At 45.2% G+C, this 69,362-nt stretch overlaps 6 protein-coding genes across 12 annotated transcripts in view; 4 read left to right on the top strand and 2 right to left on the bottom strand.

Moving 5' to 3' along the window:
* Positions 1-14,073: 14,073 nt before the first annotated feature.
* On the bottom strand, positions 14,074-19,140 carry hapstr1a (HUWE1 associated protein modifying stress responses a). Its single transcript, XM_076983659.1, has 4 exons — positions 18,693-19,140; positions 17,807-17,887; positions 17,449-17,715; positions 14,074-16,353 (listed from the first exon to the last, which is right to left on the bottom strand). The coding sequence occupies exons 1-4, from the start codon at positions 18,889-18,891 to the stop codon at positions 16,106-16,108; spliced, it is 795 nt and encodes a 264-aa protein (XP_076839774.1). The 5' UTR covers positions 18,892-19,140; the 3' UTR covers positions 14,074-16,105.
* A 4,337-nt stretch (positions 19,141-23,477) lies between these two features.
* Positions 23,478-36,802, top strand: usp7 (ubiquitin specific peptidase 7 (herpes virus-associated)). 4 transcript variants are annotated; one of them, XM_076983616.1, is made up of 31 exons: positions 23,478-23,963; positions 26,669-26,773; positions 26,966-27,164; positions 27,481-27,619; positions 27,832-27,920; positions 28,029-28,137; positions 28,239-28,369; positions 28,591-28,645; positions 28,737-28,817; positions 28,909-28,999; positions 29,190-29,272; positions 29,351-29,460; positions 29,948-30,125; positions 30,378-30,522; positions 30,866-30,996; positions 31,232-31,366; positions 31,454-31,555; positions 31,650-31,755; positions 31,926-32,018; positions 32,116-32,183; positions 32,273-32,373; positions 32,459-32,612; positions 32,696-32,763; positions 32,872-32,980; positions 33,135-33,212; positions 33,399-33,499; positions 33,816-33,915; positions 34,037-34,156; positions 34,273-34,344; positions 34,442-34,532; positions 35,326-36,802. In XM_076983616.1, the coding sequence occupies exons 1-31, from the start codon at positions 23,888-23,890 to the stop codon at positions 35,430-35,432; spliced, it is 3,327 nt and encodes a 1,108-aa protein (XP_076839731.1). In that variant the 5' UTR covers positions 23,478-23,887; the 3' UTR covers positions 35,433-36,802. The 4 variants fall into 4 exon arrangements, with proteins under 4 accessions (XP_076839731.1, XP_076839722.1, XP_076839702.1 ...); XM_076983607.1 differs by having other exon boundaries at positions 23,742-23,963; positions 29,948-30,104; XM_076983587.1 differs by having other exon boundaries at positions 23,742-23,963; positions 32,116-32,187; positions 32,277-32,373.
* Positions 36,434-41,941, bottom strand: litafd (LITAF domain containing). 3 transcript variants are annotated; one of them, XM_076983629.1, is made up of 6 exons: positions 41,781-41,929; positions 41,128-41,265; positions 39,057-39,120; positions 38,785-38,889; positions 38,476-38,650; positions 36,434-38,392 (listed from the first exon to the last, which is right to left on the bottom strand). In XM_076983629.1, the coding sequence occupies exons 3-6, from the start codon at positions 39,097-39,099 to the stop codon at positions 38,278-38,280; spliced, it is 438 nt and encodes a 145-aa protein (XP_076839744.1). In that variant the 5' UTR covers positions 39,100-39,120; positions 41,128-41,265; positions 41,781-41,929; the 3' UTR covers positions 36,434-38,277. The 3 variants fall into 3 exon arrangements, with proteins under 3 accessions (XP_076839744.1, XP_076839762.1, XP_076839751.1); XM_076983647.1 differs by lacking the exon at positions 41,128-41,265 and having other exon boundaries at positions 41,781-41,941; XM_076983636.1 differs by lacking the exon at positions 41,781-41,929 and having other exon boundaries at positions 41,128-41,278.
* A 2,155-nt stretch (positions 41,942-44,096) lies between these two features.
* On the top strand, positions 44,097-48,484 carry ptx4 (pentraxin 4, long). The gene is made up of 3 exons (XM_076983574.1): positions 44,097-45,581; positions 45,972-46,755; positions 47,419-48,484. The coding sequence occupies exons 1-3, from the start codon at positions 45,438-45,440 to the stop codon at positions 48,054-48,056; spliced, it is 1,566 nt and encodes a 521-aa protein (XP_076839689.1). The 5' UTR covers positions 44,097-45,437; the 3' UTR covers positions 48,057-48,484.
* Positions 48,485-48,563: 79 nt separating this feature from the next.
* On the top strand, positions 48,564-62,131 carry clcn7 (chloride channel 7). Of its 2 annotated transcripts, XM_076983553.1 has the most exons (25): positions 48,564-48,793; positions 49,333-49,407; positions 49,852-49,917; positions 50,247-50,312; positions 50,449-50,581; positions 50,806-50,915; positions 51,034-51,114; positions 54,404-54,466; positions 54,995-55,078; positions 55,244-55,337; positions 55,563-55,627; positions 55,793-55,909; positions 56,048-56,102; positions 56,195-56,255; positions 56,334-56,475; positions 56,594-56,687; positions 57,471-57,643; positions 57,913-57,964; positions 58,194-58,321; positions 58,443-58,528; positions 58,762-58,903; positions 59,032-59,091; positions 59,668-59,844; positions 60,009-60,089; positions 60,466-62,131. In XM_076983553.1, exons 1-25 carry the CDS (start codon positions 48,686-48,688, stop codon positions 60,550-60,552), a joined length of 2,400 nt encoding a protein of 799 aa, XP_076839668.1. In that variant the 5' UTR covers positions 48,564-48,685; the 3' UTR covers positions 60,553-62,131. The 2 variants fall into 2 exon arrangements, with proteins under 2 accessions (XP_076839668.1, XP_076839677.1); XM_076983562.1 differs by lacking the exon at positions 49,333-49,407.
* Positions 62,132-66,945: 4,814 nt separating this feature from the next.
* arhgdig (Rho GDP dissociation inhibitor (GDI) gamma) overlaps positions 66,946-69,362 on the top strand; it is a 22,661-nt gene continuing 20,244 nt past the window's right edge. Inside the window, exon 1 of the mRNA XM_076983541.1 lies at positions 66,946-67,085. The gene's annotated coding sequence lies outside the window, so the exon portion shown is untranslated. The remainder of the gene's footprint in view (positions 67,086-69,362) is intronic.

Here is a 69,362-nt window from a genome sequence, read left to right as displayed (position 1 = left end):
CTTTGAAATGACATTTGCCCAAAATGACATTTTTTGTGCAAAAAAGTGAAATTCAATTAAACAGAAATTTAATAAACATTTGTCTTCTTACAAATGGTGTAGTGCACTGTCAAACTGACACTTATTTGTGAGAATTTGAATTTATTATGGATATAATATTTATGAAGAGATATAATCAAGTTAATTATATTTACCATATTTTGTGATATAATCTTCATGTAGAGGATTACCACAAAAACAATGGTATAATTGAAATGAATGGCTATTCAGCACAGACAAGGTTCCCCTTCACGTCTGTTTGTTAGTGTCTCAGTCCAGCTCTCCTTCTTCACAGCACGGCTTCCCTCCTTACACACCTGATTCAACCCATCAGCTCCTTATTAACGGGAAGAATGGAGTGTGTTAGCGCAGGGACAACACACACGCGGACTGAAGGGGTAGTCCAAACACTTAGAGACACTTTGTTACTTTGTATGAAAATCCTCCAGTGTGATGTGATCTCGGATATATTACACTGCTGTGTGTGTGTGTGTGTGTGTGTGTGTGTGTGTGTGTGTGTGTGTGTGTGTGTGTGTGTGTGTGTGTGTGTGTGTGTGTGTGTGTGTGTGTGTTAAGCCAGAGAGCGAGAGAGGAGAAGCATTGACATGGGAGACCAGATGGCGTTCTCCTCCATCTCATTCGGAGCTCTGGCGTCTCGCTCTGTCCCGAAAGTCTTGTCAAACATCCTGACACTCTGCTCCTCTCTTCCTTGTGCGGCCATGTTGTGCTGCCCCCCGTGGTCCACTGTGTAATTCCAATGTATCCTACAGAAATGCAGTACTCCACAAATGATAGCGGCGCGTTGCAAGCCGGTGAGGATGAGTAACGGTCTTCTCTTTTGAAATAGGTTGAAGGATTCCCACTAAACTTCGTTCATGATTAGCAACGTTGTCATCCGGAAGAGAACTATGCCTTTAATCTAGACCTGTGTACTTGATGGACCTTTTGGGACTGCAGAGAGACCCCTGCTACACCCATTAAACTGTTCTTTTCTTCGCATGTAATCTTTCCACAGAAAACTCAACCTGACAGCATGACTAATACACATCACTAATGCGTAAAACTGAGGAGAGGGAGGGGATGAGTTTAGTATCTCAACTCCAAGGAACTCGTTCTGAAACACTCTTTCCTATTACAACTTGCAGATCATGACAAAACCTGAAATGCATGAAACGCCTGTTCACTGTAATATTGCAAACACAATTACCATCATTACTTTGAAGAGAATAATGTATTCTCAAAAGTGGAATATAATGGAACAACAGAACCTGAGGAGACGCAAGAACTTGAGTTGTAATAGTGGTAACTACCTCTAACATGTCTAACCCACTCTGTCTATTTTTGAGGAAGAAAAAGAGATATTAGCCATGAGTGAGTAAAGCCTTTACAAAATGAGGGTGACCAATCTTCAAAGCACTTTGGTCCTGTTCACCAGTATTTTAAGAACAAAGAATGAGATGTTGACCTTTATGAACTCAATAATGCAGATGGCTCAGTACGGTGGCCCGAAGGGCTTATTTTGCTCTGAAGTCGGCTTTAAAATAACGATTTCAAGTAATCCGTCATATTCTTCATAAAAGTAATCATTGTACTCAGACCTCACAAGCAGATTACTTTGGAATGATATGTTTCAACCGATTACTATCAGAGTACTGGAGTCGCGTTGACAGAAAGAGTAATAGTGTTCTATTCATTTTCTAATTGAATAAAACATTTGTAGCTTGTGAGAGAGACCCCAGATGTTTCCTCGCTTGGCTTTGGAGAGTGCCGAGAAGATACCTTGCTCAGGTGAAGACATATTCTACTCTGGAGATGAACTCTTGATAGAGTAAAGCTCCCAAATGCAGGACCACCACAAAACATCTCAGAATTCAGCATTTTCTTACTGTCCTCAGTTGACCTTCAGGCAAGATTCTCTGATACACTAATACACTTACACTCTGATACACTGGCCAATGGGAACTCCTTTTTGTTGTTGTTGTTGTTGTTGTTGTTGTTGTTTGTTTTTGTTTTTTAATGCATCATATCCTGAAGGTCTTTTCTTTTTGTTTTTTAAGTCCTCTGCTTGCCAGGCCCATCTGTGAGCAGCGATGCACGTCAACACCACCGGGGGTCCTGACCTTTTGACCCTGTGAGAAATGTAGCAATGTTCACCGGTCCTTCTCACCACAACTCGCGGAGCTCTTGATTGGCTACTTCATGCTTATTTGGTCAACGCTCGCTCACACACTTATGCTGGCCTGAGGTGTGATGCAATGCCGGGACACAATGCTGTGTGTTGATGCTTGCCCAGGGATTTTTCATCTTTCGTGTACAGTCAAGCAGCTTTTGCCCTTGGAGAAGAAAAGCTGGTCAATGAGAGGTTGAAGGTGTTTGTGCATGTAGTTACAAACAGCAGTCAGTGTGGCAGTGAATAATGTTGGTGCTCTTCCATAACAGACACCATCATGCGGACGATAAAACAAACCGTCTGATTGCCTGAGTTTCAACGTCTTCCAGGAGACCAAGCTGCTGTCTTTACAACATACAAAGCAAAAGGACCAACACCGTGTACAGGAAATCACACATCCCATGACTCCTGATTTCTGATTAAAGCTTTGTTTTCTCCCCAGAACCTGATAGCTTAAACTAGCTCCCACAAAGAGCCATGTGAGTTCACCATTCTGACTTCATTCATGCTGCTATTGTTTACGAATCGCTATGATTACAATGCAAGCAAGTAAAAAAATAATAATTCACAGTGGAGCCAATGACGTAACAGTGACAGACAAGGTGTTGTGTTCTGTGAGCAGCTAAGCCTGGTCCCAAAAGCTTGGGTGACATTACTACACAAAGCTCTGTGATGACTCCCCCCCAACACACACACACATACACACACACACACACACACACACACACACACACACACACACACACCACCTCCACACGCTCACACAATTGAGCAGGAGCCCTGGGCATGAGTATTTGTGTGGAGCTCTACGTCCGTGTTCTGTACGGAAGAGCATCAGTGCCACCTACAGCCAGGACGGCGCCTCCCTGGGCAGCAGGGATCCAGCCCTCTCCCTGCGGGCCTCATTACACGCCCGGATCTCATTTCTTGTGGCCCGAGACACAGCTGAGGTTGCACCAGCGTTCCGCTCCTCACTTCGTTAGGCTTCTGCTCATTTCTACAAAACAATAATAAGAGAAAAGAAGAGGAGGTGAAGAGCAGACCGCGAGACGGAGATGAGATCGAGACGGAGATGAGATCGAGACGGAGATGAGATCGGCCATTTCGCTCGCCCCGGGTGGTCTAAAACCGACAAGTGTTACAGCCGATAAATCTCACAATAGTGGATTAAGGAAGGCATTGACTTGGGCACAGAACGGCATGTCTCGCCACAAACATCTGATGACACGGCACCATCGCGATAGAGCTCATTTTGCTCCAGTCATTAGCGCCATGGAAACTGAGGTTAGCCATTGATTTAGATCGTCTCCTAATAGCGCTGCCAGTGGATCTACTTTCACCGGGCGAAGCGGGACGTGATTAAAGGAGGGACACTGTTGTCATTTTTAATTACCCATTTTCGTGCGTCACTATCACCTCGCCAACGAATTCTGGTAAATATGAGAAACTATAACTACAGGCCATTAAAAAAGCAACACAGCGCAATGGCTCCCCATTAAAGCGAGATGCGTTCTAGATGGTCCCAGTGAGACGGACACACACTGCTCTCCTCACCTTGTCCTTCACGTCACAGCAGGCTGGAGCTTTAGCGAGCCGTTAGCTCAACCCCAGGCCTGCCAAGACACATAAATCAGGCCTCAGTGTAACTCCTTTGGAATGGTTTTCCAAAAGAAATCAAATGTTTCATTCTGTAAGTTAACTGTATATTTATTTACTGTTACGTCTCCAGACAATATATTGTGCCTTCAACCAGACGACATTTAAAATGAACAGTGATAAACAGACGTCATTTTGGTAAAAATGTGTTTTACATAGTCATTGTTACAGTGTAACTATACTCTAAATTACACTGTAACATACAAAAAGTACAGTTAGTACAGCTTATTAAGTGTTGTAAGACATATTGTATTTTACTGTAATAATTCTAGGTGTTACCAAGCAAGCAGCAAAGGAGGGTGAAAACCTACATTATAATAATCTTATTATTTTCAAGGGTAATGATGTGATCTTTATATGAGTGACTACCTTTCCAAGACGAGCCCCTCTGAAACACATGAACTAGGGTCTGCTCGGTTTACATCCATCCCTAGCTGCAAGCGCAGTAAACAAAGCAAAGTAGACAAATACTTTGGTGCAGTATGCAACAGATGCATTTGCAAGAAAGCAGGCCTCCAGGAACCAAGACGTTTTCCTTGGAAGGTAGACACAAAGACAGATTTGTGTCTGCATTTTTATTTTGGAGATTTATTTCATGCCCATGGTATGAATATCTCAAAGTCACCAGCAAATCCCTGTAAATCTATTTGGTTTCCAATGTAGAACAATTGACCAATTCATTGAACAATACAACTTCTCACGTCTTTTTGTCATTGACTGTATTTTGTAAGTAATTGAACTGTAACACATTTTTTTCATATTTTGACCCTCCAGCACACTGGGCTCAAAATGAAACAATGTGCGATGAAAGTGTAAAATGTCAGTCCTAATTCAAACTGATTTACATACAGGGAACTCATATTTACGTTAGTTTCTTTTTGCACATAATGGTAAAGGTTACACTGTAAAAACTCACTTGTGTCTGAGGAATAGGTGCTCTTTGTAATGGGAATGTTTGGGTTTTATTATCAAATAAACACTGTTGTGCTACAGTTCACACTTCCTAAGATTTAACGTAAACAAAATGTGTGTTTTGCCACTGAATGCATCCATGGTAACAGTCATGGGACAAGCTGAGAAGCCACAGTTGGTAGAGACAGGGAGAAGCTACGACAGAACAGATAGACAGAAGCAAGCTACGACAGAACAGACAGAAGCAAGCTACAACAGAACAGACAGACAGAAGCAAGCTACAACAGAACCGACAGCATCTTGGTCCCACTGTGTTTGTCATTACCTCTGGCAGAGTTTCTAGCAGAGGTGGAAAGAGTACTGAAAAATTGTAATTGAGTAAAAGTATAATTACTTTGCCTAAAATCTACTCAGAGTAAAAGTAAAATTACCCATCTCAAAATTTACTCGAGTAAAAGTACAAAATTACTTCATTTAAAATGTAATTTGAGTAAAAGTTACTTAGTTACTTTCAGTTATTTAATGCATGGATGAATCATGAACCAAATTCAGCACAAGTTGTTTTAATCAATTTCAAAGTGTATTTAAGTGCACATCCACACTTGCAAAAAGATCAGCTGGACTCAGGAACATACTTCCATACTACACAGCACAAGGACAGTCACAACCTGTACCATAAAGTGCAAACTATGTAATTAGTTACTTTCCACCCCTGGTTTCTAGTAGAGTGAATTTTTTTCAACAAGTCTATTTTTTGTGTTCAGATCTGTCTGATGAAAGGGAATGGTCATAGCTGATGGAATAAGATCACTTAGAGCCACATGATTTGACTTTATATCTGCACAAAAGACTCGTTTTTAGGGGTGACTATTCAAAATCACATTATGAATGCCTGCTGAATAAGGACTCTTTATAGATATGAGACTAATATATAGAATGCAGTCTTTGAGGATATTTATATATTTACTGAGACACCATAAAGGAATCATATAATAAAAGGTCTAGAGCTGATTGTAGATCTGGCCTTTGCAAATAAGTGTTAACAACTGTAAAGTTAGACATTGTGAGAATGTAAAGCAGGCCAAGAACAGGGACATCATGAGACAGCATAAATCAGGATGTAAAGTGGACCATTGTGAGATGGTGTCAAGTATGCTGTAAAGTTGACCATAATCACCCAATGTAAAGCAGGCTGTAAAGTGGACCATAGTGAGACACCAAAAAGCAGGCTGTAAAGTTGACCATCATTATACATTATAAACCAGGCTGTAAAGATGACCATCATTATACAATATAAAGCAGGCTGTAAAGATGACCATCATTATACATTATAAAGCAGGCTGTAAAGTTGACCATCATTATACATTATAAAGCAGGCTGTAAAGATGACCATCATTATACATTATAAAGCAGTCTGTAAAGATGACCATCATTATACATTATAAAGCAGGCTGTAAAGATGACCATTATTATACATTATAAAGCAGGCTGTAAAGTTGACCATCATTATACATTATAAAGCAGGCTGTAAAGTTGACCATCATTATACATTATAAAGCAGGTTGTAAAGTGGACCATCATGATATGTAAGGATGGTGATAAATGGGCCGTTGTGAGATTTATTCTGCAGAATTATAATTAATCAGAGACATAAACATTAAGCATTAGGTTTGTCAAAATCATCTGCTTTTTCAAACGCCTAAAACAAGCAATAAAATATAGTTTCAGACAGTAATTGAATGTTGTAATTCCACAGTTGTTGAATGTTGTAACGCCCAAAAAAGGTTACACAGATCAAGAAAAACTGTCTGTGATGAAGGCATATATATTTGGTCATAAAAGCCATTTATATGCATAAATATAACAGCATGAGAGGAATTTCTGGATTGAGGAAAGAAAGGGGTGGATTGATGAAAGAACAAAACGTAACCTGAGCCGAAACTCTCGATGACATCACTGAGGTCTAAACCTCTGGAATGTAGATTTTTTCCTCATATATTTTATTGTGGAATTATTTTCTACCCTTTCCGATAACTTTGTGGCAACTGACGACTCAGTCAGCTGCTACATGATTGGCCCTCAACTGACATCAGAGCAGCTGACAATGTTAACGAATTTGTCTGTTACGCTTATACGCTCAATTAGATTGAGCCTAATAGTAAACATGTTCCCCTAAAAGAAACTTAACCAAAGACTAACGTAAGCTAACATTAATGACCATAAACGTGAATGTGTAAACGTGAATTTCGCAGATCCTCCTGTTCATGGCCAGACTTGGTTGAGACCTGAAACTTGCAAACTTGCTTGTTCTGTGCTCCTGAACATGGACTTTAGAACCTGAATCAGGCTACAGAAGAGAGAGTAAAGCCACTCAACTTTAAGACCTTCTGATGTGACCAATGTTAATGAGAGAAAATGGCCCAGTGCTGTTCCCACTGGGAAATATCATCAGGCTCAGTAAAAATCCCTCAAGGGAGCAGCACAGTACACATGGACCTAATCCGGACCACAGTCCAGCTCTCCCAACTGTGACGTTTCTATATGTCGGGCAAAAATGTGTAAATTAAGGTAGGATAATACAGAACATGATGTTTGTGATATGCCTAACAGCTGCCATTAACTTTTGTCATTGTGGGACATTTGTGGCTTGATTAGCTCTTCATATTAGATTAAAGATCCACCCCCCCCCCCCCCCACCACCACCACCTCTTTCACAGATTGGACGGTGTAAATATCTCACAGATGAAAATAATTATGTCCACAGCACATAAAATTACCCTGGAGGTTGAGGAAGAGTGTATTTGAGTGTGTGTGCGTGTGTGTGTGTGTGTGTGAGAGAGAGAGAGAGAGAGAGAGAGAGAGAGAAAGAGAGAGAGAAAGAGAGCCTGTTTTGCACAGCTACAGCCATCATGTTTGTCCAATTTATAATATATTAAATATGACTGTAGTAATAAGATTCAGATTCATTGTGCACTAGACAATTGTATACCAGTCACAGCAGGGCGTAAAACAGAGTGCTGCATTAAAGAGCTAGTCAGTACATTAGTATCAGAGCTGATCATGCTGACATGAATAAGCCCATACATATATTTGGCCTTTGAAAACGTAAGCCCTTTGAAAATGTGTGTCTGGCCCCTACATCCCCATTGACACATTTGATGTTCCCGGGCAGAGAGCGTATAACTCAAGTTTTACAGGTGGAGATGAAGACAGCAGGTCTGGCCCACGTATGCTCAGAAAACATGTTAAACACTCTTGTGAAGCGTGCAGTGATGCTGTGTGCTTTATGATGCCCCAAATGTCCTCTCATGTGCCTCAAGTGCACGTGTATTTGTAGCTGTCAGATCTAGAGAGTCGGCACCATGACCCATGCAGGAAGCATATCAGCCTTCTGGAACGTATGAAGCTGCTAGCTGGCTCTTTCAAGGGGTCCTTGCAAGAATGGCCTGAAACAAGCAGAAATAACCAGCAAACAAAACACTGTGGAAGTTTTTTTCCCTCTATATTTATTCTGAGCTGGTCAAATCTTTAGTCTTAGCCTTCCCTGTCAGTTAGTATGAAACCATTTCTTATTTTTACTGTTTGATTATTTGGTTGTTTGATTGATAAGTTGATTGAGTGTCTGGCTGATGGATGAATAGGTTGATGTATCTACTCTATACCCAGGCTGTATTTGTTTGAGCCAAACATTCTCTAGAATACTTAATCACTAAGTAAGCTTTTTGGAGCCTACTGTAGCTTTTAAGTGGGTAAGAAATATATAAAATACTACCTTTGGCCCCACTGATGATAAACTCGACTGCCCCAAACACACCCCCCCCCTCCCCAGTCAAGAGCCTGTCCGGCGCGGAAAAGCAAGCAGAGCGCTGCAGAAGTCACCAATCTCGTGCCACAGATACAGGCCAGTCACGTCTTTCTCTTTCTCCAAGATGTCATAGGTCAAAGTGAACAGGAAGCAGTTCATTTATCCAAGGCTGCTATGACCACGAGAGCCTTCCAGCCAGGTCACGGCTGCTAATATGCCAGAATACATTTTTTTTTTCAATGACTCTCACTACAGGGCTAACGGGAAGGACGTGTGCATGGCTGACCTCGGGTCAGCACCTTGTTCATATTCTGTTTGAGCCTCTTCACCGTGCTGAGGACCATAATATATATAGCTAGCTTTTTATAACACCTATGAATTATTAAAAGCGTGTTGTTATCCAAGCAAAGAAGTCTAGACTGTCACAATAAAAGGAGTAAATGGAGATCGTTAGTAGTTAAATAAATAAATGTAAATATGTTTAAATAAAAAGTTAAATAAATAGTGACTGAAAACATGAGTTCTTGCAACACTTTTTTGTTATATATCAAACTATGTTCTCCTCCATATATTACGATGGCTGTTCACGGCACGTAGAGAACGGTGCTGATGATGGCACCAGTGTCTCCCCCTGCAACAGGAGGCCGGATCCAGCGAGATCTCCTTAATAACAGTCTGTGCCAGGGGGCCGGCGGCCAATTTTCTGAGCTTCCATATCTCCACCGCGGGCCCTCTTACGCTCAAATCGCTCATAAGGATTAAAGGACCGCCGAGGTGGACGAGGCCCTGCGTATGAAAATAGCCTCAAGATTTCCAGAGCATCGTGTTACCGCCCTCGGAGAGCGAGTGTAATTCCACCTCGTCTCTCTGGGGAAATAAAGAAAGCTTGAATACATTGTTTTAATGTTTGTTGAGAGCCTTTGGATACGCTAAGCTAATAATAAAATAAAAAAACACACACAAGCCAATTGTCAGGACTGGTTCTCAACCATGCACAAAGCAAAGCTGACGTGTAGTAATAATCTGGTACAAGGCCGTTATAAAGGGGTTGTACTCTGTAAGCATTTATAAGAGAAACTCACTGACGAGACTTTCAGATTTCTTTTGGAAAGGTTAACGAAAGTGGCTTCCTCATCAAAATAATAGCCTAATGTTATGACTGCTGCTTCATTAAGAAATTGCAGTGTAATTTAATAAAACCTCTTTAGCTTTCAGTGTTTGATATTATTTATGGTCACAAAAAGTAACTGTATCTGTGGCTTTAAATCTATTATAGAGGGGGGATCTTCTATGGAAACACACCAGCAACCGCCTAACAAGAAGTGTGGAAACTACAAACGTTTATGTAACAATAAGACAAACGTGCGGTTTAAAGTAAATTTGAGCATGTATTTATCGTTTAAAGGGTGTTAATACTGTAAAGTAGGAGAAATAAAAACCCAAACGCAGATGTTTTACAATAGCAGCTTGGAAAAGCTCTTGCTGAAAAAAATAAATATTTAGTGTGTCCGTCGGCCGCAGTAAGAACGAGGACAGTTCCCAGCTGTTCTTAAATCTATGGTTAAAGAAGATGTATGTAATTCCAAGACCTCTCCTGTTTTGAGCCAACTCTATATAGAAGATATAGACTTTAAAGATAAAAAGATGACTAACAAGTTCACTCGGAGATTGTTACAGAAAGTGTTATATCCTGGTCAGGTTAAGAGGCATTATATTCTAAATGATTATGATCAAGATATAATTTATAAAATTAGAACTAAATACATTTCGTTTCCTCTTCCTCCAAAAGTAAAGGAAGTCCATTTTAAAATTCTAAATGACATCTATCCAACTAATTCTTTTTTAAAGTCTAGATTTAAATTTGATACTCAAGGGTGCTCATTCTGTGATGGTGAAGAGGAGGATTTAGATCATCTTTTCTTTCAGTGTCATGTCATACAAGACTTTTGGTGTAGTATTTGGGATTGGCTCCAAGGTCAAGGAATCGATTTGCCGACTTTGAATCTGACAATAATTAAATTTGGTATTTATCTGCAGAATTCCAGTGCAGAATTTGTAATAAATAATTTAATATTAATGGGAAAGTTTTTTATTCATAAATGTAGATTTTTCAAAACGAATCCTAATTTAGGTTATTTGGAAAATTTTCTTAATTGTTTCTTGGAGTCTCTAATTTTAGTTAAAAGTAATTCTGCTCAAAAACTTATTTTTTTGATGAAAAACTTTGGTCTGATGTAAACCTCTATATAATATACATGTTTTATTATGTGTTTTATTATTTTATTTATTTATTTATGTATTATTTATTTATTTTTTTGTTCATATGCTACTCAACTTATTTAACTGATTCCTTGTATTACCATTTGTGCCTTGATTTTGTTTGTAAGCGATTATTGTAAATAAAGGGAAAAAAAAAAAAAAAAAAAAAAAAAAAAAAAAGAACGAGGACCGACGCTGGAGCGCTGCGTGTCTCTTTACGTTATTCGGAAGTGACGCTGTTCAGTAATAAGCCCCGCCCTGCTCTCACGCGCAAGCGCGCGCGGTCGGGTGCGAGGTCGCGTGCTGCTCTTGATGAAGTAGGTCAGAGACCTATAGCGACTGAGTGGGGAAAATGAAAGGAAAATGTCAACTTTCACCATATATATCACCATATATATTTTAAGTTATTTAATTTAGTTATTTGATGTCTTTTTAGTAGTTATTCGGTAGTTCTCAAGAAGGACATTACTTGCTAAGGAAACAATATTCTTGACAGCAACGATGATGAACATATTCAGGGGTTTGACACACAGCTCAGATGTTAAAAAGAAAACGAAGACACTAATACACGGACGTAATTTGGGGGGGGGGGACGGGGGGGACATGTCCCCCCCACTTTTTCAAAAGTCCCCTCCAGTGTGTGTGTGTGTGTGTGTGTGTGTGTTAACCCCTAGAGGACCACATATTACATTTGTGCTCTGACATGGCGCATTTAGATGTCCAAATATAGATCATGTTATTGCTTTGGGTTCCATTCCAGTTATGCACGGGAATTAGGAGAGCCCTTTTAAATTCAAGTCCTTCTTATTCGGTGAAGATTTGGCCATAGTATGAATATTAAAAACACTTTGGCGCGGCACGTATCTCTCCATCAGCAGGAGGCCTCTGTTGTTCACTGGTGCTCTGCTGATCCTGCTCTGAGCGATGGCCCCTACTCCATTAATTACCTCCACAAATAATTGGTATTTGCTCCTTTCTCCCTGGCGTGCCCTGCTCTCGCCTGGGTAGTTTCTGCTGACTAACAGCCACATCCATTATTAAGAGTTCGCCCGAGCCGAACCCATCCGTGCCTCCCACTGCATCCCATGAGGTGGTCTCACTTTTGACATCGTTCATTTTAAACGAGAACAAGGCTGCCACCCTGTCCAATTAGGAAGATGGGTCCTTATCTTTTGGACGGTCCGCTGGGACGGGGCCTCTTCACTGACTTCGCGCGGTTGATGTTCGGATGCGCACATCCCGTCCTTCTAATCCCTCTCACAGTACCAGCAATGGACTTGGCTGGTATCACTTGGTCAAGGGTGAGAACGCTTGTGGCTTTGCTTCCCTTGAGCTGAATAATATTATGTTCCACGAGGTGTGCTTTATAAATGCCACGGCCCCACAAGGCCATTTTATAATGCATAAAAAAAACTTTATGCAGACGCTTGGTGAGAAGAAATGTTATATTTTCAGTGACTAAGTGTTTGTTGGTGTTGGGACTGAGTCTGCTGTCCAAACAGACCTCTACTGAAGTCTATCCTTTATTTTTTGCTTCCATATTTTCTTGAGTCTCTCCAGTGATGTCCAGACCATGTATTTTCTCCTTGTGGAAGCCGTGTCTTTATTACCGTTAATGTTTCACCGAATCTACCTGCAATGTCATTTTTAAATGCTGCATTTTTTTACAATTGTTCAAATCAAAAGTTACAAGTTGGTGAATCAGTAGTCAGTTTAATCTGCCTAACCGTGGTCCGTTAGACAAGGCAGGGCAGCGGTACCAGGGCTGTTCAATAACCATGACGACGTATTTAAGGGTCAAGCACCATCTGGATCACAGCATGGTGTCCTGATGATCGCAGGAGCTGCACAAGGTGAGAAAGACCTGCAGGTGGAGCTGAGCGCTCTCAACACACTGCCCTCTGCTGGCTAAGTGAGAACATGCAGGTCCGTTATGTTTTGCCTAGAATGTCATAAAAACCCAGGACTTCATTGACAAGCAAGTCTGTAACCTGAAGGAAAAATCAGTATAGATGGTATTCTTTACCTGTTTTTAGGTTTATGTTAAATCTTATGGCTATCATTCCTTTAAGAGATCATTCACAACAAACTCGGAGAATGACCTCCAGAGGTCACTGTTGCACCCTGGCCTGACTAATCCGCACATGTGCGCGTTTATGCCGAGTTCCGTGGCTTAAAGCTCACCTGGTTCAAACCTACAGGGCCTGGGGCACCATGTCCTGCATGCTGTAGCTCGACTTCTTTCCTTCCATGCTCTTTGTCGGGGACACAACGTGGGTTACAAGAGGATTAGAGAATTCAAAAGGGCAAATATCGCAGATCAAACTCCATCAGCAAACTGAAAATAACGGGTATGTTAATGGTAGAATGTGGTGCCTTCGTGGAGCAAGCAGGCTTGTGTGTATTTTCACCAACGAGTCGGACACTGGCCAGAATTGATAGAGCCCACCAGGCGGGCGCCACTCCTTAAAACACCTCTGCAAAGTCCCCAACGTGCCCCCGCGTTATCTAAAACATTATATCTTCTTTTCCTTCCTCTTAGAGATGTACATGTAACCTGCATATACTGAAACTGGCCCGTATACCACGTTTAGATTGTTTCAGACATGTGTGAACATGCTGTGAACACACCTACATGATTATCATTTCCAGGTCAAATGGCATTTAAAGCACCACTGTAAACTATGCAGAGCTCCTATTCACGTTGCACCCGGCCCTGTTACTTTAGTGCTGCACCAATAGCGCCCCTTAGTGGTCGTTTTTGTGCTACAGCATTGCCTCTTAACCCAGAATGTGGCAAGCTGACGTTGATCCTGATGCTGAGGGCAGGCTCTCTCCCTCAGCCATGACGCAGGTCTGAAACGTGCTGTAGGCAGCAGGAACGGAAACAGGGGTACAGGCTGTACACTGCACTGAAAATATATTAATGCACATTCATATTTCTCCATTTTATATACATGTACAAATTGTGTGTGTGTGTGTTAGCATGCATGTCTTCGAAAACATTTTTCAAATGACTGCAATGGTGCACACACAGGGGCGCAGATGGCACTAGGGACGGGGGGGACATGTCCCCTCCAGATTTATATTGACCGCATTCGAAATCTAGCATCTACAAGCATAAACGTATATATTGTACAGCTTGGTCCCCCTCACTTCAGAATTTCCATCTGCGCCCATGTGCACACACTATTGCAGACCAGCGCTGAAGAACCAGGAGAAAGGAACCACGTGGCATCAGAATAATCTTACCTTTATTATTTCAGTAAATAATTTATCAACAGGTCTGTGGCAGAATTCTGTAAACTTCACATTTTTCACCCTAATGATTGACAAAATTCGTTTCAAATTGCAAATGAAAGGTTTTCATGGGCAACAACCACCAAACCATTCTATGCTTTGACGAAAAAAAACAAAATCCCACAAAACTAAAGTGTTACTGGAATCTACAGTACCTGAACAGGTAGTGTTTTCAAATTGTTCGTGATGGAACAGACTCAGATCCGTCATGAGAAGCTAGGAGACAATCGTAGTGTAGTGCATCCACCACAATCGTAGTGTAGTACATCCACCTCAATCGTAGTGTAGTACATCCACCACAATCGTAGTGTAGTACATCCACCACAATCGTAGTGTAGTACATCCACCACAATCGTAGTGTAGTACATCCACCACAATCGTAGTGTAGTACATCCACCACAATCGTAGTGTAGTACATCCACCACAATCGTAGTGTAGTACATCCACCACAATCGTAGTGTAGTACATCCACCACAATCGTAGTGTAGTACATCCACCACAATCTCACACCGAATACATGGGGCCAAAAACATTTCCATCAACATAAATAACCCAGTTCAAATGCTACTTGTTGAAACACCAACAATTATATTCTACCTCTTTAAAATGAAAATCTAATTATACCAATTAGTTTTGCTTTTTGTTTCACACCGTCACACTAACAACTAAATGTTTATCATTGTCAAAAAACCAAAATTACCCAATAAAATTGGCTAAATGGTGCAAGGAAATGTTCAACGCTCCAGAGCTTTATTTCAAAAGGACTGCACATTCCTGTTCCACTTTTCATGGACTGTGCAGTAAGGTCATGACCTCTCATGATGGCGTACTGCAACGCCACGCGACGTTCTTAACGCGTCTTCTGGCAGCTGTACTTGAGGAACCGACGGTAAAAAGGACACTTCAGTTTCAAGCCTACGTAGTACGTAGTTTCCTTATCAAAGACAACGCACTATTTTACAAAATAGGGTTTCGGACCGACGACTCAAGCCATTTCACGACATGAAACCCCCAACGTTGACGATGGCACTGAGCTCGCACTCCTCACGGGGGCTTTTCTCTCTTCTCGGAGTCACTCCAGAACATCCAGTAGTGCAAGATCGTTACTTCCACCACTACCGAGTCCACAAACCTGCAGCGGCCTCACAATACAATAAGGATTCTGCACGCTGTCCCACATTACCGACATCGACAGAACAAAACCCGTTACGCTAGAACAAAGGCGAGCCGAAAATATAATAATATATGGCGACTAAAGGTCAGTGGAGACCTAGTTATAACTGTAGCTGTCGTGAATCCTGTGCAGCACGAAGCTGGTGGACACAGTGAAGTGCTAAAAGTGTAAAGGTGGGAATATTGTTAAAGTATATAAATCAACATCAGTCCTGGAGACCCACAGCTTCAGCAGTTGTGTGACTACCAAACCCAGTCCGACTAACTAGCCAATTACCCAACGCGAGTAGTTACTGAAACACATGTAACTACGTAGGGCCCGAGAATGGAACAAATCATAGCGCCGCCATTTCATCATTATGAATGTGTGTCCAGCATTGGCTGCTGGATACTGGCAGCAGCTGGTTGATAAAGGAACGCTTTACCCAAAACTGTCGGTAACACGAACTCCAGCAGTGGGCCGTTAACAAAAGGCCAACGAGACCGAGAGAACTCGTCCCCTAAAGCACGCTCACCGCTAGCCAGGTTAGCGTTTAGACGCCCTCCTCCACGGCCCACGGTTCGGTGGTAATGTGGACTGACTCCATCTCAGAAAGCATTAAAAGAGTTAATATGAGAAAGGTACAACGGTGGTCCGCCTTATGGCAAATGTTATTAGCACTCGCGTCGTGAGAAGGTGAATGGCCCCCGTTGCCTTTTTAAGGGGGGGAGGGGAGGGGACAAAATGGTACTGAGGATTAAGTGGCTTGTATTTTCAAGCAGCATCGTGCATTCTTGAGCGCGGACCAGGCTCAGATCGTCCTGTTGCGTTTGTGGGTCGGCGAGTCCGTGATGACGTCGGCGCACTGGGCCGACGAGCGCTTCCTGTTCCCGCCACCGCCGTCCAAGTGCAGCGCCATCTCCTCCGATATGAAAGTGTTCAGGTCCACGTCGTGGAATCCGTTTCTCCTGCGGTTGGAGGCGGCGCCGACGTGAGTGGGGGAGCCCGGGGCGGCCGAACCCGAACGCACGCTGATGCTGGCCATCGCTCCACTGAGACCTGCGAAGCACAAGACCGACACGCACTTAACATCCACAAACTGGTTTTTACTGGGAACAGAAGTCGCTGCAAAGACTTGAACATTTTAGTTCTAGTGAGTTCACGTGTGATGCACTTGTATGGAGCATAACGTAATCTAATTCTCCATCATGGACCCTTCAAGCCAGAGTGGTAGGGGAAAAGCATGATGTACAACAGATTGAAAAAAATCATGAAGGCAGAAAATCAAAGCTCCTGTCCTCACTCAGAGGCTCAATGTGGTATCTTATTGAAGGCCCTCACAGGAGAAGAGCACACAGCCGGCGCCTTTGGAAACACTCACAGATCATTTACAATTTTCACCCAACAGCAAGCTGAGACTTTCAGGTGGTTTGAAATTTCAGAGCAGCATAGATAAAGGAAAACCTCCAGATGAACAAATCAAACAATTATGTTTAGACTGCATCAAGCAGTCACTAAGCATAAAAGGATCAATGGTCTGAATGTTGGGAGCCTGTCTGCATAGCCACCAATACCTACCAAACATGTTTACCTGTGAGCCTGTCGAGACATGGGTATGACGATAATTGCAAAAATTTAAAATAATTTATACCAAGATTTAGACTCCTCGTTACACAAATGCATGTATAAGTTATGAAAACGCTCAGGACAAAATTCTAGCCGTTTGTTACGAGCCACTTTAGTGTTGCATAGCCAGACACTGACTAATGTGAATGCAAGATGTACAGCAATTGAAATTCCTAGTTTCAGCTTCGTGCAAATTAGCTGCACAATCTAATCTAAACTCATAGTTTACAATTCCAGACCAATCACTTCACAAATTCAGCAAAGACCCTCATTCTAAATAGTTATTATTGTAAATATGCTGATGTCTAGATAGCCTGTGGATGTCTGATGAAGTCAAACGTTGCTAGGTTTGCGCTTGTTGGTGCTAACAAATCGGAGCAAAACTAAGCATCTCCTGACACCCACCATCCCTTGCAAATGAGACATCCTTGTCCCCAATGGACATTTGAAGCCTGCCAAGTCCCACAAGAATACTTCACATGCTAACAAGTGGGGTTTTACGACGGTCTAGTCGGGAGTTATATTTACCGTGCAGTGCAATGGCTTCGCGGAAGGGCTGCAAATCAGTCTCCACAGACGAAACGGTGTCTGAAGGAGGAGGCCGGTTAGGCGACAGTCTGGGTGCTGTTCTGGAAACCCTGGGTGGTGGCGCTTTGCCACACAGGAAACTTATCAGATCCTCCCGTCGAATGGTTCTTCTTTTCTTTTTCACCCAAGCCAAAACATCCTTGTTGCGTCTCTGTTGACCGGTCTGAATTCCTAGGTCAAAGCTTCTCTCATGCGCATCAACACTCTCTGTTTAAGTGAAGTGTATAAAAACAGAAGATTCACACTGTGAACAAGGGGCGTCTATTAAAGATGCCTAGTAACGGGGGGGGGGCCGTACCTTTGTAAAGATTGGTCACAGCTGTTGCAGCATTCTGAAAGGGTACCCACAGTGACGGTCCTGGTTGGTGGCACACTCGATCTGGAAGTCAAAAATAAAAGTAAAGACACCACCATGTGATAAGCAGACGGTAGAGATGACTAAACGTTTCGGATTGCGTGGCCATGCTTTTGTACTTGCAAAACCCCTGAAAGGCCATCAAACACATCTTCATCTGTGGGGCTATATCTGTGCATGCCAGTCATTACCCTTGGTTCATTAGAATCGTTTCATTTACATACAATCAGGTGAGACTATCCTAAGTTGTATATGTTGGTGAAGCACAATCACAACTACCCCGATATTCTGTGAATCCAGGAAGGTCACAAGTTAAGGAGTCCATTTAATACACTTGGACACTTAACCTAATGGGCCTGGGAAATGGCCGGGGTTTCGGCACCACTGGGCCCGGGGTCTCGGCACCACTGGGCCGGCTGGATTTGCCAGCCAACATGTCAGCAGACAGTGGCCCTCCAGCGTCACGTCTAGCTAACGGGTCCGACCAGAACCATAACGCTGGTCTTACGGGTCAACCGGTATCGGTCCCGCCCGTCAGCTGGACTTTTCTGGCCCTTCCGCCCACCAGGAGCGAGCGGACCGTGTTACCACCGCCCAACACCCCCGCTAGCACACACACCACAGCGCTTAGCTAGCTCGCCTTCACCAAGATACGGGACCGAGGTTCCGTTTAAACGGCGAATTTATGAGTTAGACCACTTCTCACCCGGACCCGAACCCCCCGTGACCGTTTTTCTAACGTTTTTTCCCCTCACGACACCGAGTTTCCCCGCCGACGTCGCCCCGTTAGCTAACCCGCGCTAGCCGCCTCGCGCTCGCGCTCGCGCACCCTTATAAAGTTGCGCCACCGCCGTGGCGGAGTCCTGGAACAGATGCCACAGTGTCTCCTGGTCCTTCTCCGTCTCCTCCTCGCCCCTCGGTTCCGCCCGGTCCGCCTCCGCCAAGCACTGTCTCTCCCAGCTCGAGAACCAGTGTTCGGGTCCGTGTTCCTGAATCTCTGCCTCCCTCTCTTCCTTCTTGTCCTCCATCGCCGAAACGGCCAACTCCGGCGGAAAAGTTAACTCCGCTCTTACTCAGCGAGAAGCAGGAATCAATGTAAATAACGTCCGCAAACCTCGATTATTGTACATTTATATTTAACATCGCGTTGGGGGAATGTGTCTATAACGAGAAGATGGTTCAGATAAGGCCTTCTGGCCAACTATTCCGAGCTATCTACCAACTTCATTGACGTGTTGAGGTTATAAAGTGAATAGGCGACATTGTTGGCGTATCGAACCCGCCCCCTAACGGAGAAGGGGGAAAACGATTGGTCACATTTCAAGAGGCTGAAAACATCTTGAAGTTTTATTGGTTCTAGGAAATGTCTATTAATAAATGACACAAAGGCGTTGACGTACCACGTGAAATAAAACAGCAAGTTCATATTTCCACCGGAATGACGTTCGTGTCATTGACAAAAGTTTGTTCCGTTACAGTGGAAAGTAATTAATACATTTGTGTCGCTTCATAATAAGTTGATCAATCGATACACTGATTTACAAAATTAATTCACAGACTGATTTTTAATATTTTCTTTTGTTTGTTTGATTGATTTATTTAAATTTATCTGCTGTGCCAGGGGATGGGATGCTAACTGAGGACGGTTATTACCCACGTCAGACCTTCATCACACTGAGTACTGATCACTGAAGTGTAGCAACTTCTCTCTCTCTCTCTCTCTCTCTCTCTCTCTCTCTCTCTCTCTCTCTCTCTCTCTCACACACACACACACACACACACACACACACACACACACACACACACACACACACACACACACACACACAGTTGGCACCAGAATGCTCTATAAGAGTAGTCAAGTAAAAAGTATTACTCAGCAGAGTCCAGCCATACAGCCACTTCGAATAATTCATTATAATACCACGCGTTGTCGAGCAGGAGGTGATGACACCTGTGTCCAGAGTGGCCCTCTTAGCCCCTCCCACTGCTCTTAGCCCCTCCCACTGCCCCACTGTCCTCCACAGCGGTTGGGCCATCATGGCCTGTGCGCACCACAGTCATGATGATGAAGATGATTCAACAGTTCCCCCCATGTCAGTAAAAGTAAACTCAGTTGAATATATATGTATATTAAACATCAGGGCATTTCCAAGTGACCTGCAGAATTTTCCGCGATAACGGAGTGTTACACATTTATATTGTCTGTGATAAAGACCTATGAGAATAATAGCTAGTAATGAATCTGTAAATCACTCAATGTCTGCTTCTATGCAAGGTTATCTGCATCCTCTCTCCCAATCACAACAAAAAAACAACCATATTCTACATATACAAACAAAAAACTGTTGTAAGCAACACAAAAGAAGTGTGTTCTTTATTCAATAACTCATAGAAATAAATAAAAAATCATCAAACCTGTTATGCCAGACATATAATCAAATACACTGAAGAATCAAAGTGCCTTGACAACTTTTCAATAAGATTTCAAAAAATGATTTTAGGCAAAATCATGTAATTCCGATACTATCAAAAGGTAGAAACAACACATACATTAACATTACACTTTTAAGTTGCAAAAACATTTATTTGATTCAAACATTCAAACAAGTCTATGCCAGTGGCTGGGGTAATGCATACCTCTTGTCAAAAGGCCTGAATAAAATCCATCCATTGTTTTAATGGGTAACTGTATGTCAAGAGACCTGCTATTTGATCTTATCTGCATGAGTAAGCAATGGAATTCATACGTTATATTTTAAAAAGCAAAACACACTTCAACAAAAAAAAACAGCTGTTCAACTACAGAAAGCTAATCCAACCATTAACATAGGTAACTTAGTGTTATGTGTGATGAGAAATATAATTGCTTTATTTCTTTACCCATGGTACATTTCTTAATGGATTCATGGATTAATTATTGAGTTGTCAACCAATTTATCATTTGATCAATTAATTATTGAGTGGCACAAATTGACTCCCATAGGTAGAAGTGTTCTTGCACAAATAATCTCCATGGAGACAAAGCAAAGGTTTTTTTTTTTTTTTTTAGCAAAAAGCAGTCTAATGCTTAGTAACCTAATATATTCACCACACAATTCAAATGACACATTATTATTATTATATTATCCTGGTTTTCAATCTGAAGAAAGTTTTTTTTGTTGGAGGTTATATTTAATGACTTCCCATATTTTTTGGTTGTATTTTCCATTATGTATCTATATATCTTCCATTACATGTCCATTATATTACCTGCATGTCTATTAAATACCTGCAGGTAGTATACATTTATTTTCTTAAAATAGAACATCTGTGATTACCTTTGTGAGTACCTTGTGATTGCTTTAGATCTTATGTAATTATCTAGATGTTATTTGTATTTGAAGGTATCTAAGGACCATGTTACATTCCCAAAATAATACATTCATGCTAATTATTTGCTAACTTACAGATAAGTGATACAGTTTTTGCCAATATTGCATTTTTATTTTTGTTAGCTGATACACGAAATCATTTAGTATTGATTTCCAAGAAGGTACATGACTCTACCCAGATAGTCTTACAAATACCACTGGCAGATTTCACTTTGGTATGTATTATCATTGTTACATTTTGGTTATGATATCTCTTTGATTTTATTATGTAATTATGAGTAAAAGGTAATTACTTGAGAGCTGGCATTTTTATCCATATATTTCTTAAAGCAAAATTATTCACATGTTCATATACTGTCATGTTTATTAAGTACATGTACTTTTAATGTGCCAAACAGGTTTCCATACAATGTGCAGTCCATTTTAAATTGTAAAACAAGAATGTACTGTATACATGTTACAATTTATGTATTATATCACTACAGCATAAAACTAAACAAAATATCAAGACATCACCTGTCTTTGTTGCAGGCAGTTTATAAAAGGCTACTGAAAATATGGCACAGCTGTGCAGGGAACAAGATAGGCTGCCATCAGTCATATGATTGAACTTCTGTAAACCAAACCAATAGGCTTGCTAACCAGGCACGCTACAGACAGATTATGTGTACCTTATAAACTTGCAACTGAATATATATAACAGGTGACTCTGAGAATGCCTGGGGCATCTGAAACTGTAAAAAATTAAGGAAGTGTTTTCCTCTTTAAAAGCATTCTTCTCAATATTTGAGATGTTTATCAAATGCACCAGAAATTCAATCATGTTAGAATTGAATATTGAACTGCGCACCGGTCCTCCAGGACTTAGTCTAGCACCCTGGCCTGTTTTTGACAAATAATGAGTTAGGTTTACAGATTAGTCTGGGAAATCAAGCTTCATGCAACAAAAATTATTTTTTTCACCTTTGAATCTCTAGCGTTTCAAATGTTAAGCTTATGAAAAAAAAGCTGTAGGTTCAATGAGGCCTTGGTACACACACTACTCGAATAAAAAGAATATTATGATTAATTGCGATTTTGTCTAAGTACAAAAAAATGTCTGTTGTGTTGTTCGGCTATTTGCATAATAAACAAAACGATCTATCTTTTGGGTCAGCTGAATGCAGTATTAGCATGTGTGGATAGGCCTATTGCTGAAATACCGCATAGTCTAAAACCGTCCAGTCAAAATGTCTAAAAATACTTGTCAGCTATCAGGAAAGTTGGATTTAATTTAAACTGAAGTTAATTTCAACTGCCTTGTTAAAACGGCCTAATCGCAGATTTAATCAGTTCCACTAAAGCTCATATTTAATGTTGTAACTACAATGTGTTGACCATGTCTAGGATTTCCTACTCTGCTAAGACACGTATGCCGCAAGGATGCCGCAACTAATATTTTAATCACGCTATTTATAGTCAATAAGCTATGCGGCCACCTTATAAAAAAATAAGATCAGTTCGTTCCCGCATGAAGCAGTTTAAAACGCGTTACTATCAACAAAGACACTGAAACAAACAAACAAAATAAACAATTCGTGGCGCTCGCCTTCCCGTCCGAAATTAAAAGAGGCTCGAGCATGAATTCGGGCTCCGAACGCGCGCGGCTATGATGACACGGCGCGCGCGCGCGTGTGTGTGTGTGTGTGGTGGTGTGCGCGAGCGTTTAGATCTCCGCGCGGATGTGACATTTCAGAGAGGAGCGCGACCGCCATTTTGAGCTTTACCTCAACCGAACATCAGAAACCACGGGAGCGGAGAGAGAGAGATAGAGAGACAGAGAGAGAGAGAGAGAGAGAGAGAGGGGCGCTCTGGCCGTGACCGGGCAGAATATTTTTATATTCAACTTCTCGTTGAATTCAGGCGCTAGGTTCGCACACACGGTACCGTCGAGCATCTTTGTCGCCTGAAACTTCTAAAAAAAAAACCCGGTGCGTTTTCGAGTGAGGACCGCGTTTGAATGGAGAGCTCCTTCCTCCGCTCCCCCCCAGAAGAGGGACAATCGGAGGAGCAGCAGACGGACTGGACGCGCCGCGGGGAAAGTTGCGTCTAAACGTCTCGTTTTGGGGACCGTGCGAGCCGCCGAATCGCTTTATTTTCTACAAAAAACACTTTTTTTGCCAGCGTATGCTAACCAGCGCCAGCTAGCGATACACGGGGTGTTTGTTCCCCCCCTCCCCCGGGCTGCAGGTTGTTGTGAGTCGAACCTCCCTCACTTCGCCCGCCTGTATCGACGGGGAAGCCGGGTTTAACACACCGGGGCCTCGCTTATCTCGGAGCCCCCCACCCAATATCCTCGACTACCGTTAGTGTTAGCACCCCCCACCAAAGCGCCGAGATTGGGCGAATAGCGAGCAAATACGTCCGCGTTTCTCTGCCCGCTCCCCCGCCGGCCTCCCTCCCTCGGTCCCCGACGCCGAGCGCAGACAGGGCCGAGGTCGCGTTAGCGCAGGCCCAGCCGCAGAGGCTCGACCTGTACACCCCACCTCCGCACCCTCCAGCCGCCCACCAGCAGCACCAGCACCAGCCGCCCCGGACCCCCGTCCCCGCGGAACCGACGCCACACAAGGTCGAGGGCGACGACGACGACGGGCGCGACCGCCTCGCAGACATGAACCACCACCACACGCAGCAGCAGAAAGCCGGCGAGCAGCAGCTCAGCGAGCCCGAGGACATGGAGATGGAAGGTAGCGGCGGGGCCTCGCCGTGTGGTTTTATTTTAATCCCGCTTTATCGCATTATTTTCGGCCTCGCGCCGCACGCAAGCGCGCAGTCGTGCGAAGGTAACGTTAGCTAGCCGGCTAGCCGTTTTTATCGGCGAGTCACTTTGTCGCATGTTTTGACCTCGTTAGCGCGGCGGCTAAACCCGGTAAGCCCGCGGGGTCCCGTCCGGCGAGCCGAGCGGGGTCGGAGCGGGATAGACACGGTTACCCCGTCCGGCTAGCGGGGTCTAAAGTCGAAGCGTCCGACGGAAACGGCCCGTTAATGCGGCTGGAGGTGCGGGGCCGTCCGGCGTCGGTCGCCACCGCAGTTAGAGGTCCGGTGAGGTGATTTATTCCTCCGTGTGTGAACCTGCTGCACATTTAAGTGAATTTAAAGCGAATTTGACCTGAGGTGTTTAAATATTATAAATTGTGCGCTTATTTCTCGATATGGTGGTGTAGCAGAAGGCCGCCAGGTAGGCACCTCGCCTCGGGGAGCATTAGTAGTCGGTGGGGGAGCGGGCCGGCTGGTCCAGGCTGTGTTAACGCGTATCCCCCCCCCCCCCCCCCCCCCCCCCGTGTGGAGGTGCAGTACAGGCGGAGAGAAGAACGAGTGAGTCCCGGTTAACGAGGAGGTGAAGCGGGCTCGGAGTGTGTCGGTGTTGTGGTCAACACCGTGTGTTTGGAGGGTGTGAGGGATGATCGGGCCGTGTGGCCAGCATGGTGGAGTATTATCGCCTCTGTTGTGTGTATAGCGGGTCCGGACCGGTCCAGTCCCCCCTCTAACTGGCGATATGATCAACACGCAGCGCCGAAGTTGCTCGAGTTAATCCGCAGTGTTTGATCCGGGCGTGCTTGACCACTAGATGTGTGTGGCTAATGGTGATTATTGACTAGCTAGCAGGATGTTTATTACACGATGTTGATGATGAATGGTTGTTCACAGCAGCTCCTCCACCTTTATGATGACTGGAGCTGATGGAGGTGGAGCAGCTACACCAGCGCTCACACACATCTCCCTCATTACTGATACACTCATGAAGTTGATCAACTTTGGTTAGCCAGCTAATCTGTGTATCCTAGCGAGGGCTAGGGGGGAGGGAGCGGGGGGGGGGGGGGGGGGGGGGGTGAGGACTAGGGGACGAGGGAGCGAGTGCTGGGGGGGGTGAGGGCTAGGATGACTGAGCGAGGGGGGGGGGGTGAGGGCTAGGGGGGGGGGGGGGGGGCGAGGGCTAAGGGGGGGAGGGAGTATCTGGCATTTCTATTTCAAGATGGTGGACTGTAGTCTTGTAGCTGTAGTGTTGTGCTATAAGTATGCGCAAGGCCCGTATGTTTGTTTATGTCTCAGGGACAACACAGCCCGTCACATGACGCAGTAAAGTCGCTCATTCTGGGTACCGTCGTCATTTATTACTTAATAAAATTACAGCAGCTGCCGGAGAATAACGTAATCTGAACGGGGAATGGGTTACACGGAGCAATATGTTAGTTAGCCACATAGCTAGCTACTTAGCTTGATCGCTATTGCCAATTATGGGTGAAGGACATGATTGATTAAAGCTGATCAAAGGCCAGTAACGACGTGTCGCGATAATAATTTTTGTTTTTGTTAATAAAACTGACCAAAAATGCAGTTAAAACACGGTTGACGTGTGTTTCGCTAGCTAGCATGCTAACGCCGAGCGCGTGCAGGCCCTCGCGCGGAGCCGCTGCTTCATTGTATCACAACTGTGGGTCCTCGCCATTTTTAACGGCTACACAGCGCCGTCTGAACCGCACTGCGAGATAATTACTCTCTCATAACGTTTCCCGCTTTCAACACAACTAGTATGTCGGTGTAGTTACTGAATTTCGACCGGCTTTTCCCCTCAGGTTGACTAAAAGTCACACGAGGGGGGTGGGTTTGTGTTTCAGGTGTTTTCCCTGTCACACACGTCTTATTGCCCGGTGTTAAAACCACCTGGACATGGAGGATACACTCTGGTTTAGTGTTACTCTCCTTCCTCCACACACGTTTCCAGTTACCTTTATTTGATTAATTGGTACGAATGGTTGTTTCAAACACTGATAAATTTGTCAAATTGAATGCATTTTGTGAATCCCTTTTGTGGTAACTTGATTAATTCTGTCTTGGAAAAGTGGGTCTCTTCCGTCCCAGTCCTTAGGTCTTTAAATAAACCACTACCAGTTCAATCGGCTTTGCACTTGTCGTCTACCTGCCCTCATTTTTGTCATTTTTTTTGCCAGGTCATGACTAAAAAGCAGAAATAAGCATTAACGAGTATTGCTGAAGCAAGTTTCTCAAGTTACCTATTTTTATTTTTTATTTTTTGTTTCAAACGTGCTATTGCAGAGAGGGATATTAATTTGCAGGATGTGCATATTAAGCATTTATGTTATTGTGCTTTACCAAAGCTGAGCGTATTCCCTATTGACAGGTTATCATAATGTGCCTATTTGATATTTCAGCAATCAGCCTAAAATGAAATTCTAAGGATCTACTTTACCCTGTAAGCCTGTGGTAGTTAGCAAATTGATATCTGTCTCTTTTGCAGCCTTGAAAGCTTGCAAACAGTTAATGTTTGTTTTTCAATTTATTTGCCATAAAATAATGTCTTATGGAAAGCTGTCTGATGGCTGGACCAAGTTAATATTTTGTTAAGTGGTGTGACATTTTCGATTTTCCTCAGCTGGCGACACAGACGATCCCCCAAGAATCCCTCCAAATCCTGTCATCAATGGTAATGTGGCAATGGCGGATGGACACAACAACACAGAGGAAGACATGGAGGACGGTAAGTAAAATGTCTGGTCAAGTGCCAATACATTCTCTCCATCACTGTGCGCAAGCTAAATTTAGTTTAGCATCATTTCAGTCGTCTTGTATGTTTGACGTTTGGTTCGTGGGGTCTTTTTAAGAAGCAAGCGAAGCAGTTCGGATCAATTGCAAATGAGACGGTGACTGCGGGCCTTTTTTGTGCAAACAGATACAAGCTGGCGTTCGGAGGCAACCTTCCGCTTTGTGGTGGAGCGTTTCAGCAGGCTGAGCGAGTCCGTGCTCAGCCCCTCCTGTTTCGTGAGGAACCTCCCCTGGAAGATCATGGTTATGCCCCGTTTCTACCCGGACCGCCCCCACCAGAAGAGCGTGGGTTTCTTCCTGCAGTGCAATGCAGAGTCAGACTCCACGTAAGGCCTCACTGTCTTCCAGTCGCCCGTGGTCCGTCTTACCCCTGAGATCCGATCACAATTGCAATTGGATTTTTGTGTTTTCTGCATTTATGCATCAATCCAAAATGAAAAAAACTCCAGTGTGTGCTCCACATTAATTTATTATAATAGAACTAAAGCATTTTACTCATCTTGCTGTAACATGGATTAGTAAATCTTATATATATATATATATATATAGTAAACATTTATTGTCATACGAGGGTCTTAAATTACTGTGGCAGCTTGACGTTGTGTAATTCTCGTGAACTGGTCCATTTCTCTTTGTTCTTAGCTCATGGTCCTGTCATGCTCAAGCCATGCTAAAAATCATCAACTACAAAGAAGAGGAGAAGTCCTTCAGCCGGCGCATCAGTCACCTGTTCTTCCATAAGGAGAACGACTGGGGTTTCTCCAACTTCATGTCCTGGAGTGTAAGCTCCCCCCCGCTGCCCCATACGTGCTCCTATCCGCCCTCAACCCGCTTCTCGGCCAGCCCTAGTCACTTCACTCCGCCTTTACTGTGGGAGTGGCGTCCGGTTTCGTCCGCCGGGTCCATTTGGTTCGTGTCCCGCTCTTTTTGGATCGTCGGTTTGGTTTTTTTAGTCCGTAACGGTGTGTGTGTTTGGGTGGTTTTTTTTTTCAGGACGTGACCGACCCTGAGAGGGGCTTCGTGGAGGACGATAAGGTCACGTTTGAGGTTTACGTTCAGGCCGATGCCCCTCATGGTGTGGCGTGAGTAAACTCAAATTACCTCCCTGTTCCATGAGTGTAGAGTCTTATTTATTTTCGAAGCGGCGGCCTCTTAAGCGCAGCTACGTCATGTTTCTTTTTCGATTCCAGATGGGATTCGAAGAAGCATACCGGTTACGTGGGCTTAAAGAACCAAGGGGCCACATGCTACATGAACAGCCTCCTCCAAACCCTCTTCTTTACCAACCAGCTGCGGCGGGTGAGAATGGCTCTTTGAGCCAGCGCTGGCACACGCACGCTCTCGGTTCTTCCGTCTGCCGGCCCGGCTGAGCCCCGTTTGTCTGTCTCTGGTCCCGGTAGGCGGTGTACATGATGCCTACAGAGGGCGATGACTCTTCCAAAAGCGTTCCCCTGGCCCTGCAACGAGTCTTCTACGAACTCCAGCACAGCGACAAGCCTGTCGGGACAAAGAAGCTCACCAAGTCGTTTGGGTAGGGGCCTTTTCAGAGAGCCGTGCTTCTCGGACACAACATGACTCTAACACGTCGACGGTTTTAAGCGTGTCTGGTCAAAGTGCGTTTGTGTCCAAATATAACATGGGCCTCTGAAAGACTTCCATCGACGTTTTAACAGCCCATTTGCTTTTCAAATATCGTAGACCTGTGTGTGTGTGTGTGTGTGTGTGTGTGTGTGCGCGCTTGCGTTCACGTAGGTGGGAGACGTTGGATAGCTTCATGCAGCATGATGTCCAGGAGCTGTGTAGAGTGGTGAGTTATTTTGCCATATATTTCTGGGCCACGTTCGTGCCGATCTCACAAACCTGAGAACCTCATCACGCTGCGCTTGCCTCCGTCGCAGCTGCTGGACAACGTGGAGAACAAGATGAAGGGAACCTGTGTTGAAGGCACCATCCCCAAGCTCTTCAGGGGCAAGATGGTGGTGAGTTGGCCCGGCCCTGCCCGTCTCTCTCCCGTACGTTTGCGTGGCCCGGCGGTGTTAATGAGCGGGCACCTCCCTGTTTCCTTTGTAGTCCTACATCCAGTGTAAGCACGTGGATTACAGGTCTGAACGGATAGAGGATTACTACGACATCCAGCTCAGCATCAAAGGAAAGAAGAACAGTGAGTTCTCTTTAAATGGGGGACTTTTATTCTGTGATGGGGCTTTGGGGTATGGAGTTGAACATCCTTGAAAGTCGACGGACCGCCGCCATTTTGTGAAAGAGGTTGTACGTTTGTGTTAAACCCGTCGTGGTGTCGAGGCGTCCGGCGTCGTTAAAGTCACGCGTGCGTCTTCTCTCCCGCACCGCAGTCTTCGAGTCCTTCAAGGATTACGTGGCTGTAGAGCAGCTGGAAGGAGATAATAAGTATGATGCAGGGGAGCATGGCCTACAGGTACATGTCTACACACACACACACGCACACACACACCCGCCACGCCGGCTTCAACGGAGCCCGTCTTCTGTGTTCCAGGAGGCCGAGAAGGGGGTGAAGTTCCTGACCTTCCCACCCATCCTGCACCTGCAGCTTATGAGGTTCATGTACGACCCGCAGACCGACCAGAACATAAAGATCAACGACAGGTAACGTCGTGCGTCCCCGGCGTGGTGTTCGTTTCATGGAGAGGAGAGAGGGGGATCGCGACGGTTAAGAGTGGCTTACAACCGACCACAATGGAGCCACCTTGCAAAATGGGTCTGGGCACCTGTGTGGAGGCCCGTAGTCAGTAGCACACCTGAATCAACTAGTTAAACTCTTAGCTGGTGGCCAATGTTGTTGTTTCGTTGGATAAAAAGCTTAGATCAAACCTGCACTTTGTGGGCTGAATGGGCTAATGGTCTGTACACAGATAATACTCGTCTGTTGAAGTTTTGAGTTCTTTTCATGTGGGATGAGTCAAGGTCCCTGGTTCATTGTTGGTAAGGATAAGCGTACGTCACGCGGGTTCGGCCTGAAACGGGCTCCCGACTCGCCCACGTCACATGCCCGTCGACGGTGTTGCGCGTGGGAGTCGTCCAGATCTCACGTGAAATCTCTCCGTCCGCTTGACACCCGACGCTCTGCCCGCAGGTTCGAGTTCCCCGAGCAATTACCGCTGGACGAGTTCCTGCAGAAGCCAGACGCGAAGGACCCGGCCAACTACATCCTGCACGCGGTGCTGGTGCACAGCGGCGATAACCACGGGGGTCACTATGTCGTCTATCTCAACCCAAAAGGAGACGGCAAAGTGAGTGTCACCGAGCCAATAGTGAGAACCATTTTCCTTATTTTTTGGTAGTCATAATATTTGCTGTTTGATGATGATTTGATGTGTATGAGCTTGTAAACTTTTTTTACAAAAAATACTGTTTTGCTGCAGTATTACTGCTTAAATATGCATATCTGCTGTTTGCCAGTGTTAATAAGTGGCGTTTAGACGCAGTGCATGTATATTCGGTTCATACAGGTGATGTTAATTCGTCCTTAAATGTAATTTTCTCTCCCCTCCTTTTCGCATCAGTGGTGCAAATTTGACGACGACGTCGTTTCCCGGTGCACTAAAGAAGAGGCCATCGAGCACAACTACGGCGGCCACGACGACGACCTGTCCGTCCGCCACTGCACCAACGCCTACATGCTGGTGTACATCCGCGAGTCCAAGCTCAGTGAGTGCCTCGTTTCTACGGAGCTGGGGGGGCGGGATCTGTGGCATGACCACCAATCGGCAGCGAGCAGACAGTGTCCTGCAGTTAGACCCACAGAGCCCTGAGCCCTTTGAAGACGGGGTATGGCTGAACAGAGTGGCGCTTCAGCCCACGTCTGGTTTAGTGGCCGTTTTTTAACGTTGTTCTTCTGGCTGAGATGTGCAGCGGTGTAAAATGATGATAAATAAAAAGGCTGTGACACACGATGCTCTTTGATCGTGGTTGATGTTCTCCACGTGGTGGTGGTGGAGACCCTGGGTGTGTGAGAGGCCCGTGGTCAGACGTGCGCTGTGCGTGTGCGTAGGCGAGGTGCTGCAGCCGGTCACGGACATGGACATCCCCCAGCAGCTGGTGGAGCGGCTGCAGGAGGAGAAGAGGGTGGAGGCGCAGAAACGGAAGGAGCGACAGGAGGCTCATCTCTACATGCAAGTGCAGGTGAGCTGCTGGATCACAGCTGTTCTCCCTCTCCTCCTCCTCCTCCTCCTCCTTCACCAACATGGTTCCTGTCCCTGAACCCCTTTTCTGTCTCTCAGCTCCGCCAGCGTTTATTTAACAACATCCATGTCCGTAGAAACTGCCAGATTTATTTAACAAAAACCCTTGTCTTCCTAATTGGTCTTGTATGCAGTGCTGGGTCATGTAGTGTGATGTGATGTTTTGATGTTTTAAGATGGTGACGGAGGACCAGTTCTGCGGGCATCAGGGCAACGACATGTACGACGAGGAGAAAGTCAAGTACACAGTATTTAAAGTTCTGAAGAGCTCCACCCTGTCTGAGTTCGTTCAGAACCTCTCGCAGACCATGGTGAGTTCCTCCACAAGTGTGAGGGGTTTCTCTCCCCCCAACATTGTCCTGTGCGGAGATGTTGAGCAGATGTTGGTTGGTGTGCAGGGATTCCCGCAGGACCAGATGCGTCTGTGGCCCATGCAGGCCCGGAGTAACGGCACCAAGCGCCCGGCCATGCTGGACTACGAGGCCGACTGCAACAAGTCCGTAAGTGACCCGCCGCGCGCACGGAGACACACACACACACGCAGCGGTTTGGTGTGACGCGTTCTGATGGACCCTCCACCGCTGCTCTCCACAGATGATCGACTTGAGCGACAACGAGAACCCGTGGACAATATTTCTGGAAACGGTAGATCCGGAAATGGCCGCCAGTGGCGCAACATTACCCAAGTTTGACAAAGACCGTGAGTGTGACTCCCCCCGTGTGTGCACCCTTCAGACTGGGGACAGCGTTGGTCCTTGGGCCTCACGTATGGTGTGCAGTTGTACTGGTGAAACATGGAGGCGTTCTGGCAAGTCAGATCACTTCTGTCTTCCGCTTCAATGTTCTGAGGTCTTCCGTTTTCCTTTCCAGATGACGTTATGTTGTTCTTAAAGATGTACGACCCAAAAACCAGAAGCTTAAATTATTGTGGACATATCTACACACCTATATCCTGTAAAATACGTAAGTACCTTAATTGACCCATCGGAAATGAAAACATCGGAGTAGTTTGAGCGAGTTCTTTTGGGAAGCTGACTGACTTCGTGTTTCTTGCGAGCAGGAGACCTGCTGCCCATCATGTGTGAACGAGCAGGGTTTCAGCAGGGAACTAGTCTTATCCTCTATGAGGCAAGTTTCTCCCTTCACACGCGAGTCCCCGATTAACGTCACGCAACACGTGCGTGCGAGTCTGACTTACGAATTCGTCTTCACTGCAGGAAGTTAAACCGAATTTAACGGAGCGGATACAGGACTACGACGTCTCCCTGGACAAAGCTCTGGACGAGCTGATGGACGGAGACATAATAGTGTTCCAGAAGTAAGGGCGCCCCCTAGCGTGCCTTCGGGCCTGCGTTTCGTTCGGGGCGTGATGGCGGGGAATGACGCCGTGTCGCTGTCTGTAGGGACGACCCGGAGAATGACGCGAGTGAGCTGCCGACGGCGAAGGACTACTTCAGAGACCTGTACCACCGCGTGGACGTCATCTTCTGTGACAAAACCATCCACAACGACCCAGGTTTCGTTGTGACGCTTTCGAACAGAATGAACTACTTCCAGGTCAGACAACCGTCGGATCACCCCCACCCCCCACCCACCCGGTAACGTTCGATCGCTAACGCTGGCATCTCCGACGTTTCTAGGTGGCAAAGACTGTAGCGCAGAGGTTAAACACCGACCCCATGCTCCTGCAGTTCTTCAAGTCCCAGGGGTACGTGCGTTGGCTCTCGCACCCGCAGACGTGACGTCCCTGTCCCGCGGCGACGCGATTTAACACCCCCCCCCCCCCCCCCCCCCCCCCCCCCCGTGTGCTCCGCAGGTACAGAGATGGCCCAGGCAACCCACTCAGGCACAACTACGAGGGCACTCTTCGAGACCTGCTGCAGTTCTTTAAGCCCCGGCAGCCCAAGAAGCTCTACTACCAGCAGGTGAGGGGAGACTCCTTCACTTTCCATTAGGGCGGTGCCGACAGCGCCCCGGCCCGGCTCCGATACTCTCATCTCCCCTCACGGCAACCTGAGCCCTCGTGAACTTTGCCCGGGCTCCACCTGATTTATTCATGCCTCTGCTCACCTCCCACAGCTCAAGATGAAGATCACCGACTTTGAGAACAGGAGGAGCTTCAAGTCCATATGGCTCAACAGCCAGTTCCGGGAGGAGGTAAACAAAAACAAAAACAAACCGAGTGTTCAGCTTTGCTCCTGGAGGGCTGTGGCAGGTCGTCCCTGTGCCAGTGCCCTCCGACCCTGCTCCTGGGGGGGCTGGGCTGAAGCAGGGCGGGGGGCCCTCCAGGGTTAGCTGGAGCAGCACAGCTAAAGCTCCCTCTGTCGGCTGCCTCCCCACCAGGAGATCACACTGTACCCAGACAAACACGGCTGCGTTCGAGACCTCCTGGAGGAATGTCAAAAGGCCGTGGAGCTCTCCGACAAAGGCTCAGAGAAGCTCAGGTGAGCCCGTCCGGTTCGTGATGCGTAGCTTTCCGGGCTAGTTCAAATTCACTTTTTGTGTTTGCGCGTTCCACAGGTTTTGGTCTTAGCTTCGTTCTTGGTTGAAGGTCTCTTTTGAAAAGGCCTTTTTAAAGAGTTTGAGGTCAGAGTAGATGTGGAGGGTGGGGAACGATGCTTGTGGCTTTGTAATGTATTCAGGGTCCCTGGCTGTAGTCTGTTTGTTCTATTGAGGTTGCTACCATTCCTGTTTCTGAGCCTTTTGTTGAACTAGGCTTGTATACACCTGTGGTGTTCTCTCCTTTTACTCTACCTACAGGCTCTTGGAAATTGTAAGCTACAAAATTATCGGTGTTCACCAAGAGGACGAGTTGCTAGAGTGTTTATCTCCCGCAGCCAGTCGAACGTTCAGAATAGAGGTAAAAGCTTAAGCTCCTCCTCTTTTGTATGCAAATACTGAACTGTTATTCTATAAAATGCCGCTTTTGTGTCTGGAGGTCTGTATGAAGGCCCTGACGTGGCTTCCTCCCGTTTTGTTAGGAGATCCCTCTGGACCAGGTGGACCTGGACAAGGAGAACGAGATGCTGATCCCAGTTGCACATTTCCACAAGGAAGTCTTCGGGACTTTCGGGATTCCGTTCTTGTTGAAGATCCGTCAGGTAGGTGTGTGTGTGTGTGTGTGTGTGTGTGTGTGTGTGTGTGTGTGTGTGTGTGGGGTTTGAGAGGCTGTGGTTGAGGGGTGTGTAAACGCTGACCCACTGCTGTGCCACGCCAGGCGGAGCCGTTCAGAGAGGTGATGAGGAGGATTCAGAACATGCTGGATATCCAGGAGAAGGAGTTTGAGAAGGTAGCCAGAGCACCACAGTTCCTGCTCTTTAACCAGGAGATCTTTTAGTACCTTATAAAACGGGTAAAGTCTTGTTTGTGACTTATACTTTTTGCAGTTCAAATTTGCAATTGTGATGATGGGCCGGCATCAGTACATCAATGAAGACGACTATGAAGTGAACCTGAAAGACTTTGAGCCACAGCCAGGTACGTTTCTGAGCTGAAATGTATGGATGAGGAGGAGGAAGATGATGTGGGCGGATGAGTGGCTCTCTGTCTCGTTACTTTTATCTGGCTGTCAGGATTTACTTGTGCAGCCAGCAACATCTTATTCAGATGCTGTCATTTTTGTGTGTGTGTGTGTGTGTGTGTGTGTCTATCTCCTATCTATCTCTACCTCTCTACCCAGACAGTCCACATTTTAAGCTGATTATCCTTTTACTCGGTCCTACCTGTTTTTGCAATGTTCACCTGAACTGTAGGGGCTTAAACAAGCAATGCGATCGTATTGATCAGCGTGTACATCACTGCTGACTAGCCCTGCCCACTGACGATTTTTGGCCAATCAAAAGTCAGCAGGCAAAGTCAAATGAAATGAGAAGTGGGACGGGCGCGTTGCCGGTCGCTCTGAACGTGACGGGGAGTGTCTGGTTTGGGCTCGTGGAGGTAGCGGCCCCAAACCGTTTGGGCCCAAATGCCGTAGGCGGTTCTGCCTCGCACCAGCTGGGCCACTGGGCCAGGCGGTGGGGCCCGAACGGCGCTTCTCCTGCCAACAGAGAGGTGGCACCGTGAGCCTCCAGTGGCCTGTGCTACCAAGAACGAGAGCTGGGAACAGGGGCGGAGCTTCTTCTCACCCGGGTGGTCCTGCTCACGGGAATGTTGAACAAGAAGGTTGAAGGAGCTCTCGTTCCTCCAGCTTGATGAATGTAGGCTCCTGAGGCTAAAAATGTGTGTGTGAATTTCCTTATTCATTCATTTATTCCCTTTTCCTTGTCCCAAGGGAACATGTCCCACCCGAGACCCTGGTTAGGTCTCGACCACTTCAACAAGGCTCCAAAGAGAGGCCGTTACACATACCTGGAGAAGGCCATCAAGATCCACAACTGACGCTCCCCTCTTAACCGACCATACTAAAGACTTTAACCAAACGTCTCGTGTGCACCACTCTTACCACCTGCTGTCTGGGTACACAGGCCCCATGTATGAAATCTTCAGCAAAACGGAGCGTTTGCTCGTGTCTATCCCCTTTCGGAGCTCCTCGATTTGGCTTCTCTGACTGCTTGTTTTGTCTGGAAGAATGAATTGGATTTTAATAAATGGGGGAACAGTATGACCTTCTAGACAGTGGGGGATATTTTTTGTTGCTTTTTGTTTGTTTTTTTTTTTTTTTTCCCTTTTAATTTTGGTTTTAGAAGAATGGTCACGGCAGGAAAGCTGCCGTGTGGTGAGGGGGACGGACAGAAGACATTCTGCCATTTTGCAAATAAATAAATGAAAGGATTTCGATCCTTTTAACAAAAACCCCACCGGTGGCTCAAGCTTGCTCGTTGCCCTGAAGTGGTGGCGTTTTCTTGTCCCTTAGTGCAACTAGGCGATTTCGTGTTTACACAGTTCTTTCTCACCTGGTTTGGTTGGAGGAATTCAGTTTCTGTTCTTTTCTGGAAATCCTTGTATAATAAATAAAAAAAAATAAAGATCCACATACGTTTTAAAAAAGAAACGAGAAAAATAAAATCGTCTGTACTTCATCTTGCACGTTGGCACTTAATATCAAAGGTTTTACATTTCTCGGCTCTGTTAAATGTAATCTTTGGTGGCCCCCCCCCCCCCTCCACGGCCCCCTGCGTCGTCGTCGTCCCCCCCCCCCCGCACTCCTCTGAGCTCATCTGGCACTTTGCTGTAGTATCATTCTGATGGGAGGGGGCGGGGCTACTGCTTACAGAAGGCTGGCCTCCGATTCGCTGTAATGTGCATTAGCGGGAAGCTGCAGACATTTGGTAGACTGGTTCAGGACATAGAGAAACCAGCATTAAATGAACCAACAACACATTTTTCCTTTCTTCTTTTTATTTTTCTTTTTTTTATGTTTCTCTTTTTTTCTAAGCACAGGAGGCGTACCCCTAGTGCATAGTTGGCTTTGTAAAGACAACATTTAAAATTGTATATTTAAAGAGCAGACGTGTAAAATTAAAGACACACTTTGTTGGGTACAGATCAGATGTTCATATTCGTTGTGTGTAGTTTTATTTTGGACACTGACTTTGTTTTTGGACTTTATTTCTTCCTAAACTACTTGCAACAGTTTGTCTTGTTTAAGTCCAGTGCAAAATGACCTGCAGATCACATTTTTGATTTATTTTTTGTTTTGTTTTCCCCGTCTAATTCCTCCGTGTAGCAGCAGTGTACTACAACTATTCCTGTATATTGCCTTTTTGCTGAAAATGTATGTTGAATAAAATTTTCTATAAAAGCTACAATTCGGTTTAACATTTCACTCCAAAAAGCACCTAACTTGATTGGCGTTGAGCTGCTACAGTAAGGAGAATACTTATTTCACTTGTCCAAAATTGCTCTAAATGGAGCGTATGCAATTTCAGATCACAGCTAGGAAGGATTAGATGAGTCAATGATGAGACATTTTTACATCACCTCTTTAATATGTTGGGTGTTCTGGCCCATATACTGAACAAAAATAAATCATTGGGTAAGTACAGTAGGAATATGTATACAGATTCTTTTTTTAAAAGGAGTGATAAATCAACTTACCACTGAAAAGTAGCAATCAATATGTATGCAAGTTATTTATTTTGTACATTTTTGTAAAATGTCTATCCCACATAAGATGAAGACTTTGATTACTTTGTAGTTCGCAAATGAACCAGTTTCTGCTCCACAGAGCAAGTACCCCTCGAGGAAACTGCCGTGTTGTGGTGTAGTTTGGTATACCCAGGTGTAAAAAACACGGCTGCGACAACGTGAATAAGAATCGTTGGAAAATGTCTCGCCGCTCCTTAGTCGTTCCACGACAGGAACCCATAAAGGAAAATAAACGGCACGAACATCGATGTACACATGGTGGCCAGAAACGCTTTATGTAATGTATGTACAAACCCCGCAGACTTCCACTAACACATTTCCTTGTTTTAAAATAACATTTAGGTGCGACACCCCAGTGATTAAACGTGTGGTCATACTTATGTTGGGCGAATAAAAGTGACAATAGGGTCAGTTGATGGGCAGCCCTGGTACTTGCGTGGCGCCGCCTATCTGTACAAGACACCCACTTCTGAATGTCAAAGATACCCTGATCCTTCTTTTCCACGGTGACTTGATTTTCTTCGACCAGGGCTGATCATGAATATGACCTCGTGTAATGAACTACTCCGTACATTATCAGCCCACCTTTCCCCGAAACCCTTTCACACGTGGGTCGTCAAACCCTGATGTACCTGATGAGTCCAATCTCACGTGAGCTAGGGAAATCAGCAAATAGTGCTTCACGTTTGGACCCAGCAGGGTCGGGTTTGGTCTCACGCGGTAGCTTAGACCCAGCAGGGTCGGGTTTGGTCGGGTTGGGTTGGGGGGGACCCAGCAGGGTCTAGTCGGGTTGGGGGGACCCAGCAGGGTCGGGTTTGGTCTCACGCAGTAGCTTAGACCTAGCAGGGTCTAGTCGGGTTGGGGGGACCCAGCAGGGGCGGGTATGGGCTCTCACGCAGTAGCTTGGACACGGTCAGCATAATCTAAAACACTCTGATGCGGATTTCAGAAGCCTGATGTAGACAAGACTGAAGGAAGCGAAAGCAAAGTGATGATCTAACGCCAGCGTTGCCCAATTTGTAGGGGGGGGGGGTGGGGGGGGGGGAGTCCATCAACTCACTGTACTGGCGGCGGTAAGACTGAAACAGTGGCAGAAACGGCGGAGGCAACAATAAGGTCAGGAGGCAGGTCCGGGTCAGCAGCATCGCTTCTTCTCCACGTGGATGATCCGCCGGCATTTGGGGCACGTGTGGTACGCGTCTTTGAAGAACTTGACGAAGAACGGTATCAAACAGCAGCCGATTATGAACCTGAAAGGCACAAGGACATTCCACGTTTTCTCATCCACTCTCCCCCAGGTGTGTGTGTGTGTGTGTGTCCCAGTCGCCCTTACCCGCAAAAAATTAGAAGCAGGCACATCAGCCAGGCGAAGGCGCCCACTTTATAGGTGACGTTGGTGAGCACCTGCTCGCGGCAGCTCGTGCACGTGGCCATCGCGGGCTCGCGCCCCAGCTCCGCGTCGTAGCTGACGTACTTGTTCCTGGCGTCGTCAGACGAGGAGACCTGAACTGCAAGGGCCACGTTCGGGGTCATGCGTTTAATTTTATTATATTTACCAAACATTTAAATGGTAAATATAAATATAAGACACATAAAACGTTTTTTTTTTACTTTTTACAAATCACTTTCTGGTGACTCTTACCGTGTGAGCCTGCCGTTTTCATTTGAAACTCCTCGTCGTTCGAGTTTCCCGGGTTGAACGGCGTGTGCACCTTGTAGACTTTAACATTGTCCCCCTTTTCGTCAACTATAAATACAAAATACACCTAAATAATAATGAAAAACCCCACGTGGGATGAACATATTCACATTATATTGCACTGTGAGTCCCCCTTAGTCAATGAGCTTTAACTATACGTGTTTCCATATCGAGGACAGGCCCGATATTGGGTGAAGGCCACTGAGGCCTTTTACCTGGTATCATGTAGGGTGGTGGGTCCTTCACACCTGAACTCATTCTTCCTCAGGATATGGCACACTAGAACAGAAGAAGGGGCTCGTTTAGATTCATAATGCTCCTTATTCCGTAATTTATAGTCTCACGGCCATATTATAGTAAGAAATCGACATCTCTATCAAATCGGACTTGCGGAAGATGCCGTAGAGCACTTGGTTTTTGTTGCCACTAGATGGCAGACGAGAGTCTGTTTTCCAGACAGGATATCTCGAGTGCTCTTTTCACTTTGTATTATCACAATCGTGTGTAGTGTGTTTATGCCACTCCACATCCCATTTAGCTCACAAAGAACCGGGTAATTTGTAGACAAACTAAACACTTTGGGGGAAAAACACCAGGCTGGACGGTGACAGTGAATTAATACTAAAATACTGGGATTGGCTACCATTGTTCTAGGTTGAACAGTCACTGACTAATGCGTCTTGTGCCAAAGGAATACGGAAAAGCCTGAAGATGTTCAGATCTGTGGGACAGTTAGTGAACGCCTCTGATGACAGGCAGAGACAAACATCTCACTGCCCCAGCCCTATATGGTGCAGGCATGGCCCAGAAGCGAGCGAGGAATGTTGCCCAGTGGCATGTTTGACTAGTAATTTGCCTCTTCAGTCAAAACCCTCGTACGTTTTCTTCTCCTTATCGTTCCAACGAAGGGCTGTTCCACTAAGTATTTGACTACTATATTTCTGTATCATGAAGCAATATTGCAACGTATGTATTAAAACATCATTTTTGGTTGCCTGATTTAATAAATAGGTTTCAGGACCGTTTGGTCGTTGTAGGATTGGTATTAGGAGACATGTGGAATACACGTATACACATTGATGAATGCTGGTGGTGTCTAACAGGTGAGTATTGATGGTGTTTACTACCACCACCCTCTTACCCAGTTAGTATTTCAGCAGTCTACGCTGTCATGAGACTGGTTTCCATTTGTTAATCACTCTGCCCATGTGTTTGAATAATTGGTTTATATTTTGTTTTTAATTTCAGGTATTTCGGCCATTTATTTCAAACAAATCAGTGCTGATTTTGCTGATGTAGAATGCACTTTATGGCTAAAGTATATTGATAAGTATTACTAGTTGGTATAATTAAATAACTAATCTTTTTTGCTTGTTTCCCTCGCTCTCTCTCTCTCTCTCTCTCTCTCTCTCTCTCTCTCTCTCTCTATATATATATATATATATATATATATATATATATATATATATATATATATATGGCTTCAAAATATAATCCACAATGTAGAAATCTAGAATCTACAAAATAAGCTTTCTTCCCAAACACACTAAGTGTAATCTATACAATACCTGATTAGACAAATCTAAAATGTACAATAAATAAAATGTATAATAAACACCTGATTAACATCATTCCAATTATCATTCCCATCTGGAAAGCGACAACAGTAACAAAAAAGTAACAGCAAAACAATTGATGTCAGTTTCTAACTAATAAAACGACTTCTGTCTGTCAGGCCTCTGCGTGTAGTAATTTTCAAGAGGAACAACTTGGTTCAGAACACGCCAAAAAATATAATGTGCATTATGTAGAACAATAAGAAGCAAGTTGTGCTAGTGGTTGTCAACAGCCAAGCCCTGAAGCAAGTGCCTGTAAAGGTTTGATAGTTTTGTATGTTTCAGTAAGAGTTGAATTCAGCACAGATACTTCTGCAGACATTTAGGCAAAACTTACATACAAGTTTAATAGAAGGCATACTGAAACCATCTTCAGATTTCCCCAATATAGATTAAGATCTGTGGGAAAAGTGTCTTCTACAAGGTGAAAGCACTTAGATGACAGGTAACACACAGCAGGCCCATTTACCACCATGTAAAAAAAAACTAAAATCCTCTCATTGCTGTTGAATTACCAACCTGTCAAAGAACACAAACTCTCTGCTCCCTTTCCTGCCACTAAAAACCAATACGACGTTGTTTTCATCTTCCTAAGGATATGAAAATCTTGGTCTTAAAATCTTGATCTTGAATCAGGAAGATCATAGCAGACTGGGTGAGGTTCTCTTACCTTGCTGTACTGGAGCCGCTGCCTGCCTTTGTGGTGTTGGCACTCAGGTGTCACGCTAGGCAGATATGTTCAGGTTTTCATAGTCTTCACATCACTCCTCCCAGCTCACTCAGTGCACATTTACATATTCGGCAATCTCTGATGAATATGCATGCCACTGGTGAGCGCGGTCTACCCTAAAAACAGCCTTTCTGTTCCTTGAGGACCTTTTTAAACAGAATAACCTGTTTCTCTGGCAACAATGCACCCTTACAGGTAATAAATCAGCATATTTTATCAGTTACTGAAACTGACTAAACAGTTAGTCATGGCATTAGAGAGGGCACTTACATCTTTTGTTTATTGTAATACTTATTTTTATGTAAGTGCTGTTTTATTGTTGTAATGTTATTCAGATATTATAACTGCTCCAATTTGAATAATGCAAAAGAAAAAAAGTGCCATATGTAAATATCTGAATAAATAAGCAAAAGTTACTCTGAATCTCATCCAGAACTTGGATTCACAGGAGGGCAGGAGATACAAATAGACCCTCACAAACCTGTACATTTAAAACCCCTTCTTAGTTTTTTTCTGAACTCATTGTTGTAAAAGACTGCGTGTGTATCTTGGAGTTTACACAAGCATATCTGACATTTTTCAAACCCACACACCTAGCGATAGTGTTGCTGATGTTCAACCTTAGACCTTCACACAAGCGATCACTGCACCGGAAAGGCCAGCCCCAATCGCATTCTTGAAGCCAGCGAGAATTCCTCGGCTGCTTGAGCGTCAGTGACCCCATCCTTCTTCTGGACCTGAACAAGTCCGCCACGCCCGAGACGAGGCAGGGGTGTGGTGAGGGTACTGTGTGTGTGTCAGGACTGAGCTGGGACGCGAGTCCATCAGCTGTGAGCTCACGGCTGGCCAGTGTTCGGTGCGCGCGCGACACGCCCTCGTCTGCCGCAGAGCCTGCTGGGTAGCATTCCGGTGGCCACGGCCGAACCCCTCTCTGTTTCAGCATTCCATAAAAGGGCTGCAGAGTTTCACCACATCAGGTGTTGGAGGACTTGCTTACATAAGAGATGCAAGTGGGCGTGGCCTAGAATACCCCCCCCCCCCCCCCTCCCAATCATCTGAGTCCTCCATGGCACCAGATCTGGGCTAAAGACCTGCATTTTATATAATGGTTGGTGCATAATCAGCTTCTATCACAGTGATGCAGAGCTCCACCTAACTCCACCTAACTCCACCTAACTACTACACTGCTCTCCATGCTGACCTCTCTACAGATCCCCCCCAGGTTGCCTATCTAATTGTGTCATTTTCACAGCGCCTGTTCATCAAAAGTGTGAACCCATACACATTTACAAGCTTGAAATTCTTCAAAGTTCAGTGACACGTCCAAACTGTGTTCAGTAAATGACCTTTGAATCAAGTTTCACACTGTCATTTAAATATATATATTTATTCAGTGGTCTTCATATTGACACTATTATTATTATGTATTTTTATATAGGCCTACACTGTAGGAATTAGGATCCAGCACTGTTCACTGTTTCTGTCACGTTTCTGTGGAGTTACACACATTTCACCTTTGTTCCCCCATTAGTATCTTCACACTCTGGGATGTGAAAAGACCCAGAAAGATTATCATACAAAAAATTACATTGTATGATATGAAAATGTACACCATCATACAAAAATTACATTGTATGATATGAAAATGTACACCATCATGCACAAATTACATTGTATGATGAAAATGTACACCATCGTATAAAAATTACATTGTATGATATGAAAATGTACACCATCATACAAAAATTACATTGTATGATGAAAATGTACACCATCATACAAAAATTACATTGTATGATATGAAAATGTACACCATCATACAAAAATTACATTGTATGATATGAAGATGTACACCATCATACAAAAATTACATTGTATGATATGAAAATGTACACCATCATACAAAAATTACATTGTATGATATGAAAATGTACACCATCATACAAAAATTACATTGTATGATGAAAATGTACACCATCATACAAAAATTACATTGTATGATATGAAAATGTACACCATCATACAAAAATTACATTGTATGATATGAAGATGTACACCATCATACAAAAATTACATTGTATGATATGAAGATGTACACCATCATACAAAATTACATTGTATGATGAAAATGTACACCATCATACAAAAATTACATTGTATGATGAAAATGTACACCATCATACAAAAATTACATTGTATGATATGAAGATGTACACCATCATACAAAATGACATTGTATGATATGAAAATGTACACCATCATACAAAAATTACATTGTATGATATGAAAATGTACACCATCATACAAAAATTACATTGTATGATGAAAATGTACACCATCGTACAAAAATTACATTGTATGATATGAAAATGTACGCCCACAGTGTCCAGATGGGCTTACATAAACACCAGTGTTAATCCAGGTGTTAATCCAATCATAAGATCTTAAATGTAAACAATCACTAAAGCTTGCCATTGCTATAATTAATAATACTTGTACTGTTTAATTAATAATACATGTACTATTCTGTAATTGTTTGATATTGTCATACTCCAGCGGATAACTTGGCAGGTTACACGGACCTGTGTGACAATTACAGGCTTACGGTGTGTCTAATGGAATCCTGTCTTCTCCCTTTAAAAATGTCACGTGAACTTGAAAGAATATGTTGAATCCTTACTTTAATGTGGAAAAGGAATTAGTGAATCTCTGAAATTCAGGCAGGGCATATATAATAATATTTACTTTTAGTCTTTATATATATATATATATATATATATATATATATATATATATATATATATATAGGCCTATATATATTAAGATTGTGTGTGTGTGTGTGTGTGTGTGTGTGTGTGTGTGTGTGTGTGTGTGTGTGTATACAGCAATGTATGAATGAGCAACTTCTGGTAAGTCTTCAATGGTTAGAGGAGGAAATGTCTATATGCTATGGGACATATAACCAGTGCAGTTTGTGGAGAGCAGGTGTGACATGATATGAGTGTTTAGTTGGGGCAAGTGCTCGATGGGCATCCTGTAATTTAGTATATTTTAGTATTATTTAGTATTATTTATTATGATAATCCAGACATGTGCTGATAGAAGCATGAATCGGCATCGTGGTAGCGTGGGGCGGAGTCTGGAGATGTTATGGAGGTGAGATAATATAGTGTTTAAATTATCATGGAGTCTGTGAGGGTTTTACCTGTATTTCATCAGGAAGATGAAAGATTATATCAGAGTAAGTGCTAATAAAAGTTTTAGTGATAATTATAAGAACATTAGTCTTATCAGTGTTGAGATTCAGAAAATTCGAGCTCATCCAACTTTTAACATCACAGATAAATGCAGGGAGGGAAGCAAGAGACTGAATTTGATATGAATCTGTGTCATCAGCATAACAATGTTATATGCGATGAATTACGTGTTCATGTCAGTTCTGAATAGGAGAGGACCAAAAACAGAACCCTGGGGAACGCCACGAATTACACGAGCAGCAGAGTCGTAAATTGCTCTACTGCTAAGGAAGCTGGATATCCCATAATATAAAATGATTTCCTCCCAAAGGTGCTTGTGCCTGGTAACCGCAGTAAAAAAAAACACAACACACTGCTTCTTCAGTGAATAATCATGCCATGTCACAAGTAACATATGTGTTTTGTAACATATAAAGCTACATGTACAAACCCCATCCTTTTTTTTCAAAGTTAACTTGGGTGTGTTTTTGTCCGCGTTTTACTCATTCACAAACATAAGCATTAGTTCCAGATATTTCTCTGTATAGAGTGATGTAGGAGGGCGGTTTACGACTTGCTGAACAATTTTTCTTTTATTTGGCCAGTGTGATTCTCCACCCTCACCACCACCCATACTCATGAAGGACATCTTTCACTGGCCTCCGTTCGTGCAGTTATGTTTGCAATTCTTGTCAGTAGCTGGCATGCATAGATCAAGGGCCTTTCCATAATCTCTTGTATAAAGATGGCCAAGAATTTTAGAGTGTGCACAAGTGTGTGTAAATGCTGCGTGCCGGGGTGTGTGCTTGGACTTTGGATTTCTGGAGCCCCTTGTTGCTGTTCTGGTAAACCCATCTGGTTCTGTTCTGGACTTTCGGTTAGTGTTCGTGCAGATTGCAGTGCAGTGGAGCTAAAGTTTGCGTTAGCAGGGGACGCCACGGTGTCCTTTTACGCGAAGGAGCAGACGCAGACGCAGACTTGCTCGCAGGAGGCGATCGTGGAGGCCCGTATACCATGAGGGGCAGCAGAGTAACCCCGAGGCTCCTGTTACTGCTGCTCACCCTGCAGGTGCACCTGAGCCGGGCCCAGAGGACACCGCCAGCGCGCGGCGAAGCTCCGAAACGTTTGTATGAGACGCTGAAGAGACTGGACGAGCAGGTTTGTGCTGTGATGTGAGCACATAACATGTGCATCTGTCATGGCTACTCACAGAACTTATATAAATGCCGGGGTGAGGGAATTTTACAGCCGTAAATCGAAGAAGAGTCATGTGAGGTTGTGCCTTGTGGTCCAGGCAGAAGTCATGATATGTTGGTTATATTTTAGAAAGCTATTTATAGCACAGCACATCTGTCAATGACTGTTTTATACATTTACGTTTCTGAGACATTTTTGTTCACTTATACATAAATTGCAGGCAACAGTAGTTGATGATTATATGAGAACATATCAATAGAGGTAATATCAGTGCAATAACCTTCATATCCTTTCAGGAATTTGCAGTTTTGTCCAATATGTTAATATCCACATTCTTGCTATTCCCTCTAGTTTAAAACATTTCAAGAGATGACCCTCGCTCATCTTCAGAGCATCGCCAAGAACCTCAGTGTCTCCCATGGCATTGACAGACATTTTCAGGAGCTGACTCAGCGTTTCGAGAGACTTTCCAGGGAGATGGGCTCCTTCAACAAGGACGTCAACCAGAACCTCAGCGCCCTCAAGTCCTGGAGCAGGAAGCTGCAGAAGAAGACCAAGCGGCTGGAGCTCAGGTTAGCCGTGACGGAGCGTGCCCTGAAGGAGAGGGGCAGGCTGGCCCAGAGGCAGTTGCAGGAGCAGAGGGTGGTGCTCTCCAACCTCACACGGGAGCTCGGGGCGCAGCACAGCCGCCTCGGGTCACTGGAGGCCCCGCGGGGGCCCGGTCGCGGCCTGTGGGACGTCCTCCAAGAACAAAGGGCCCAACTGAGCAAGCTGGAGGTTCGGATGAGAAGCATGGAGCAGCCACTCCTTAATGCCAGCACTTCGATCAGCTCCAGAAACCCACTCGTCGGGACGTGGCGGAGTCCAGATCCCGGTCCAGATCCCGGGCTTTTGTATGGTGCGCAGCGGCCACTTGAGAAGGAAGTGTCCAGGATGAGAAACAGACCTCCTCCTCCTTTGCGAATGGCTACCAGAGCACCATATCCAGACCATACCCATGAAACAACAAGATCTGCCCAGACCAGCTCCTCCATGATGCCTCTGCCCGAGGAGGAAGCCCAGATCCACAATCTTCTTCAACTTCCATTCAGACACAAGATCCCACAGAAATATACGCCAAAGAAAGAGGCCACAAGTATGTAATGCAACCACTACTGAGCAATGTTTAACATTTAACACACCTGATCTAGTTCATAACCTAATAAAAGCACTCAAAAGAGCAGTCAGTCAGGTGGGGTTTGCAGACTCATGAATCCAAAATCACTACTTTAACCCATGTTGAATCTTACACAAAAATGAGAATTAAGTGAATTTTGATTCCATTGAATCACACAGCACTTTGTAAGTAGCCTAAAGGGAAAGGTAGAAAAAGTCACATCTGGATTTGATTCTTGAACTGGAAAAATGTTTAGACTCGCACCACTTAAGAGTCTAAACTTAATGAACATCCTGGTGTCTGCATGTCATTCAAAGGGTAGAAAGTTGATGAATGACATTGCAAACAGACAACATTCCTGCGGAATTACAGTCACACATGTACATGGAGCGAACGTAAATATTCGCGTTTGTTGTCACAGCTTCATCACGAGTGCATATTTCAATGTTTTCCTGTGGTGATCGTTTACAACAGTTCAATTAAGACGTCTGACCATAAATATGAATTTGTGAAAAAGAATATTCAGCATTTCCACCATTGTTCTATGATTCATCACGAGCAGCATATGTCGCGTCTGTGAATCGTAAGTGCACAGTAATCAGACATAATGTTAACGTTGGCATCTTTTCCTCATGCTTACAGTTTGCAACGTGAACTCAATGCTGCTCTTCCCGTCGGCGTCGAACGAGAACTACGCCACCTTCCGAACACCTTTTCCCGCTGGAGTCCACGAGCTTTCTGTCTGCACCTGGTTGAAGGTGGAGGCGGGGTACGTGGGCACACTGCTGTCCTACGCCACCGCGGACAACGACAACACCCTGGTGCTGTACGGCCGCAGGTCCTCCGTGCGGGGCGCCGTGGACTTTGTGATCGGTGACCCGGCGTACCGCGAGCTGGAGATGGACACCTTCCTGGACGGCCGCTGGCACCACGCCTGCCTGATTTGGACTTCCATCGAGGGCCGGTTCTGGTACTACGCCGACCGGCGGCTGGCCGCCACGGGTTCCAAGTTCCAGAAGGGGTTCGAAATGCCTCCGGGCGGCACGGTGGTGCTGGGGCAGGAGCAGGATGTGGTGGGAGGGGGCTTTGACGAGGCCGAGGCGTTTGTGGGCAGGCTGGCAGGCTTTGCCATGTGGAGCAGGGCACTGAGTCCACGCGAGGTGTCTGGGCTGGCCACTGGTGAAGGGATGCCCAGAGGAGCAGTGATGACCCTTGATGATGTGGTGCTACATGGCTCAGTCCACCAAGTGACCTGCGAATGCCTGGAGCACTGTACCTAATCATACAAGCAAACTACACAAGAACATTTAACGATCAGACTAATCATTACTACACCAGGCTAGGTGTTATAATAGGGGGAATCATCCGATTATGCTGGACACATTCCAGGACTACAGTGAAACAGCTGAATGATTCATGAATTCAAAATATTTTGTTTAAAATTCGTTTTTTTCTTTATATACATTGCATTTTAATATTAACGTAACCATGTCTTCAGTGTTTTCCTGTGCAAGATAAATAGCGATGAATGGCACTGTGTTAGATTTATTTGTTTTATACTGAAGTAGTAGCAATGAGCATATATAGCATTCATTAAACACACTCATTGTGTTCTCATTGATCAAAATCAGTTATTCCTAGAAGATGATTAATAGCTATTTGTTTATCACAGAAAGCGTAACGTTTCCATATAACGCTTCCTCCATCAATAAACTACACTTCCCAGAATTCCAACTTGGTCTTACTCGTTTATGACTTCTTGGGCTTTCCGTAGAAATCGTCACGAGTTGGCTTATGATCGCTAGTCATGGGGATGGAGTGGCCGAAGTAGCTGCTTCTGTAGCCTTAGTTGCACATTTTAGTTCAACATTTTGAACTTTTCCGCAGTGGAGACTCCTGATTCTCCGACATGGCTAACATAGCGAAGAAGGTGTCGTGGTCCGGCAAAAACGAGGAGAGTCGCGGAGAAGAGACGCCTCTTCTGAACGGATCGGAGGAGGTCCGATCCAGCAGACAGGTGCCTGTTGGGCCACACGGCCACCTGTCCGGTCCAGCCTGCATGTATAGATATATATGAATATGACTGCTTGATTTGTGATGATCAGGGACGTGTGAGATCTGTGCTAGCTGACCAGCTAACTTAGGCTAGCTGGCTAACCTGTCTGTCCTAGTTAACTTTATTTTGCTCATATGCACATGTCACAGCTGCATATTGGGCATGTGAGTGTGTTAAGTTATCCACAGTACGAATGTGTGGCATGTTATCATGGGCTGTTAATAGCTGCTCCTTAACTTGGGTTATCATTGCTGTCACCGTTTATGTTGGCAACGATATACTTCACAATCCCTTAGTAAGAAAATGGGATCTTGGCTAATTGTATAATAGTACGATAGTCTGTGTGTCCAGGGTGTGTTTAGAGTTGCGATGTTAAGAGTTGGTGTTTTGCAAGGCTGGAATGATGGCTAGAAATCCCGACTTCCTGTTTCCCTGGTTACAGTAGAGAGGGGGGGTGGGGTGGTAAGAGGCGTTTCTCATGTACTGCGTTTGGTCCCTAGTTGTCCGGGGCTCCTATATTTCACGTAGGCAGACTGAGTACCGTGGATCTCGAGGACGATATTACGACAGAAGAGGTAATCTGGTTGTCATCCCACTGCTCTCCGTCTTATGTGGAAATATGAAATATTGGAAGTGCTTTCTCAATGCGTTTAGATCATCCCACTAACAGACGCACACGACGTTTCAAAGAGATCCCTGTCCATGCACACAAAAGGGTCACTACCAATACACGCACATTAATGTTCTGTTCTGAGACGTACGCATTGCTACTCTGGTGGGAAAACACTGGTCACGAGACTTTGTGGTTTGTTTGAGTAACAAGCTGCTTATGAGAAACCGCTTCTTTGGCACCAGCATGAAACCACTTTGCCATTTTTCCTGCCCTGTTTATTTTTTGAAACGCTTTAGCCAGCTTCAGGATGGCTTGCATCCAGACTCCACCTTCAGTGGCGTTTAGCTTAAGGAGCCATGACTGCTCCCTGTCTTTGAGCCTGTGTCTTGCTCCGCTTCAAACGCAGGACCCCGTGAGGAGTCGACCCAAGGAGATACCACACAATGAGAAGTTGCTCTCCCTCAAGTTTGAGGTAATTCGCCTACAGTGCCCTGACCTTTGTGGACACGAGTCTCTCGGTCTGGTGCTGGAATGTACCAGCCTACATCTTACCTTAACCTCTGACATACAGTGTATGCTGACTTCAATTAGACTGTGAATCATTAGTTCCTGTGGACAAATTTGCATACCCCCCCCCCATCCTACTAGCCATCAACCCCACCCCCCCCTCACACCCCACTCCCCCAACCCCTACATTGAAAATGCATGTTATGCCATTATGCCTGATAATGTTAGAATGTGTAATATGCCATACACACTTCCCATTTCCATTTACTTGTGGAATATTTCTTACCCTTTTAGAGTCTGGACTACGACAACAGTGAGAACCAGTTGTTTCTGGAGGAGGAACGTCGAATGAGTCACATGGTCAGTGAGGTTCCCGTACCAAGAGAAAATGGCTAGTGCCAGGTTGCATTTGAAGGTTGTTCTTTCGAGACTTCCTAGGTATGAACTCTCTTGGCCCAGCCTGACTGTGGTATGTGTGTGTGTATGTGTGTGACAGAGCTTCCGTTGCCTGGAGATCAGTCGCTGGGTGATCTGTGGTCTCATCGGCGTGTTCACAGGACTCATCGCTTGCTTCATCGACATTATGGTGGAGACCCTGGCTGGAATTAAGTACTATGTTGTCAAAGAGAGTATCCTTCTGTTATAGTGCAAAAGGCGTTCGGCCTGAAGCTGGTTTCTGCTCTACATGGAGAGATGGCTGTGATTGCTTCTCTCATTTCCCTAATCAGGAATGGACAAAACAACGCAACAATGCCGCCTGTGATTGTTATAAATGTAATCTGTTGAAACTGTGATGTTGCAGAGTCCAAAATCTGACCTTTTATTTAAAGGAGTCCTTTAACCAAAACCTCAGACATCGAGAAGTTCACAGAGGTTGGAGGCCTGTACATCTCGTTAATACTGTGGGCGGTGCTGAACTCGGCCTTCGTCATGGTCGGAGCCATCATCGTCGCTTGCTTTGAGGTACTTGCTTGGCCGTAATGGTCGTGCTTCCTCTTCCACACTTCCTCTGTGAATTCCTGCCCAACTGTACAAAAACTCGCCTTGTGGTTGTTGTGAACTGTAGGTGTTTCTGTTCTAGCCCATAGCTGCCGGTAGTGGAATCCCTCAGATCAAGTGCTACCTAAACGGAGTGAAAATTCCTCGAGTTGTCCGGCTCAAGGTAAACACCTCATCTGGATTTTTACCACATGCCCTTAAACTCACTGCAAATCTGTACATCCACCCATACCCTTACCCCACTGTAGTTCTGTACATCCACCCATACCCTTACCCCACTGTAGTTCTGTACAACCACCCATACCCTTACCCCACTGCAACTCTGTACATCCACCCATACCCTTACCCCACTGTAGTTCTGTACATCCAACCAGATCCTTAATCTACTGCAGTTCTGTACATCCACCCATACCCTTACCCCACTGCATTTCTGTACATCCACCCATACCCTTACCCCACTGCAACTCTACATCCACCCAGATATTTACTCCACTGTAATTACATTACGCATATTTATTCAGACCCTTACCTAACAGTAATTAAATATTTATCCAAGCCTTTATGCCACTATAATTATATAATTTTATACACATATAATTTAATTAAATAATTATATACACATTTATATTCCACCTTAATTAACCCTCCCATCCACCCATTCTGATTATATTACCCTGATTATATTATATACAGTGCTGCTTGAAAGTTTGTGAGCTTCTTGAGTAGTTCAGAATTTTCTGTTGTTTTTACCATGATTCTTTTATTTTATCATCACCAGTTTGTGTATATGAAATGTCAGGTTTATGTTCATCAATTCAATTTACTTGTTTTGAGGGAAATGTGTGAGTTGCCAGCAGACTACATGAAACATGGAATCAGAGCATGTGCAGAAGTAAATGAACTACAGTTGCATTGGTAAAGTTAATTAGGTAAAAGACCATTCAAATGAGACCTCCTTGGGAAACGATTTGAGCCACACTGATTTAAAGGGAGAGGAAACCACCCAAACCACTGTTGTGCCAAGGCGTAAAGCACACAGAGTAACAATGAGAAAGGAAAGGAGACTTTGGAGGAGACTTTGGAGGACACCATGAAGACGGTGGTGACAGCCCATCAGTCTGTGGAAAGCTGCAAAACCACCTACAAAAGACTCCAGCTCCATCCATCCACCTTAAGACAAATCACTTACAAACGCTGGGCACTCAGCATCACAGCAACTCTGCCCAGGAAGAAGCACCAGAAAAATAATAATTCAGGCAAAGGCCGACCTACACATCACCTCCAGAGAGCTGCAGACCTCTCTGGCAACATCTGGGATAAATGAACATGCATCTACAATTAGGTGAAACATCATTATACATGGCGTTCATGGGAGAGTTGCCAGAAGGGAGCATCTGTTTTTAAGAAAGAACAAAGTTACCTGATTAAACTTTGCCAGAGAGCGCTTGGACCAACCAGTAGCTTTCTGGAAGTTCATTCACTTGAGAGATGATATTTATTTATTTGGCCACAGTCACAGGTGCCATATTTCGAGAAAAGTCAACACTGCATGTAAAGAGAAGAACCTCCTCCCAACAGTGAAGCATGGTGGTGGAGATGTGAAGGTCTGGACCTTTTCTGCCTCTGGACCTGGACGACTCCATCTTATCCAGGGAACCATCAATTTCCAGGACCATCAACAAATTCTTGACAAGAAACTGCTACCATCAGTCAGGGAGTTGAAGCTGGGACAGAGATTGATAATGCAAAAAGACAACGACCCAAAACATTCCAGCAAAACTGCCAAGGCGTGGCGAGAAAGAAAGATTTGTACTTTGGATTGGCCCAGTCAAAGTCCAGACCTCAGTCCCATAGAAACGCTGTGGTAAAGATCTGAAGCAGGTGGTACGAGCCAGATGTTCTTCCAACCTCCTTTAACTGGGGGAGTTCTGCAAAGACAAGTGGGCAAAAATCTCAAAAGGCGGATGTGAGACATTTGTTTGTGGTTATAGAGACGTTTGGTTGAAGTAGAAGGAGGTGCTTTTAGCTATTAAGACTTCACACACTGTTGCACTTGGCAGATTCCAGTTTTCTTGAGAGATAAATTACTTTTGTTAATTAAATAATGAAAACATGTAATTTTTTTTTCTGTGTGTCCCTAATTTGAAGGTCTGCTTTACAAATTGAGATTTGGATGTTCATTTCATTTTTTAAAACAGTGACCATGTTTGGGTGGTTCACAGACTTTCAAGCAGCGCTGTGCTTTTATGCAAATTTATTACCCCACTGTAATTCTACATAATTATCCAGGACCTAATTGCCCAGTAATTCTACATATTTATCCAGGCCATTACCCCATTGTAATTCTACACATTTATCCAGGCCCTTACCCCACTGTAATTCTACACATTTATCCAGGCCCTTACCCCACTGTAATTCTACACATTTATCCAGGCCCTTACCCCACTGTAATTCTACACATTTATCCAGGCCCTTACCCCACTGTAATTCTACACATTTATCCAGGCCCTTACCCCATTGTAATTCTACACATTTATCCAGGCCCTTACCCCACTGTAATTCTACACATTTATCCAGGCCCTTACCCCACTGTAATTCTACACATTTATCCAGGCCCTTACCCCACTGTAATTCTACACATTTATCCAGGCCCTTACCCCACTGTAATTCTACACATTTATCCAGGCCCTTACCCCACTGTAATTCTACACATTTATCCAGGCCCTTACCCCACTGTAATTCTACACATTTATCCAGACCCTTACCCCACTGTAATTCTACACATTTCTCCAGACCCTTACCCCACTGTAATTCTACACATTTCTCCAGGCCCCTACCCCACTGTAATTTTACACATTTATCCAGTCCCGTACCCCACTGTAATACACATTCACACATGCTCTTGCCCTACTGTGTTTATTTGAAACACTTACTCTGTATATCCATGTCTAGTCTATACATTATTACACCTGCTCTGCGTTTTATAGGTTTATGGAAAACCGACATCATACATCCTGTTCCTCACTAGAGTGTGTAAGACCACTGCTCACATTAAACTATTTGGGACGCAAACCGTTCTGTCCACAGCTGTGAAGCTGGAGTTGGCATCACGGGTGGCGTTCGCTCTGCTAGGAAGCCCAGGAGGAGAGCTGTTGTATTTCCCTTGGCGAAAATGTTTGGTTTTCCACCCAGAAGCTCTCCAGCCAGGCGTGGGGGGTGGCAAGATGGCTCGGTGTAACCGTGCATACAAACAGATGGGTTATAGTCTCTAAGTTATTACCTACAAGATGTTGGCAAGAAAGTAAAGTGTTTCTAATAACGGGGCTAGTGAGTGTATGTATGCATTTAGTTCAAAAGGCCAGTGTTGCAAATCACAGTTTTTGAGAATGTTTGAATTAGACCTGGTGTGTGTGTGTGTGTGTGTGTGTGTGTGTGTGTGCGCGCGTGTGCAGACTCTGGTGGTGAAGGTGTGTGGTGTGATCTGCTCTGTAGCTGGGGGCCTGGCTGTGGGAAAGGTGAGGAAAGAGAAAAGAAGCTCTCACATTTCACACTTCTTACTGTTAGACACTATTCAAGTGAAAATGTCCTCCATTGTATTGTATGCAATTAGATATTGTTCAGACTTTTGAAGTGAGAGTAAAATGGTTTTTCTTTTCCTCATTAGATAGTCAAGAGTGAAGTTCTGTTTCCCTAAACTTGGACATAAGGCACATATAAAATTGTATATGTGCCTTATGCTTTTATAATTCAAATTCAATTCTTTTATAATTCAAATGCGTTTTTTCATTGTATTATTATCAAAGTATAATCCAGTCCCTTTTCCAGTTTGAAACCAGCTGAACTCTTGCCCTTCCAATAATCCGATATATTTTTCAGCGTTGAAAGATTATGAAAATATCTTGCTAAGCATTAAGTACTACATTTTTCATACTACCCACTCCTAAGGGGTATTGGTACTTTGCCTGTTTGTGATGCAAAAGACATACTGCCATCTGCACCATCAGCACCATCACGGTGTTTTCCCCTGAACGCTCCACCCCCAGGAAGGGCCCATGATCCACTCAGGAGCCGTGGTTGCAGCTGGCGTGTCCCAAGGCAGGAGCACCTCTCTGAAGAAGGACTTCAAGGTGGGTTGGTGTTGCACCATACAAGTCCCTTTGGACGTTCAGCTGGGTATTGTTGTCTAGGTTCAGTGCCTGTGTTTATACCCAGGAACCTTACGTGTGTCTGTGCCCGCGTGGTAGAGTTTTCTGCTCAAGGCTGACAACTGTGTCCCTGTCGCCTTGCCGTAGATCTTTGAGTACTTCCGCAGGGACACGGAGAAGAGGGACTTCGTCTCGGCCGGAGCTGCCGCGGGGGTCTCCGCCGCTTTTGGGGCACCAGTCGGTGAGACACACACACTCACTCATTCGGTCCACGTCCCCAACGGGCCTCGTTGCTGGCACCCCTGAGGACCAGGGCCGGACCTGGTGCAGGACGGGGTCCTCACTTTTGCCAGGGCTGCTTTCGAATGGCAGACATCGGAGCCGACCCAGACTCCCCCCGGCCCGCCTTTCTGCTGCTTTGTTGGGTGACTGGTGCTCCAACATCTCCTGTCTCTTTTCTAAACAGGTGGAGTTCTGTTCAGTTTAGAGGAAGGAGCATCTTTCTGGAACCAAATGCTTACATGGAGGATTGTGAGTGACTGAAATGTGTTACATTAGAATAATACATGAATACAAGTTCATTTACTATAATTGAACTATATTGTATTATATCATCAGGTGCATCACTGTGTCTTTCCAGACTTGAGGACATTTTTGAAACTCTAAAATCCTAGTTTTTTGTATTCCTTGAACCAGTTCTTTGCATCGATGATCTCCACCTTCACACTGAACTTCTTCCTGAGTGTCTATCATGGCAAAACAGGCGAGTTGTCGAGCCCTGGACTCATCAACTTCGGCAGCTTTGACTTAGAAGTGAGTTCTCCAGCTGTCTGAGCTGTCTGTCTCTCCAGCTGTCTGTCTCTCCAGCTGTCTGTCTTTGTTCTATCCCTCTCTTGCACACGTTCCTCCCCTCTCGTGCCTCACCTCGTCTCCTCCTCCTCTCTGCTCCAGAGTGTGCAGTACAACCTCTACGAGATCCCACTGTTCATCTGCATGGGAGCAATAGGTACGCCCCGATGCATTCTGGGTCATGATCCCACGCGCCGGACGCTGAGTGACGCTTCACCTCCTTCTCCACCTCCTTCTCCCCTTTCCCAGGTGGACTTCTCGGAGCGCTCTTCAACGTCCTCAACTACTGGCTGACGATCTTCCGAATCAGGTAGTGGCAGGAGACGATGGAGTGGGTGGGCGGGGCCGAGGATAGGGGGCGGGGCCGTAACCTGTCCGTGGCCCTCAGGTACGTGCACAGGCCGTGCCTGCAGGTGATGGAGGCCATGCTGGTGGCGGCGGTGACGGCCGCCGTGTCCTTCGCCATGATCTACACGTCCAACGACTGCCAGCCTCTGAAAATGGAGAGTTCGGACGAGTACCCTCTGCAGGTAGCTTCCTGAACGCTGATCTGGGAACAGTGCGGCCCGCCGGTTTGTGTTTGCACAGCGTGGAGCAGGGGGGGGACGTGGTCTCGGCCCAACGTCTGATGTTTTATCTGCTTTTCAGCTTTTCTGTGCTGACGGAGAATACAACGCCATGGCAACGGCATTCTTCAACACACCGGAGAGAAGTGTGAGGAGCCTGTTTCATAACCCCCCAGGTGTGTGTGTGTGTGTACGTTTTCAGGCGTGTCTATCCATTCTCGTGCGACAGTTCTGATTACACGGAGACAAACTCGACAGGGTTGTGATGTTCGTGTCGTAACCCCCGTAACCTCCGGCCGGCTGGGGAGCGTTTGGCTTTGCTGGTGTTTGTTTGTGTATTTGAGAATGTGGAGCAGACTCTGGCTTACTGAGCTGATTTAGGATCGCAGGCAGGAAAGTTGGTCAGCTGACAGAGGCTTAGCTGTCACCCCCCCCACCCCCCCCCCCCCCCCACACACACACACACACACACACACACACACACACACACACACACACACACACATCACATGGGAGCCAGTGATGGCTTTCGCAGAGTAGCAGAGGCCCTGCACGGAGCCCCAAGGTTGGCACACTGCTGGAGGGCGTCGTGAGCTAAAGCTTCACCATTACAGTGCCTTAACATAGGCTGACATATACTCTCATTAATAAGGCACGCCGAGAATGAACCGAATCAAGGTCCCTGTTGTACTGAAGCTGCTTCAGAAGATCGTGTAAGATCACTGCCCCCTGGAGGCCACGTCTTCCCCGTAAACACACACGGATCTACGCATGGCAGTTACTCAGATTTCTGTGCGCTTGAGTTAGGCTGAATTATGTGTGAAAAAGACAAAAGTAACACCCCTGACACGCGCTGAAGGGGATGATCAGTGTTGCGGAGCTAAGGAAGTTCTCGTACATCTTCTCATGGATCTGATGTCTTCAGCCGTTCCTCTAACGCTCGCACTGCGCTCTCTCAGGCACCTACAACCCGCAGACGTTGGGCTACTTCACCCTCACCTACTTCCTCCTGGCGTGCTGGACGTACGGGCTGACCGTGTCCGCAGGGGTCTTCATCCCCTCCCTCCTCATCGGGGCAGCGTGGGGTCGCCTCTTTGGGATCCTGTTGTCCTACATGACCAACAGCAAATCGGTGAGCTCAGGCCCCGCCTCTGACCCCTAACCCCCCCCCCCCCCTCCCCTTCCGGAACACAACCGGGGTTAACGTCTCCCTCAACGCAGTGACAACCACGCTGGCTCGCTGGTCTTTCCCGACCCCACGTTAAAGCACGACCACGTTGCTCGCTCCGTCGCGAGATAAGACGGCCTCCACCGACCGTGTGCTGCGTGTTGTTGTGTTGTTGTGTTGAGACGGCCTCCACCGACCGTGTGCTGCGTGTTGTTGTGTTGTTGTTTTGACAGATCTGGGCAGATCCCGGAAAGTACGCCTTAATGGGTGCTGCCGCCCAGCTGGGTGAGTCAGCATCTCACACACTCACACACTCACTCCCTCACACACTCACACCCTCACGCCCTCACACTCTCACGCCCTCACACAGCTTCCGTGTGTGCTGCTCGGAAACGGTGCAGGAATGCCGGGGCACTTTTTTTTTTTTTTTGGTGCTGATTTTATTTTTCATTTGCTATTTTCGGCACCTGTGTCACACGTCACATGTTCCATAGCAGCTGTTTCTGGCACGTAGGTGGCATTGTCAGGATGACTCTGAGCCTTACGGTCATTTTGGTGGAAGCTACCGGGAACGTGACCTACGGCCTACCCATCATGCTGGTGCTGATGACCGCCAAGATCGTGGGGGATTATTTCATAGAAGTAAGACTCCAAGAATTCACGCCACTTGTCTGTAATACGTTTGGAAGTAGTAAATCCCCCGAGCAAACCTTAATCTAAATTCATCAAAAAACCTCAAACCTGTGTGCTCTGCTGTTCTCAGGGCCTTTACGACATACACATTAAACTGCAGAGCGTTCCTTTCCTCCACTGGGAAGCCCCGGCCACGTCTCACTGGCTGACTGCCAGGTAATAAATCCTTTAGCCTTTAACCAGGCTGACGATGTTTTAAACGCTTTTTTAAACGCATGACGCTCTGCATTCCGATAACGAAGGGGTCGATGCTAACGCTGCCGTTAGCGAGGAGCAGGTGGGACGGGCCGCGTCTCTGTGCGCAGACCTGTGTTCGTGACGCAGAGGGGGAGGTGACCGGAGCTCTCGTCTTTCGGTTGTAAGCTGAAGTAGATGTCTTCATCCCGCAGAGAGGTCATGAGCTCACCGGTCACCTGCTTCAACCGACTGGAGAAGGTGGGGACCATCGTGGACGTCCTCAGCAACACGGCCACCAATCACAACGGCTTCCCGGTGATCGTGCGGGCCGGCGCCACCGACATCGGAGAAGAGGTGGGTACCGCTCCGTGTCCTCCAGGGGGGGGCAGAGCTGGGCAGTGGGCCCGGCTCCACGTCCGGCCCGCCCCGGGGAAGGAGCTTGACGTCTGGAGTGCCGATTCTTTCTCCTTGTGTCTCCACAGGGCGGGAAGCTGTGCGGACTGATCCTGCGGTCTCAGCTCATCGTTCTGCTCAAACACAAGGTAAAGACCTTCTACCCCGTGACTACGGCCGCTCCGTCTGGACCAGGGCCGCTCTGTGTTGGGGAGTAGCACAAGAATAGGACAGTGGTGACTGGTGAAAATTAAAAATAATCCCTCGGTGAAGGTGGGAGTAGGGATGAGCTTTATGTTATTTCTGTGGGCATGTTAGTAAAATGTCGGTTAGCCCCCTGTTGTCAGTGTGAGTGCGGACGTCCACGTAGTTTCATTCTCTGCTCCTGTGCTGAGCAGTTCTTTGCACGTCCAGCCAAGCACAGCTATGGTCCTCTATAGCAGTGTGTCGTCAGTACAGTGTGTTTTGACTCTTATCTGTATACCTATTGGGTATGTGTAGCTCAGTATCTTGTTGGTTTTGATGAGGTTAGGGTAGGATCGTTCAACCTACGGACTGACCACTGATTGCAGATGCAGACGGAATCAATAAATTATGTACATGAATGCTTGCCCTATTTCACCGGTGTTCCTGATGAACCCTGCATCAGAAAATGTGACTCTGTGTGTGTGTGTGTGTGTGTGTGTGTGTTTGTGTGTGTGTGTGTGTGTGTGTGTGTGTGTCAGGTGTTCGTGGAGCGGGCCCAATCCCGACTCTCCCTGCGTAAACTACAGCTGAAGGACTTCAGGGACGCCTACCCACGCTTCCCGCCCATCCAGTCCATCCACGTGTCGCAGGACGAGAGGGAGTGCATGATGGACCTGTCCGAGTTCATGAACCCCACCCCCTACACTGTACCTCAGGTGTGTCCCCAACTCCATCCCCATTAAAGGACCACCTCACCCACAACACTACTTTGAATTAAATCATGTGAAATGGCCCAATAGCGATTTTGCTTATTTGACTTAATTTGAAGTGTGCTCTGTTTTTACCATCCCCGAGATCTGTTCTTTTCCTATGATTTCAGGAGACCTCCCTCCCTCGTGTGTTTAAGTTATTCCGAGCGTTGGGGCTGAGGCACCTGGTGGTGGTTGACGATGAAAACAAGGTAAGAAACACAGCAGTCACCTACACGCCAAGTGGGACGTGATGGTGTTGGAGAAGCTCCTTTTGTATTGCTGTCTACTCTCGTTCCACCACCAGGGGGCTGGATTTTACAACACATTATGCCTTCTCTAACTTTAGGTTATGACAGCTTGTCAGTTTTTTTTTGTTGTTCTGTTCCGGATAGTAGGTGACATGAATATATTTGTTCTATATTTGAATATATTTGTACTCCAAAAGATCAACTTACCTCACTGCAGAATCACCGTGACCCTAGATGTAAATGAAGTCCTGACTCGTCATCTCAGGAGAGCAGACGTGGGCGTTAAAAGCGTCCGTTAGCGCGCTGTTCTCACCGTGTCCCGTGTCCTTGCGTTAAGGTCGTGGGCTTGGTGACCAGGAAGGACCTTGCGCGCTACCACCTGGGCAAGCACGGGCTCGAGGAGCTGCAGCTGGCCCAGACGTGAGCCGTCGGACACCTTCCTCGCCCTCGCCTTCTGCTCATCCTCGCCGCGGTGCCACCCGACGCACCACGTTGGCTCGGGGGCGTGGCGGGGGGGGGGGAGGGCAGACGTTTCAAACGCGGCAGACAAAAACGTGCAAACCTGCAGAAGATGGAGAGAGCAGACCTGGGTGTGCCAAAGCTGGTACTCCTGAGATGCGACATGTTGATTTCAGAAGGGTTCCCGTCGTCGGGTAGCTGACGTCGTGAGCAGCGGTACAGCCGAGTCGCGTGACGGCGTTTACCGTATTTGACTAAATGGGTCAGCACGTTGTCGTGAGACTCCTAACGGTTTATTGACTTGTCGTTTCTCCTTGGTGTATTCAGGTCTTTAGTATTATTAAGTACAAGGGCTCAGTTAAATTATGCAGTGTGTGCAGTATATATTTTGCCTGTAGGTTTGTTGTAAAGAGCACATTCATTTTTATTTGTTCCTGTTAGTGTTGCACTGTACTAATGTGTTTATTTATTGCATTTTGAGGGGTCTGTCATGCCTTGTCTAATTGTCTTGCTATTTCAGTTTTTTTGTGGGTTTTGTGTTATTGTATTTTATATCTTTGATTTGAACATGCCCTACAGGCCAATGTTGAACATCCGGTGCAGTTATCATTTAAACGATGACATAACACTGAATCATCCTTGCTCTAAGTAAAGAGCTGAAATGGACAACCAATACCTAACAGTAACAATCGCATTATGTGAAGCTACGAGCTAATATGCCCCTCGGTTTGAGCTGAAAGTTGGCAGAGTAGTTCTGATAGTATAGTAGACCTCTACTATATCTAAAAACAGTTTCTTAGCAAGCATTACTCAAATTGGCTAATTCAGATTCTGCTGGGAACAGAACGGATTCTTCAACCTTTTCTTATACTGTTCTGTAACATTACAAGCCAAAGCAGGTAGAGTCTGTTCCTTCTGATTATTTTGCACATAAAGCTTGTCCAGGTAAGGTCAGGTAATGTCCAGGTAAGGTCAGGTAATGTCCAGGCAAGTTCTGCTACAACGTTGAGCCTTAATAATGATTTTATTGTGGATCCCGACATACTTAAATGCTTATCTAATTTGCACTAAAGTTAAAAACAATAAGTAATTTAAAAAGGTACACAGCACTCCCATGTGTTGCGAAATAATCCACGTATTCTGATATCTTAGTTTTGTTACTGTGATTTGTTAGTTTGTTTTCCATGTATATTTTATCTTGAATTTGAACAACAGTATTCATATAGAATGAAATTAGACTCTTTAAATGTACAAAAATTATTCGGTAATTATATCAGGCATTGTGTTTACATCTGTTGTCCCATCAACATTCTATTCAGTTTTCATTTTGTGTAGCAAATGGGCAAATGGCGTTCATTTTGTTATGTGATTGGCCACTGATCTTAATCATGCAAAACTAACTTTTCAAGAAATAATAATTTTTTTCTCTATTTCTTCCTCTTTTTGTACAGTACAGTAAGTCAACTTTTTTCTTTATTTTATTTTTATAAAGTATGAAACAGATTTGTCAACTAATAAACGTTATAGAGTCAAGTAGTCTCATACATCACCGTGCCTTGTCCATGTCTAATTATTCTTGATGTGTAATTAATGAAATATGACACTTGGGTCTATGAGCCATGTTATAGTAAAAATAGTATGCAGAGAATTCTACTGCAAATCAATGCTCAAAAGCGCTAAAGTGAACCGACTGGCTTGAACTGGAAGCTCTAAGCAGCCTTCAGCAAGTTGGGTGATGTCCATATGACTGGAAACAGTGGTGTTAAATAGAAAGACCCACTTCATGAGCGCCTGCATAAGAGTGGGGTGGGAGAAGGCACCATCTGACAGCTGTACCATCTGACAGCCATCTTATATATCAGGCTTGACAACATTCTTGGATTAAGGTCTTAGGTGATAATACTGGCCTCTTCATACGGGGTTAGTTACATCTCTTCACAGATACCAGTGAAACATAAAACATCACACAGGGAAAACGAGGAGGTGCTAAGTGATGGTTCGCTTCCACGTGCTTTTATTTTGGTTTTGCCCTGTTTGCCTTTCGTGTTGTTCTACAATCCTGTAGTTTTTGCTTATGTTCCTGTATTTCTGTAAAAAAAAAAAATTAAAAAACCCAAATAATTGTGGTCTTAAATGGTTAATAACTCTTCTACAGTCTTCAAATAACGTTCTTATAAACAACAACTTTGACTTTCACTCAGGATTTACTGGATGACAGAGGGTTCGGGGGAGGTGAGTAGGAGAATCGTTTGGACTCGGGCCTACAAAGCCCACAAGAGAGGCTGTCACACCCTCATCATCTGAGCAGTTGTGTGGCCCAGCCATAAACGTATATTAACACGCATAAGCACACACATTCACACTAAATACACTTTCTTCTAAAAACACAAACTGCACTATGAACTTGTCTTTCTGCAGCACTGAATGATGTTCACAACATCGTGGGATACATGCGCTTTGTACATGTAAATGAAAAGTGTGCTTTGAATTATATCCTATATATGCGTTATAACCAAGGCTTTGACTTAATATTAAAAAAAATATATATGGGCCTAAATATATTGTACGTTAAGAATAAGGCTTAGAGGTTTATAATGCACTCAGATTAAATCCACCAGATTAAATGCAACAGGATTATTTTTTTAAAAAGCAACCAGTATGACCTAGTTTTTTGTATACATGAACCAAGATTTTCAAATACCTCATTTTGCTAGGGGCTATTTTTGTCAGGTGCTGCTTAAACTGGTGATCAAAGGGACTCCCCTCCTCGTGCTGTGCTGTATTATAGCCCAGAGTAGGGCTCACATGCAATAGCGCTTGCTAAATACTCAGCGTACGTCCATTAGATCGGTGACTCCAGTCGAGCAATGGGCAGCTCTGTGGCAGGGTGGGGGTGTCTCGGGGGCAGTGAGCAGCTCTGCGTCAGGGTGGGGGTGTCTCGGGGGCAGTGGGCAGCACTGTGGCAGGGTGGGGGTGTCTCGGGGGCAGTGGACAGCTCTGCGTCAGGGTGGGGGTGTCTCGTCAGGGTGGGGGTGTCTCGGGGGGCAGGTCGACCGCTGCTGTGGTCCGTCCTTCAGGCTGAACCGTTTTGGCTGCTCGGAGCCATAACGATCCAGTAGTCCATGTAACAACTGAAGGCCTTTTAGGGCCCGAACATGCAGCTCCTGCTGACACAACGGAAAATTGTTTGATTTTGTCATTTGAAGTACCGACCTACATCTAAAATCTTATATCTACAAATCTAGGTAAAGGATATACTGATGCATCTTTCAAACTTGTTTTCTGTCTGAATTGAGAAACTTCTCAGAATACAAATATAACACAGTTTCTGAAAGCAGGACACCATCGGATTACTGTTTTCTAGATGTTTTCTTCTTGAATTTGGAGCGCCCTATAGCCCTATAGCCCTATAGCCCTATAGCCACATCACAGCCACGTCCTCTGCTGGTGTTTAAAGTCTATCCCACATCTCCACAGGATGCTATTTCTGTTTCATGCCAAGGACTCAAACTCACCTGTATTTAAAAGTAAAACGTTGGATATATTGTATTCTTTATGGCTTGATCTGTGATTTAAGCACAACATGTGGAGTTTACAGACTGAATATTTCCATCAGAAAGGTCTACCTTGTGTATGTGGTGTATATTAAATATTTTAACAATGAGTACTACGCATTTGAAAGGGAATATGATGCTTAAACCACAGAAGTATGTCGTATAAGTAAAGAGGTTTGTGGTGTGTATAGTGGTGTGTGTGTGTATAGTGGTGTGTGTGTATAGTTGTATGTGTGTGTAGTTGTGTGTGTGTATAGTGGTGTGTGTATAGTTGTGTGTGTGTATAGTGGTGTGTGTGTGTATAGTTGTGTGTGTGTGTGTGTGTGTATAGTTGTGTGTGTATAGTGGTGTGTGTGTGTGTGTGTGTGTGTGTGTGTAGTGGTGTGTGTATAGTGATGAGCTGCTTGAGGAGAAACACCAAAATCTTAAAGAGCTCCACCCATCCAAGTCATGTGACGTGACAATAACAGTGATGTGATTTGAGTATATAACCCAGGGTATACTCTCTGGTAGGCACTTGCGTCAGTGCTATCCACCACTGTCTCAGGGGCCAATACAGCCTACTCACAGCTAAATGTGCATTACACCTCACAACCTGCACAGCTGATCGTATAGAGCCGCCTGCGTGTGTGTGTATAGGCTAGCTCACAACAGGGAGAAGTGGGTGTGAAAGGGCGAGCAAGAGAGAGAGACCGAGAGACGCAGACAGACAGGCAGACAGACAGAGAGACAAGGAGAGGGAGAGTATTTGTGCTGTTAATGGTATCTCTGACACAGAGATGAATTACTGCTATTATGCCCGAGGCTGCCCCTGGTGTATACTGGCCAGTCAGCACCCTGAACGGTCTTCAGTGGTGTGGCACAAGCTTGCTGTGGTTGCACTGAGTATAGCGTACTTGGAGCACATTATAATTGGATTAACTCGGAAGTAATGGACTCTAAAATTGGTTACATTTACTTCAGTTATGGATGGATTTTTTTGCTGTGTGGTATTTGCCTAGTGGTGCTAGGCAATAACTATGAAATATTTCTAAAAATAACAACATAATAACTACAATGACAATAATTATAGTAATAATGATTATAATATTAACAACAATAATAAATGACTCCAAAGCCCTCCGCCAGAGATTAATAACCCAAAAGAATATGTACTGTTGTGTGTTTGGCGTTGTGGTTCAGCGCCAGCTAACTGTAATGTTACTCAAGTTTTGTTTGTTTCAGATGCATAATTTCATTATGAATATTGAATTGCTGTATTAAGCCAGCTGAACATTCAGAGGTCAGATGTTTCTTCAGAGACATGGTTGAATACTTTTAGAGTCTTTTTGAATGTGTATGGGGTAAGAGAGGATCAGGTACAACTCTGCTCACTAATCCTAATTACTTCCGGTACTTTGGGTGTCATTGTAATGAATCTGTCTCATGACATGCTGTAATATATAACATATAATACATATAATGAGAGAAGAGCCCCACTGCCTTCAAGCAAATGAAAACAAGCTGACCCCACTCGTGCTTTGACGTGAATTCTGTCGAGATTGTATGCAGGTTCCTCTCTCCTGCAGTGGCTGTATTATGGTGTAATATCCCAGGAGCTGACGGACGACACGGCAGTGTGGGACTACCTAGGATCGTATGTGTCCCAGATGCACTTGAAGTTGAATCCCTGACCAGGAGGCAGTGATTGATTGTGGTTTAGGCAACATCACGTAGATCACATTACTGTGACAGGAGCCAGCTGCCTGGACTAAATGGCATCAGGCAAAAGCAGAAGAAAAAGCAACGTTAAGAGCCCCGGAGAGGAAGACCGGAAACAGCAGCTTTAACTCACATGCACAATATTTCATATGTGTGCTAGTTTGCCTGTTTGTTGTAGGCTAAGTCCTAGGCAGTTTAAAGCAGATAAAGGTTTTTGAGCTAATTGAAGCAATTTATGAGAGTCATTTTATGAGTAAATGTGTGAGGTTTCTTACACCTTCGAGGTGTGTAAACGAACCGTGCTACTGTACGTGGTTATCGCTGCAGCATTTACAGAGAATAAGACTGAATGGCCAGCAGCTGTCAGAGAGAGAGAGAGAGAGAGAGAGAGAGAGCGTGGGTAGGGGATGTGGTGATAAAGACAACTTTGGCTTGAGGCTAAACTTTCACTGGTGTCTTCTCTCGACATCTCATCTGTTTCTGTCCCACTGCGTTAGGTCCCCGGTCGTTTCAGCACCGACCCCCCCCCCCCCCCCCCCCATACAACCGCCCCCCCTCATACCCCACCACACCCCCAACCCCCCCCTCATACCCCCCCCCCCCCCCCCCCCCTCTCTCTCTCTTCTCTCACCCACCACGCCTCAAAGTTTCCAGTCGACCTCTCACTTGCATTCTCTGGGCACTTCACACTTCTCACTGTACAAGAAAAAATGTAAATAACGCATACTAGCAAGTCCCAAGACTATTTTGCTTACAATTATAATATTAGATAGCATAACATAGCCTAATAAGAGGAAGGTACCCTGTTCCCCATACTTCCGGTACAGATGTCATAAATCGTGCTAGCATGCAGTCAAGTACATTTTTGTAAAGTAAATTGTGTAGGACACTTTAACACCTCCTAGATAATGACAATTTATCCAATTAATGGAGTAGCACTGCAAGGCGACGCTTAGGAAACGGGTGCAAACCCGGTAAAAGATGATGCTGTGTGAATGTACTGCGAGTCTTTAAGGACGGTAAACGTATGAACACCGATAAACAAATGAATACAAACAAGAACCACGAGAAACCGAGCTGCCCAGCTGCTGCAGTAACGACTCCTTCACCCTCTTTGGTAACAGCCTCTAAGATCAGTACAAAACTTGTTCCGCCCCATTTGAAACAACCATTTCCTCCTATAGCATACCTATACCACACTCTTGTTCGGAAAGTCCTCATCAAGTTTCAACAGGTCGAAGAGGTAAGAGATTTTGGTCAGTCAACCGATTTCAGTAACGTTGTAAGGTTTATATACGAACGTAAAAAGTATTTGGGGGGTGAACAGGCACTGTTTCATGGTTTCAATGTTTTTCAAGACTGAAGGCGTTAGTAGAACTTCATAATTCACTTCATAATCACTTTCTGTGCAGACAATTTGATGAGCACATTTTACACTAAATGATTTCTGTGGCATATAACACCCAATTTTCTGATGACACAAAATTCAATAAATTCTCTAAATTCGAAATTACTTGAAATAGCTGTTTAAATAGCTGGGTATTGTGAATATACGTTGCATGTTTTTAACAGCTTTTAGAGTTTTTTTTTTAATGAATGCTACTGATATCCAAACAATGTGGTGAAGTAAATACTGAATATTATCTGAATATTTAATTGCTGTATTAAACCAGCTGAATGGCATATCCGACCACATCCTTTTTTGTGTATGTGTGTGTTTTGAAGTCTCATATCCTGTATTGAATAGCCAAAGCAAATCTGACAGACTCCCCACTACCGCAGATCTCGTTTGTATTTTAATGCAAACGAATTAAAAAACATTTACACAGAAAGTGGCACGAGCCCGTCCTCGTGCCCGAGTGGTGAAGCCCAATCAGAAAGGACGCGCGCCATCCGATGAAGGACCAGATAGGGGTTTACATGAAGGGACCGTGGCCACCTGCTCAAATATTCTTTTCGCCTTGTATTTTTAATAAATTCTCCAGCACACGTAACATTTGAAATGAATGTTAAGAAAGTTCTGCCGCTTTCATGTTTTTGATGTTGATTTCTCCTCTCGCTGACCTTTGCGTTGATGTGAATTCTAATCTCTCTGAAATGTGAGAAATGGCTGTTCGCAGCAGCAGTGCTGTTGTAACACCCTCCACACAGAGCTCAGCTGAATTCAACTTCACCACTATCTGTGTACGTTCAAGTGGTCTTAATGCTATAATGCTACTCTTCATGGTATATTTTATGCTGGTTTTAACCCCCCCCCCCCCCCCCCCCCCCACACACACACACACACACACACCAGGGCCCTTTTATCAGCCCTTGCCAACACATCAAACCTCATTGTGGAATTTATTACAGTATCTCTGCAGATATAAGCCCAGATCTTGATAGAATATGATGTAATATGTTTTTAGGATGCTACATTACATTTTTTGCTCAGGATAACCCGACAAGATGGAGTGGAGATCCTCACAGCCAAAACAATTTTCCTTCGTAAGCACCGTGACAGACTCTACCACTCGTGTGTTGTCGCGTCTAGAGAATGCAGGAATAACTGCCGTTTTATGAAACCTCATTTAGCAGCCATGTGGTTTAGAGGGCTGTAAAGCCGAAAGGGAAAATATATTTTACGATGCCTCCAAGCGTCATATTGATGAACGCTGTGGATGACAGATGCCACTTCGCATGAACGCGTGATGGAGTTGACGAAAGGGCCAGTAGGCCTACGGAAGTGGAGAGACAGGCGGAGGCTCCTCCATCTAACAACCCCCACAACCAACCCCTCCACCCTCCACCCCACCCCCGCCTCGGCGTACAGGCGTCCCATCCGTTCCTGACAGTTCTCAGTTCTCTACAAACAAACTAGTGTGTTCCTCAGTATCCTTCCTCTTCCTCTTCTGCAAATGCCTACGGTTCCTGCATGCTGGCTGTTAGAAAAAGTCTTTCACAGAGCCTGACAGATTCCGAACAAGGAAGTCGCGCACGTTGCTGGCGGCACTTGATAAACAGGTCCTCTTGTCTATTGATCGGGGCGACTCTTTCACTTCCGTGCCGGGGGAGCGTTCTCAACCTCCTCACTGTGCGGGGCTCGTTTCAGCAGCGTGAGCTTCAGCGGGGCTCCAGCGTCAGAGCCAAGGCCACGCCGTTCTCTGACCTAATCCCCGAGCTTCGGAGCAGAGAAGGGCAACACACAAGCACCAGCGGGGCCGGTCCAGTCATGGCCTCGGCGGTGACGTCCTTCTGGTAAAAAACCCACCTGGGGCCTCTCACTGACACCATATGCACACAGGTCCTCGGGGGATCACGGACCTCCACTGTCAGTTGCCCGATGGCGTTATGCGTGAGTCACCTGTGTTAGGAATGGTTCTACGGGTTATCTGGTTTGCATACCTCCGGAACCAGTTCAGCTGCAATGCAGGCTGGGTGAGTGTTGCAGGCTGGGCCCCTGTGAGAGGTCTGTGGTAGGCCTCGTGCAGCAGGCGCTTGCTCATATCCTGTTTGTTCGGTGGTTTTCAGTCATGCATTA

The sequence above is a fragment of the Brachyhypopomus gauderio genome, chromosome 2, assembly GCF_052324685.1.
Source record: "Brachyhypopomus gauderio isolate BG-103 chromosome 2, BGAUD_0.2, whole genome shotgun sequence".
Classification (NCBI taxonomy): domain Eukaryota; kingdom Metazoa; phylum Chordata; class Actinopteri; order Gymnotiformes; family Hypopomidae; genus Brachyhypopomus; species Brachyhypopomus gauderio.
Note: the sequence above shows the minus strand (reverse complement) of the source record. Positions and strands in the feature narration are given on the sequence as shown.

Coding starts and splice junctions, on each gene's coding strand:
- clcn7 (XM_076983553.1), top strand. CDS start 48,686: ATGGCTAACATAGCGAAGAAGGTGTCGTGGTCCGGCAAAAACGAGGAG. Junction 51,115..54,403: donor CTCGAGTTGTCCGGCTCAAG/GTAAACACCTCA, acceptor GCGCGTGTGCAG/ACTCTGGTGGTGAAGGTGTG. Junction 55,628..55,792: donor AAATGCTTACATGGAGGATT/GTGAGTGACTGA, acceptor TCCTTGAACCAG/TTCTTTGCATCGATGATCTC.
- usp7 (XM_076983616.1), top strand. CDS start 23,888: ATGAACCACCACCACACGCAGCAGCAGAAAGCCGGCGAGCAGCAGCTC. Junction 29,273..29,350: donor CAGGGGAGCATGGCCTACAG/GTACATGTCTAC, acceptor TCTGTGTTCCAG/GAGGCCGAGAAGGGGGTGAA. Junction 30,126..30,377: donor TGAGTGTCACCGAGCCAATA/GTGAGAACCATT, acceptor TTTTCGCATCAG/TGGTGCAAATTTGACGACGA.
- hapstr1a (XM_076983659.1), bottom strand. CDS start 18,891: ATGGAGGACAAGAAGGAAGAGAGGGAGGCAGAGATTCAGGAACACGGA. Junction 17,888..18,692: donor GGTGGCGCAACTTTATAAGG/GTGCGCGAGCGC, acceptor TTTGACTTCCAG/ATCGAGTGTGCCACCAACCA. Junction 17,716..17,806: donor TGTGACCAATCTTTACAAAG/GTACGGCCCCCC, acceptor TCACTTAAACAG/AGAGTGTTGATGCGCATGAG.
- litafd (XM_076983647.1), bottom strand. CDS start 39,099: ATGAGTTCAGGTGTGAAGGACCCACCACCCTACATGATACCAG. Junction 38,890..39,056: donor ACCACCCTACATGATACCAG/GTAAAAGGCCTC, acceptor TTGTATTTATAG/TTGACGAAAAGGGGGACAAT. Junction 38,393..38,475: donor CTGCTTCTAATTTTTTGCGG/GTAAGGGCGACT, acceptor TGTGCCTTTCAG/GTTCATAATCGGCTGCTGTT.
- ptx4 (XM_076983574.1), top strand. CDS start 45,438: ATGAGGGGCAGCAGAGTAACCCCGAGGCTCCTGTTACTGCTGCTCACC. Junction 45,582..45,971: donor TGAAGAGACTGGACGAGCAG/GTTTGTGCTGTG, acceptor TATTCCCTCTAG/TTTAAAACATTTCAAGAGAT. Junction 46,756..47,418: donor GCCAAAGAAAGAGGCCACAA/GTATGTAATGCA, acceptor TCATGCTTACAG/TTTGCAACGTGAACTCAATG.